At 37.7% G+C, this 72,089-nt stretch overlaps 1 long non-coding RNA gene across 1 annotated transcript; it reads left to right on the forward strand.

The window, feature by feature from the left end:
- The first annotated feature begins 20,803 nt into the window (after positions 1-20,803).
- On the forward strand, positions 20,804-35,432 carry LOC116665290. The gene is made up of 3 exons (XR_004321826.1): positions 20,804-20,939; positions 34,502-34,505; positions 35,421-35,432. It is a non-coding gene; the product is annotated as an uncharacterized LOC116665290 (long non-coding RNA).
- Positions 35,433-72,089: the final 36,657 nt, after the last annotated feature.

The following is a 72,089-nucleotide window of genomic DNA, read 5'->3' on the forward strand; positions in this document are numbered from 1 at the left end:
TTTTTGGAGGACCTATCTGGAGGCTATTTCAGACATACTCTTTTGCATCTATTTATCTCAACCTTTTTTCATTAACCATCAGAAAAACGGATCTCAGAGTAAGTACTTCAAACAAGTTATCACAAAAATTGACAACCTAAATGCAATCTAAACCTGTCACGATCTAAACACAACGACTGAAGAATGGCTACATTTAGGATACCCTGACTCAGTGAAATAGTTTAAGTGATCATAAGAAAGATAATAGAGAAATGCAAAAAAAAAAAAAAATGGTTTTGATAAAATGTTAAGTGAAAAATAACACAATGCAAAATGTTATGTTTATTATAATTTGATTAATTTGTGTGCCTATGGATGAAGATCGAGAATCTGTAAAACAAGAATATAGATGATTTGGATGATGAGATTATCAAAAATTTCAAATGTCAAACATTTCTGTAAAGTTGTCATGTTCTTTTGATAACATCCTCAATTTTAACCCAGTCTTTGATTCATCCCTTTTCTCTTCAACCCAAATGATTAGTACTTTCAGTGACATGGCTTCCTCAACTTTAGGTTGAGATCACTTTCTTTCAGTTTCCAATTTGGAAGATCCAGAAATTCCATCTCTAAATGAAAATAATGACCAGGATACAAGCTGGATTACCATAAAGCAAAGGTTATCAGTTAGGTTGAAGTTATGAATAGAATTTCTTTTTTTAAACATTTTTTTAAATTGAGTTATAGTCATTTTACAATGCTGTGTCAAATTCCAATATAGAGCACAATTTTTCAGTTATACATGAGCATACATACATTCATTGTCACATTCTCTTTCGCTGTGAGCTACCACGAGATCCCGTATATATTTCCCTGTGCTACGCAGTACAATCTTGTTTATCTGAATAGAATTTCTAATCAGGTCTCATTCTTATAATAATTCAGACTTAAAGTTCTGTAGTTTACTTGTCATATTTAAGAGTTACCTGAACTAGAAAGAAAATCTATTTCTCTTCATTGACTTTTTCTCCATCTAGAAAATGACATATTCCCTAAATGAAGGCGTGCCCAGAAACATCAGAATGGCAGGCAGGAATGCTCTCTAAGGAGTAAGATGTTTATGCTTTATTTGTTTATGCGTTATTGTTTGTGGGTTTAGGTGTCTTGCAAAGTAGCTGCCATTTAAGAACAGTATGAAAGAAACTTCCTTAGACGAACAAATGCCTTGATTTTCTTCGGGAGAAAAATGGCATAAATGCTTCAAAATTAATTTTGTCTAATTGTTCTTTTGCTGTTGTCATATGCTTCCCACTATTAGCCCTCTCTGACCCTGCAAGTTTGGGCTCTAGACGTGCGCTCCAGGGGTGTCCCTTGGGTTTGGCCCAGGGAAGACTGCAGCTGCCGGGAGTTCACAGGTCTCACTTCCTTCAGTTCTGTCTCTCCTGCCTCTTGGGCTGGAGGCTGAGGGATCTAGGCATTAGAGATGCTGGGTCTGACGCTCGCTCACCATAGGGGTAGGGCAAAACTCTGGGTTTAAAGCCTTACTAGGAGCCTGGGATTTTCATCCTGGATCCCATCTGGGTGGATTGTTAACTCTGAAAATGCACGAGGGGCTCATACCTCAAATGCGGTACCTCAGTGCCAGAGCTAAGCCTGCCCTGAGCTGAAAATGGAATTGTTCAATGTTGCATGCAGGTTATTAAAGATTCTGCTTACTTTACAACGGTCTGTTAACAGCTCTAATGTCTTTAACATGTGCAGCCTATTGACTTTTAAGTAACATTTTATTGAAGTAACTGCCGCGCTTATTAGCCCGTAAGATTTACGCTTCATTTTCAGTCCCAAATCTGGAGGAGGGGGCAGCCTTCCTTTAACTGCTGAGGCAGGAGCCTTGTGAGATAAGAGATGCTCAGTGTGAACGGGAACATCTGTGGTGCAGTAGGGTCAGGAAGAGAAGCAGCTGGTCTCCTAGGATTTGGAGTGTGCTAAAGGTCACGGAGAAACAATCACATCTTCATTAATGGGACTAAAATTTGGAGGAAGAAATATTTGCAGATGTGGCCAGTCTGAGTGGCTTATGTCGTGGTCGTACTGTTTTATGGTGTCAGGTGGATAGTTAATTTCAACGAGTGCAAAATTGCACAAAAACGAACATGCAGAGAACCACCAGGACAACACCTGAATGCTTCACACTGTTCTCACTTAGGTGTTTTGGAAAAATAAAAAATTTCCCCATGATATCTTTTCATGGCTGCTGTTTGCTCTTGAAAATACAAAGAGTTATGCCACTACATGTATAGTTCTTTGTGCAAGAAATAAGTCAACAATGTAAATTTGCAAAAATCTACAAAAAAAAAAAAATAACAAGAAGGAAGAGGTGACATTCACTTGACCTTAGGATCTTGGAGGTCTGTAGGATATACAAAGAAACTAGGGCATTTAAAATAAATTTTTATTTTATATTGACTGCATTAGACATGTTTGTGAACAGCTGAAATCTATAGTTTTCCTTACTGATGAGGGAAACAGTTGTGTACAAATGTGAGTTTATTTAAAGACAGAGAATCTTTCCACAAAAATGCACATTAGTGGGCTCTGTATGATAAGGTGGCAATGAAACTTTCAAATGGCTCCACCAAAGGACACAGAATGAAGAGAGCAAAAACCACCTCATAAGGGTAGGCGTAAATACGACTTTCATAATGATCTGAAGTTTTATGGCCTATGGAAAACTCCACGTTTCTTGTCTCATTTTTCAAGCCGTGGCTCAGAAATCAGCTGAAGGACCCAAGCACAAGGCATGGTTTTCTCATAACTTTTCCAGACCAGAGATAAAGCATTCTTGAACATTTATGGTAAAACACTAAAAGGCTGATAAGAACCCTCGGCTAATGCTGGGCCAGTAAGTACTCTTTCTTCTGATTTGAGACATCGTCTCTTCCTTTCTGAGAAATCTCATCACCCAGGCATGAACTGATGGAGGAGAACTGTCTGTCATTGGCACGGGGCTTAAATTACCAGCTTTTCAGGTCTGCAGAGACTCTGAGAAATGTACTAATATATTCACAACTGGAGGAAAGTGCCAACAGAAACAGATCCTGAATTGGTTCCCAAACAGGATGACAAAAATGTCCACCCAGACCACACACACTTCAGCTGCCTTGCACGGGGGCCCTGCAACATACACTTGTTTTGCTTCAGCCACCTATCAGCAGCCTGGAGCACTTCACGTGGGGACTGGATGGCTCCTGCCACTTAATTAAATTTTGCACTTAGCTCAGCGACTCAGAATCTGTGTTGTTAAAAAGTATATATTTCTTCCAAGCAGTTCAGTTTTCAAGGGATGTTTCCTTTAAGAAAAAATAAGGGGTTTGGGGTGGGCAGTGGGGAGCAAGGGCCATGTGCAAATAAGAGGCGTATGCTCTGAAATTGCACACTAGTGTATATATCTCTGTGCATGAACTGCATATTCATCTTACATTTTTTATTTTAGAGCACTTTGTTTTTTAAAAGGAAATATATGTGCACATCATTTAAAAGATAACAAAGCACTAAAGTAAGACTAAAGTAAGTCCTCTCTATTGCAAAAGCCTGGAAAGTCAATGCAGATTTAATAAAATCAGTCTCTAGTTGGCTGTGGGAATAGAAGCTTTTAAAGAGATTGTGAAAGTCGGGCTGGCATCAACTGGGAGGGCCTTTTATACTCAGATTATAGACACTCAAAACTCCTGATCCTAACGAGAGCAAGCTAGGCAAAGCTCCACTGAAAATGATGGGAAAAAGTCCCGAATCTGGCCGTCTCTCCTAAAATACAAGCATTGTAGGCACAGAAATGAAATGCTCTGTACTTGAAAACGTCTGTGGGTGTCTTATTTAATTTCTGAATAATTGTAGATATGCCTCATGTGAAAACGATTGATATAAGGCTGAGAAAAACTGGTGATTATAAATTCTAAACATTTCAGAACCTTTCTAGGAGTTTTTTCAACCTTGGTAAATGCTTTAGTCCCCACACCTTTAATAAAATCAAGGTGACAGACCATGAAAACATTGACTTCAGAACTACAAGCAAATCTGATACTATTGTTGAAAGATGCCTGGGGGCACGCGGACCAGCGCTCCGCAGAAGAGAAGGCAGTGGAGGTGGCGGAGGTGTGCGGTAGCCCTGCGTAGGCGACCGCGGGATTCTTCTGAACGGCTGCGGAGCTTTGTAATTTTAAACCGGCTAAAAGAGAAGACGCTGGAGCGCAAATCCTACGCAGATCACAGGAAAGAGAGTTATCCAAAGGAAAATTGATTCTCTCATAAAAATCAGATTTTTCCCCCCCGACTGTAAGTAAAATGTGGTTTCATAAATTAATGCCTGTGCCACATGAAGGAGGCTGAAACGTGACCGTGAAATTTTTTCACACCTCGGTTCACAACTCCTGCTTCATCCACCCTCCAGCCCAAGACCTTGAAAATGCAAGCAGGCAATTTCACAGCTAACTAAAACATTGATTGTTAAATAACATAAGCTTTCAGACTTCCAAACAGTGTATTTCGTAAAACAACCAGAAGGAATTTTGTAACTCCCTGGATGGGAAATCAGGGAGTAATAAAATCTAGATCATTTCAAGGATCTGAGAATTTCTATCTAGCAACCCTAGTGTTATCTAAGGCAAGAATAGGTTCTGATCCATGTTCATCATCGTGCTCTCCCATGTTTTTATTGGCTAAAACTAGATACAAAAATCCGAGGGTATTTATTTCGTAATGTTGTAATCAGTGTTTATTTCTGAACTTACTCTTTTTTGTTTATTCTCTATTGTGATGTGATAGCCTTCAGGAAGAGTCCCTTATATGTAGTGAAGGTTGAAGATACTGCACTCCAGGGATTTCAGAATACCAAATACTTGGATATTTCCCAGAGAAGGATTACTCTATAGAGAGAATTGAGGTCTGAAGTTGCTCAAGTAGATTGCATAAGGGGAAAAAATACCGTGTTTTCTTGAGAAAGTGACTAGAGTTTCCTATTTTGCTAAGATTAAGCCTAGAAAGTTGTTGCATTTGTTCTCACAAGACAAGAAAAATAATTGTTTTCTTATAATATTATTATGACAAAATTTAGTCAAATTGTATAATATGGACTGTATCTGAAAAAGAAAGAAATTGCACACAAATGAAAATGCCATTTGAAACAAAAACAGTTGGTTTTCAGTGATGCTTATGTTTAAAATTTCTAATAGTCAAAATGTGGGAGATTCTTTCTCATTTTAAGGTCCATGCAGCTGCTGCAAAGGTGTGGTAAAGAAATGTGAGCTGCTCCATATGTTCCTAGACCTTACTCCCACCCCTTCCTCTCTCACACTATTAAGTAGCATGTTAGGTAATCCTAGTGGGAGGTTGGATCTCCATTCTTTAGAAGTATAGATGTTATCTCCAACTCAAATGATCTTAATTTAAAGCAGTAGTATATAAGCCAATCCCACTTTAGGTGAGCAACTTTATTAATAAAATTATGTACTATCATCTCTTCTCTTGTTAACTAAATTATGTGAAAATTTCATCAAAATTGTAATTAGTTTTCTATAAAATTTTATGTTGTCTATTGATCTTTACAATTACAAAAGTTACTATGTCAAAAAATCTGTCCTTTTATTATTGTCCTGTAATTTGGAGATTAGTTTAAAAATCCATTTCTCTGTGAGTGTGTGTATGTATAAAGTTATGCTGTCCTCTGCCTGTAAGGAAAAAACATTCCATTTAATTTATCTAAGAATTCAGCATATCCATTAAGTTCAAAATAGAAGAGAATGAAGAATGATTTGGGGCATTGAAGGAAAAAACCAATAAAAATAAATTCCTTACATAAATCACCAGAATCATGGCAATTTCTTTTCAAACAAGTTTATTTTTATTGTTAATCATATTAAGGTAGTTGTATGAGTCTGTCTAGAGATCTGAGCCTTATAAAGGCTTAATGACTCTGTAGATTGCAAAGTGTTCTTTACCATTTTGACACTCAATTCTTAATTAAAAAAAAAAAGACATTTGATTTCTCCATCCTCCATAGTTAACTGAAATCACAGAGCCTGTATGACTTTCAGAGGTATCATGGCAAACACAGTCACAACATAAATCTATAGAGCTTTATCATTTTCTAAGTGTTTTCACACACAGAATCTTGAGGGGTTGGCAGAGTTTTCATTCCGTTCTATAGATGAGAACACTGAGATACAGAAGAGTTGAGTAATCTCCACCAGATTCCAGATCTTAGTAACTGAACTGGAAAATCAATTCAAGTTTTAAGACACCTAGCCTAGTAGTGATTTTTAAAGACCACTAAACATGCATAGTTGTGCCAGCTCCCCAAAGCCTGGAAAGCCTTCATCGCAGCAGTAACACACATGCATTTTAACACCCTTCTTCCCAGGTATCTCATTCCAACTGCGTATTTTAATGTGTGTGAACTGAGAAGAATCATTCACACAAACGGTGCCTAAACATTTTTTTTTTAATGGAGCATATTGACCTTGGGGTGAGGGACAGGGCTGGATGCAGCGTATGTTTGGATTCACTGGGTCCAAGTTAAAGTGGCTGTTGACATGCTGGAAGTACCAATGTTTGGAATGTTATCCCACCCAGCATGGTTCTGGTCAGGTTTAAATGCCACTTGTCCCACTGCTAGCTCTGTATCTGGGGAAGGCTGTTCAGTCTTTCTCAGCCTTATTTCCCTCATCTCTAAAATGGGGCCAATAATATGTCACTTGTAGGAATTTTTTTGAGGATGAAATGAGATAAAGTGAGTAAAGCAATTTAACCGTGTATTAATTTCCCAGAGTTGTTATAGTATCCAACTGGGTGGCTTAAAATAGCATTATTCCCTCACAGTTCTGGAGGCCAGAAGTCTGAAATTAAAGTATGGTCAGGGCCACAGTCCCTCAAAGACTGTGGAGGATAATCCTTCCTTGCCTCTTCCAGCTTCGGGTGGCCCAAGCACCCCGTGACTTGTGGCTACAGAACTCCAATCTCTGCCTCTTTCTTCAGACGGTTTTCTCTTGTCTCCATGTCAAATCGCCCTCTGCCTTTCACTTATAAGGACATTGTCGTTGAATGTAGGACTTACACAGACAATCCAGGATGAGCTCATCTTGAGATCAGTAACTTAATTATATCTGCAAAGACTGTTTTCCAAATAAAGTCATGTTCACAGATTCAGGGGATTAGGAGATGGACATAACTTTTTGAATGGTCACTGTTCAGTTCATTATACACAACCCTGGGAACAAACCCCTGTGTCCCTTACTTCTATTATCCTTGATTCAAACAATAAAATGTGGTCAATTCTAGAGTGATTAGTCCAGTGATCAGCCTTGACTGCATGTTAGAATCACTGGGGCATCTTTTAAAATTCCAGTACCTGAACTGCATTATAGTCCAATGATGTCAGAATCTCTGGGGATGGAACACAAGCATCCGTATTTTTCAAAGTTCTCCTGGTGATTCCAAAGTGCAAAGTTAGGAACTGCTGGATAAGGGTGCAATTGGAGGCTGGTCATAGAGACCCTGGGTTTTCTGAATTAACCCAGAAACTTTGGGTTTTATCTGTTCAACAACTCTAGTATTCTGGGATATAGGAACATAGAAGAATTTATTGTTTCATCAGCACACCTGTGCAAATCAAGGTGCTAGACTCCTACACACCGTTTCTGCCTGTGCTTTGTGTCAATTTTCACCCATAGGAGTAGAGTTTGATGGAAGGGTTTAAAGCAGGGCTTGATGGACACTTACAAGATACATCAAGCTCCAACACCATGATCTTGTTGATTCAAGAGCACTCTTTGTAATGGGGCTGGATCTAGACATAACCTTTTTGTCTTCAAATCTAAATTAAGCCAAGGGTTTAGGCGTTGGGAGCACTGTGCTGTTGGAAGAATCCTCTAAAATTCTTAAGCATACACTGCTAATAAAAAGACTATACTGTTCTTTGCAAGGGTTCTCAAGGTGTTAATTAGCGTAGGTGATGTTTGCTGGATTGGGCTGTCCAAAGTGTCAGCAAACTCTTCTTTCAGTCAGTTTCTTTCAATGCTGTTTCACACACTGATCTTCTCCATGGATTAATTTCCTTTCTCAGCAAAACTCCAGAAGAAACTTGGGGAAAAGACTTGTTATAGTGCCACCTGCCTCGGGAAGCCAGCATATATCACAATCAAATGCCACCACCATCCAAAGCTTAAACACAATGGGCCTCTTGCTGACATGCACATGAGCACATGATAGTGCACGGCTCTTTTCTACCTGGCTTGGCTATTGTCATCAAATGCAAGTCTTCAAGAGGTCCCATCAATGATCCCACCTGTCCTGATGACCTCACCTAGTCCTCTCTGAAAACATGATCCCACAAAGCGGCCTAAGACCTTCTTTTCCTATGAAGAATATATAGTTGATGAAACAGATCAGGGCACCTATCCCAGGGTTATTTGCTTTCAAAACACAGCCTTAGGTCAAAGCAACAAAACCCCAAACTGTACCATTTAGGCATTGACCTGATCTTGAGACACACGTTGAGATAACAGAGTGAAGGGGTTTGGTGCCTTGAAATCACACAACATAGCTCTCCATCTACTTTTCCTACACGTTAGCCTACCCCAGGACCGGCAATTTTGGAGCATCCACAGAACACACTGCTTATTAGCTATGTTCATGCACTGTGCCATCTGCAGCCTAAGAGTCTCATAAACTAGAATTAAGGAGACTGAAGTCTGCTTGGGAAGGGGACATGGATCCTGGGAAAATGAGTCTTTTGGCCAGGAGAGAGAGGTGGCAGTATATGAACTCTAAAAGTTCCATCCTGAGGAGATGGATAAAAACATGCAAAATCATTCAGTCTAAACTTACAGAGATAGTAAAATTATATTAAAAAAAAATACCCCAAGAGAATGACTCTCACGGAAGCCAGGATAAAGGTCACTTCTGTGGGAAGGGGGCTAATACAACAAAGAAGAGGCCGTAGGGAGACCTGAAGTAGAGCAGCCTTCCACTTCTTAATCAGTAGTTGGTTACACATATGCTTGTTTTATTATTATTATTCACACAATACATATTTCATCCAGTATATTCTTCTCTATATAAGCTATAATCCATGATTTTAAAAAAAGATAGCAGGATTAACCTGAACTATGAAGTATCAAAAAGATGATTTTTTTCTTCCATTTACTTAATATGATCTCTTACTTCAACTGTACACTTCATTAGTACATTTATTTGTCACTCATCAAACAAAGGTTCCATTAATGCATAATATCTTTAAGTTGAAAGCTTTTATACCTCATCTTTAGAACACATGGGAAGCTCTCTTCAGGGGTGAGGACAGAGCTGGGTAAACAGTAGCTCTGCTCATTAAAAGTGCTTTATTATCATCACCATTTCTGACAAAGAGAAATCCTGAGAGATAAAGTGGCAATTGGAAGAGAGGGTTGGCATACGGGGCAGAAAAAAAAATACCATTTAACTGGTCTTCTTGTCTGATTTTCCAAGCACTTTTCCTGGGACATTTCCTTTATTTCATTTTTTCTTTTCTTACCAAGTTTACATCTTTCCCCCCAACTGCTGCTGGTTTTCACCCCAACTATGCCTGCAAAAGCCATTTGTGAAGTCGACTGGAAGGTATTTTGGAAAAAGGTAGGGTGTAGATCCAGAAATGCCAGACTGGACTCCTGAATTTGGCCCCTTGTCCCAATTCCCTTCCTTGGGAACTGCCTGTAGACATGCCTCTTCCAGGACTTGTTACAATTTGTTACATTTTTTTTCCATTCTGTGTGAGGACGTCTTGAGGATTTATTAATCTCAAAAAACATAACTGGTAAAAATCTAAGATAGTAATGCAAACAAATAGCCTTTGAGTCAGGGTTATTAAAACATTTTCTCTTCTGTTCGTGTAGATACAAAAGTGGCAAGTAGAAATTCAATTATACTTTTCCCTCTTACTCTAAAAAGGTAATTTTGGAATGAACATAGGAAAGGTAATGATCTTTTTATTTTATATAAAAGAGATCACGAGGGTGAAAATGGAGGCAATGTGTAGCTATAAGAAAAAATTGTTTTCAATCCATGCAAGAATTTGTCATTTCATAATAGCTTGCTTTTTGTTACTAGTTTTCTTATCCGTAAATCTAATGACTTACACCCTTCAAATTCTATTTTAATACCTTAGAAGGTTTAATTGCATGTATTCTGGTTTATTGGTTTTGGCAGTTTTAGCAAAACTTATGATTCCTTTGCAAAGTAAGAAACATTATGAATACTGATCTTAGGTATTGAAACAGATAATTAAACTAGAAATTTTGCGAGAGTGAATCTAGTAACAGGCTCACAAGTGTTTCTTTGTTGCGGCAATATTTATTAACTTATTTCCTCACACATTTTCTATTCTATCTGGAAAAAAAGAAAGAAAAGCTGTTCTTTAGGATAGAGTACAAAGTATTCAAAGAGGTTCCTAAATTCAGCAATTACTCAGCCACCAGTGCAGAGAAAGTAAGTTATTTAGAATTGATGACGTTTTGAATAAACCTAGTAAACAAATGCTCCTTTCTGTTTCCTTGACTAAGTAGAGAGCACAGCACACGCCAGGGTGCCCTTCACCCAGCTTGCCATGGGGTGGCGCTCTAAGGCCCAGATTTGCCCACCCTTGCCTCCTTGTGCAGAGAACGAGCAGAGAAGGAGCCTTCTCAAGCTCTCGCCCTCGTGGCTTTCTCATTTTACGTGTAAAATATTGACAGTAAAAACTCACTGACCGTCCAGCACTGATGAAAATAACAAAGTAATTCAGAAATCAGTTGGACATTTGTATAGTTATCCCAAGTAAGTTTATACAGGTGATAGAAATGAAGGTTTTAGATAAAGGAATATTAGCTATAATTTCAGAGTTAGAATTCATTTTTTTTCCCTGAAAATATTTTAGTAGATCAAAAAAAAAATAAATAATTAAACACCCCACAAAAAACCCTCATTTAAATTCTCAGGAATCCATTTTTAACTTTTTAATAAATTATGCCATACAACACAGTCTTAAAAACCAATGACTCAAAAGTGACTCAAAGTTATTATTGAGGTCAGAGTTACTGTGTTTTTCTTTTTTTCATGATAAAGGAAGAAAGATAACCACATTTTAAATAAATGAAGATTTCAGGCTAGCATCTTTTTTTTTTTTTTTTTAAGTTAGCACCTTGGACTATGAGACGTATTAAAGAAAGACGCGAAGTCTTGGAATAAATACCACTTAAATTCTGTTCCCCTAACAATCTCAATCATTTTTATTGTTTAACAGGGCAGATATATTGCTCTATGCAGAGGGGGAAAAGAGTCCTCCGTTTTCAAAGGAAAGAAGCATAGAGGATAAGGTTCACAGCTACAAAAATACACATGATTCATTTTAAGATAGAGCCTTCTTAAAGACAGTGGTCTGGTCGACCATCAGCATCTTCCATCACCAGGTAGAAAACATTCTCCCGTATGCAGTTTGGATTGCACCATATCTACCATTTTTCATCTTATTTGTTTTACTTAATATTATATCATGGGCTTTTTCCCAAATTACTAAATGCTCCAAAAAAAAGTCTGATTGCTGATGGCTGCGTCATAATTGTTTTAACGACTTGCTTATTAATCACTGTGCCAGCCATCTTCTATTTTTCTAAATAATGGCTTGATAACTATAGTCAATAAAATTTTCATGGAGATATTTACATAAATTCTCATCAAGCAGCTACTTTTAATTTTAAAAGAAGTCTAAAAACAATACATCTGATCACTGAAAAGTTTTTGCAAAAGAAGTAAGTTGTTATGGATAATTAGATCAATATAAGCTTATATGATATAAAATTGATCAGAAATGGGCACTTTTTTTCTTTTTGTCTGAGGTTAAACTCCCTAAGGAGAGTAAACTGATACTGGCTATACCTGGATCAATTTGGAGATGCTGTATTTCTAGAAATATAAAAACCACCTCAGGAACTATTTGTTAATATCTTAATTTATGTCAGGTTTCATACCACGCTTAACAGATCTGAAATGTTAAACCCAATTTAGTATTTAAATGGTGATGTTTTGTGTTATTTTTTACAAAAGTATTTGGATTTAAAAGGGAAACCAAGAGCTATGCTGGCAAAAACTTTTGCCCCAACCCTAAGACCCTTTTTGAGAGGATGATGTATTTAATTTTGTGCATGAAGATGAGTTCCCCATGTGAACACTGCTAAATGCAGAAGACATTTGTCTAAGATCTGAAAATAATGGGAGTAAATCTGAAAATGTAAAGGATTATGTTTGAAAATAGAGTTAAGCATATGGTATCTGCTTTCTTTCTATATTTAGGCATGAATTTTTTCAAGCATAGTTTCTTTTTCTTCGACTGTCTGTTTACACACATCACAGTCATCCTTTTCTAACTGATGAAAAACTTCTCTTTTTTAAAAAATTTGCCAATGAGAAAATGAAAGAGATTTTTCATAACGTAAAACGAAATTTTCACACGTAGGCTGATGAAACTAACCGGTATAGTTTAAAGCAGATATTTCAAAAGATGACAACTATTTTCATCAAAGCCAAACTTCATCTTTACATTTTTTTTCCCACTGCTATTTAAATAACTTTTAAATGCATTCAGATAACAACTTGGGAAAATGTAATTTTATATTCACATAGCAAAAAAGGCATTTGTTCAACAGGGGAATGTTTAAGAGCTTTGTATTAAAGAGTCCAAGACCCTTTTAATTGAGAACACTCCTGAAGGCATGAAGAGCTGTGTACTCTTAGGGCTTTCTGTTCACTCTCACAGCCAAAGGAAGACATGCAAAGAGAAATTATCTATGCTTCTAGAGAGTGACCACGATGAAGGAGCTCGGTTTTTAGTACCCAGGCCCGCGACTGGTGCAGGTGCGTGCTTTCCTAACAGAATCTGCCTGGTGGAATGAGCAGCACTGTGGAAATAAAACCCTCTGCTCTCCATCTGTGGATGTCTGTCATTTGGGGACAATGACCAGCGCTATATTTTCTTAACCCAATATGGACAGAGAACGTGTTTGGATTGTATTGTGTGACACCCGTTTCTCTATCAAAAAGGCCCAAGAGGGGTAAGGGGTGGGGTCTGGCTTTTTAAGGATGGGTCTAATGCGTTCAGCTGTTATCACACTTTGCTGATTGTAATCACTCGTTTTATGGTTTCTTTTCCAGCTGCTCCAAAAATTCATTGCAATGTCTTCTAGGTTTATTTTTAATATCCTGTAATTCAAAGATCTAAGAAAGAAGAGTTGAAATAGAAATCCATGTCCTGATTCCCTCCCCACTTTTTCTCATGGGGAAGAAGAGATTTAGGATTTGGACACATTCCTCAAAATCCTTTCTTAAGAAATGTGTTCTTTTCTGTAGGGAAGGAGCCAGCTTGGAGGACATCCATAGGCTTATTCAATTGATGAAGGAGTTGGGAAAAGATCCTATATAAACATACAGAAACGTTTAAATAAAAAAAAATTCTTTCTTCAGAGCATTTATAATTAAAATGTTTCCTTTTGAGAATGGTAGCAAAAAAATTAGTATTCTTTTGGCATCTTAGGATTACTAGATTCCCTAAATATTTTCTCTAAATACTGTTGGTCCAAAACTTATTTAATGAAGGTTAAAAGTGTATAGCTCTGTACGCTGCAGAACACTTCCCTACAGAGGAAAGCTGAAGGATGGGGTGGTGGAGAGCGGGGGATACCTACACGTATTGTCTCTGAAAATATCTCGACTAACATTTTAGATTTGACTTATTTTAGGGAAAGTATATGGTGTCAGTTTTCTTCGTTTTCTCTTGTCAGCTTAATCCTCTGAAGAGCTGGATCTGAGAAATGATTCAGCTAGAATTATAGGCTGCCATTTCTACACTTCCCACGTCGGAGCAGTCATTTCCACTATATGGCCATCCTTTCAGTCATTTTTAAGTCCTTGAAGAGCCTGTACAAAGGGGGAAAAAAACCCAAACCAAGAAACTGCCTGTAAATCAGAAAGACACAGTTTCTTGATTTGAGTGAGGGGTGGTTTTACTGTCTGTCTGCTGTCACCACAGCTGTCAGCAAGATGTTTTAAACATCCTAATTGTCACCAGGGATTGGCTTGTTCCTTAACTAATTGTTTAGATCGGCTAATCTGTATCCATCATCTGCAAAGGACAGGTATCCTGTAATTTAGATAAAACTTCTATCCTGGGTGTAAACACAATTGTTTGCATGACCAAGGGTCAGAGGGCCAGAGAGCCTACCTCTGCGTGGAACAAGAGCATGAGCTGTAAACTGAGGATCGCGTGAGCCTCCAAGCTTACAAGCCCGGACCGCCTGCACGTGTCCCACTGGAACGACTGTGAAGCAACCGAAGGTTCTGTTTCATCGATCTCCATAAGCCAAGAACCCAAACAGCAGACAGCCAAGATCACTGCCCAAATCAGCTCTTGCGTCTGCACTTGTATGGGTTTGGGGGGGTGGGTCCTCTTTATGACATAAATGTGCTGCTGTATTTCCAAGTTATTTCTGAGCCTTTCTTGAGTTAAATTTCTAAAAACGTGCAGTAGTGTAGTGTAATTACACGAGTAACACACAGTTCATATTGGAATGCAGCCTCCCTTCCCAGAACCACCACTTTAGTCAGCTCTCCAAAACAATTAGTTAATTCATTATTTTGGACTGTGGAATAGTTCCCCTTGTATTTATCTGCTCATTTGTCTATCCAATAAAAAATTATTTCACATTCATATGAGGCAGAAAAGAAAGTTTTCATGCCTCCTAAAAGCAAACCCTTTAGAAAGGAACCATTGCCTTACACTTATATAGACCTTATTTCAAAGTGCTTTCCAAAGAACTAATGAATCAATTTAAAATTAAAAAAGTAAAAGCAACCAGATCTTTATCCTCAAGTTACTGAGCAGAAGTCAATAGGGAGAGAAAGACAAATCAGATAAATGATAAACAAACAAATTAACCTTTCCAAAAGAACCGTTCATTAAGAGGCTTTAAGAAAGACCAGAGAATTTTTTTTTTAAATGCAAGTTTGGAAAACCTGCACACACTATCTCCCTCATTCATACTTAGTACACATTATATTAATTTTGCAGTAAAGGACCCTGCTAATTTTAACTGGTGCCTCCCTCTTTTACTTGGATTTATTTTTGTAATCTTATACCTATTAATACTTTACAGAACAAAGATGCTACGGAATAGACTCTGGAAAAATAGTAAAATAAGAACAATTGCTAAATAATAAGAACGAACAACATTTATTGTGGCTTACTTATTTACCAGGCATTATTTTAAGTGTTTTACATGTATTAACTCATTTAATCATCACAAGGCTATGATATGGGTACTCCTATTATTCCTATTTTTGTAGAAAAACTGAGTCACAGGTTAATTAACTTGCCCAAGATCACAGATTGTTCTAGTGGATTAGTGCGGAATAGTTAGGCAAACTCTGGAAAACTTTTCAGAGGAAACAGGCTTTGAAATGGAAATTAAAGGCATGTAGGAAAGTGGAGAGGGCTTGGAGTTCCACAGAGGCAGATGGACAAGGAACATAGATGCTAGAGATGTCTATGAAATCGATTGGAGAGAAGCAGAGACCCAGCCTGGGGCAGAGGAGAAAAGAGAGCAAGAGGGTGGGTGGGGCGCCCAGGGCAGCTGAAGGCAGCCGTGAGCAAGCAGGGGGAGCTTCCCGCATTCCGCAACTTGATGTCATCGCTTTCACCTGTGACATTGGGTAAAAGAACTTGGCAAAACAGTAGACTTTTTCTTCCTTGCCCCCCGCCCCCACCAACTAGAAATATTTTTCAAAGATTTTCCTTTCTGATTATAAAAGTAGTGTGTACTTATTGTAGAAAATATAAAACACACACACAAGGACATAAGAAAATGAGAGCTTTTATCATTCCACTTTCCAGAGATACATACATCACCATTTTAGTGAATGCATCAAATTGGATTTATTTATTTAACAGATCTGCTATGGGTAGCAGATAGATTCTTTCCATTATTTTTGCCATTCCATATGATGCTTCAATGGACATACTTTGCAATGAATAGTTTCCCCATTTGAGATTATTTCTTAATAATTTTGTATTAACTGACTTATTAAAACAGTGTACATATATATGAATACGTATATATGAATACAATGTACATACATATTTATTTTTTAATGATTTTTATATCTATTGCTAAATACCTTCGATAGATCATACCATTTTATCCCCCTTGCAGAAAAGAATGAGACCGCCATTTCCCCACACACAGAATCACACAGGTTCAAGCATTCCTATACTTCCAAACGTTTGATGTACAAGTCTTTGTGAAGAGGAACAAAGCCATGCCTCAGATCAAAGTCAGGTCACCTCTGCTTGACACCAACAGATGGCGATGGCTGCTACTGGGAGGGTGTCTCTTGAACTTAGGAATGGATTGACTTAAGCAGTCTGTATTTTATTTATTTATTTATTTATTTATTATTTATTTATTTATTTATTTAATTGAAGTATAGTCAGTTGAATGTGTCAATTTCTAATGTACAGCACAATGCCTCAGTCATGCATACAAACATATATATGTTTTCATATTCTTTTTCATTAAATGTTATTATAAGATATTGAATATAGTTCCCTGTGCTATATAGAAGAAATCTGTTTTTTATCTGTTTTTATATATAGCGGTTAACCTTTGCAAATCTCAAACTCCCAAATTTAAGCAGTCTTTTCGAAGTTAACCTTTAAGCTACAGCCAGCATAGTACTCAATGGTGAAAAACTCAAAATCTTCCCACTAAAATCTGGGACAAGACAAGGCTTCCCACTATCACCACTCCTATTCAACATAGTCTTGGAAGTCCTAGCCACAGCAATCAGGCAAGAGAGAGAAATCAAAGGGATCCAAATTGGAAAAGAAGAGGTAAAAGTGTCACTATATGCAGATGACATGATACTATATATAGAAAATCCTAAAAGGTCCACACAAAAACTACTTGAACTAATCGAAGAGTTCAGCAAGGTAGCAGGTTACAAGATCAACGTTCAAAAATCAGTTGCATTTCTTTACACTAACGATGAATCAACAGAAAAAGAAAGTAAAGAAACAATCCCCTTTCAAATAGCACCCAAAGTAATAAAATACCTAGGACTAAATCTAACCAAGGAGGTGAAAGAATTATACACAGAAAACTATAAACCACTGATGAAGGAAATTAAAGAAGACTTTAAAAAATGGAAAGATATCCCATGCTCTTGGATTGGAACAATCAATATTGTTAAAATGGTCACACTGCCCAATGCAATCTACAGATTTAATGCAATCCCTACCAAATTACCCAGGACATATTTCACGGAACTAGAACAAATCATAATAAAATTTATATGGAACCACAGAAGACCTAGAATTGCCAAAGCATTACTGAAGAAAAAGAAAGAGGCTGGAGGAATAACTCTCCCAGACTTCAGACAATACTATAGAGCTACGGTCATCAAGACAGCATGGTATTGGTACAAAAACAGGCATATAGAACAATGGAACAGAATAGAGAGCCCAGAAACGAACCCACAAACTTTTGGTCAACTAATCTTCAACAAAGGAGACAGGAATACACAATGAAATAAAGACAGTCTCTTCAGCAAATGGTGTTGGGAAAACTGGACAGCAGCATGTAAATCAATAAAGCTAGAACACTCCCTTACACCATACACAAAAATCAACTCAAAATGGATCAAAGACTTAAACATAAGACAAGATACAATAAACCTCCTAGAAGAAAATACAGGCAAAACATTATCTGACTTACATCTCAAAAATATTCTCCTAGGACAGTCTACCTAAGCAATAGAAATAAAAGCAAGAATAAACAAATGGGACCTAATTAAACTTACAAGCTTCTGCACAGCAAAGGAAACCATAAGTAAAACAAAAAGACAACCTACAGAATGGGAGAAAATTTTTGCAAATGAAACCAACAAAGGCTTGATCTCCAGAATATATAAGCAGCTCATATGACTTAATAAGAAAAAAACAAACAACCCAATCCAAAACTGGGCCAAAGATCTAAACAAGCAATTCTCCAAGGAAGACATACAAATGATCAATAGGCACGTGAAAAAATGTTCAGTATCACTAATTATCAGAGAAATGCGAATCAAAACTACAGTGAGGTATCACCTCACACCAGTCAGAATGGCTGTCATTCAAAAGCCCACAAATGACAAATGCTGGAGAGGCTGTGGAGAAAGGGGAACCCTCCTACACTGCTGGTGGGAATGCAGTTTGGTGCCGCCACTGTGGAAAACAGTGTGGAGATTCCTCAAAAGACTAGGAATAGACTTACCATATGACCCAGGAATCCTGCTCCTGAGCATATATCCAGAAGGAACCCTACTTCAAAATGACACCTGCACCCCAATGTTCATAGCAGCACTACTTACAATAGCCAAGACATGGAAATAGCCTAAATGTCCATCAACAGATGACTGGATAATGAAGAAGTGGTATATTTATACAACGGAATACTATTCAGCCATAAAAACACAACATAATGCCATTTGCAGCAACATGGATGTTCCTGGAGAATATCATTCTAAGTGAAGTAAACCAGAAAGAGAAAGAAAAGTACCATATGAGATCGCTCATATGTGGAATCTAAAACAAACAAACAAACAAATAAACAAAAACCATAAATACAAAACAGAAATAGACTCATAGACTCATAGAATACAAACTTGTGGTTACCAAGGGGGTGAGGGGTGGGAAGGGACAGACTGGGATTTCAAAATGTAGACTAGATAAACAAGATTGTACTATGTAGCACGGGGAAATATATACAAGATCTTATGGTAGCTCACAGACAAAAAATGTGACAATGAATATATATATGTTTAGGTATAACTGAAAAATTATGCTCTATACTGGAATTTGACACAACATTGTAAAATGATTATAAATCAATAAAAAATGTTAAAAAAAAAGTTAACCTGTAAGAAGCATTATCAGTCTGGTAAGTGGAAGTGGTATGCTCTTCTTTAGATTTATATTTCTTTGGTTATTAAGAAAACAAAACAGATCTTTTGTATGTTCACCTATATTTCTTCTGTAAATTGTCTTGTCACTTTCTTTGGCTAATTCTTTTTCTATTGCAGGATTCATCTTTTTCATATTATTTAAAATTATTATTCCAGGTTTTTATTTCCCTTCTAATGTATACTTTTTTAATTAGAAAAAGGAAAAGGGAGATGGACAGAAGTCTTAAATGTCTATATAGCATTTTTACTTTATTTCCTATGATTGGTTTGTCTTCAGCCTTATGCTTAAAAGGCTCTCTTCACCTCAAGATCAGAAAAATATTGTTCTACATTTCTTTCTTTCTTTCTTTTTAAAATAATTATCTCTTTGATACATCTGGTATTTATTTCAGTGTAAGATGTCAGGAGAAAGTCAACACTATCTTTACCAAAGAACTTGCAAATTGCTTCTGCACCACTTTGAAGGAATATTACTCTTCTATAGTGATTAGACATATCAACCTTAACCTGTAATGAAACCTGCTATTTACTGCCTGTTTGAGACCTTTCTATTCTATCCCATTAAAATACATTTAATCACTAGAGCCACCTGAATTCAGGAGTACTCCTCAATATATTGTCATGCTGGTTGACCTCAACATTTTTCTCTTTTTGTTTTTACTCTTTTGAAATATTTTATTGGTTTTGATTTTTAAATTACTACATTAACACACACTTCTTATCACGAATTAAACAGCAGAGCATCATGTAAAAATAAAGTTAATGGCCTTCTCCTCCTCCTTCTAGTCTCACTCTCCTGAGAAAACAAGTCTTACAATTTGAGGAATAAATTTTTGTACTTTTGTCTATACTCTTATGACCAAACAATAACAATAGAGAATAAAGATAATGTCTATCAAGTGCAAGGCATTGTTCTAAGCACTCTACCTGAATTATTTTATTCGCTTATTGTAACAAACATAGGAGGTCGATACTATCATCATCCATAGCCAGTGAATAAACTGAGTCATGGCAAGTCTAAATAACTTGCTCAAGTCACATAGTAAGCAGTGACACTGGATTGTGACCCAAGCAGACTGGTTCCAGGGCTGGATTTATGCCTCATTCTTTGGCTTCTTCCTCTCCCCTTCCTCCTCCTCCTCTTCCTTCTCTGTTAAAGCTCAGGCTTATCCTATAAATGTTGCTTGGAAACTTGCCTTCTTTCACTTAATATTATGTTCTTCTTTCTAGCTTAATACACATAGATACATCACTTTGTAGGTACATCAGCGTGTCAGCAGTGTAGTATTGGATGGTGTAGTGTAACAGAATTTAATAAGTCATTCTCCTTGTGTTAGACATTCAGGTTGTTCTTATTTCTTGGCCTCTACCCAGGTTTGCTGCTATTAACATTTCTGTACATACTGGTAATTTTAATTCTGGCAAATATTTCCTCAGAAGTGGCAGTGCTATCTTTAAGGCCATAGTGATTTTATTTTAATAGGTACTACCAGATTATTTTTTGCAATGCGTATACTAATTACTATCCCCACATAGGGTGCTTTCCCATACACCATCCTTTCACTCTTCCTTACTGAAGCTGCACCATACATCCAGCACTGTTCCCAGCACTGGGGTGTAATGGTAGACACAGCAGACACTGTTCCTGTCCTCAAGTGGCAAGAGCTTTGGCTCACACTGGACATCCCCTTCTTTGTCAAGTTCCCCAAAGCATCACAACATAACACAACGGAGAGCACGCTGTTGGAAGCAATCTAAGTTGAGTTGGATGTGAGGGTAATCTGGCTGCGACATCTGTCACCCCATTGATTGCCAGAATTGATTCGGCTGATCTGGCTGGCTAGGCGGGTGCCCCCTTCCTCCCTCACCGCTCCACGTGCGTCCCTCCCGAAGCTGCGCGCTCGGTCGCAGAGGACAACCTTCCCAGATAGAGGAGGACCCGTTCTTCTCGGTCAAGGGTACACAAGTAGTTGCACTCCCCGGCCAGAGCCTCCAGACAAGCTCTCAGTCTAAGTTAAGTACAAGATATCTCATCTCTCGCCCTGGCCTTCCGTGATGCTGCCTGCAAAATCCTCCTTCTCTCCCAAGAGTCCTTTGTGGCGTCTCCAGGACCTCCCATCTCATGAGCCTCCAAACTTTCCAACATTCCAAAGGGAGGATGATTTACCTTTCTCTCTGTTCTTGGCTTTCCTTTTAGACCTCACCCAGCGGACCTCCTTTCAGCAGTAAGAGCAGCAACAACAAATATTGTCCATGATTCCCTCCTGCCCTCTCACCCTTCCTTCCTCTCTTCTTGCCTTTCTAATGAGGTAGCATTTCTTTCCAAAGAATCATTCTTGATATATTTTAGGGCTCCAGCTCAAATTGCAATTAAAAGGTTTTTTTCTTATTAAAGCAGTTGTATTGCCCAAAACTGCACTAGAAGCTGGTACGGGCTGGGATTTGAAACAGGGTCTCCCATGTCTGGTCCACTTCTGTCTTCATTATCTCAGAGTGTCATGTTTACTCTGACTTGGGCTAATGATCATATTAACTAATGATATCTAATCTAAGCTGTTCATTTAGTATTTTAGAATACAAAAAAAGATTATACCTTTTCTTTTAAAAAGATGTAGATAAGCCATTTTGCTTTACTTAATCTGGTGGGGGGGTGGTGGGGGAGAGGAGTTGGGTGGAGGGAGATTTTCCCTTGTAAAGAATGGCCTTTCTAAATCGGCTGTACACATCCTTTAAGACTCAGGTCAGGTGTCCCTGTTTCTGTGAAGCCTTTTATGCCTCCGCTAGCTGATTTGTTTGGCCCTCTGCATTCTCATCTCATGTGATCCCTTCTTTTATTTTGGCCCTTGTAACTAAAGTCTTAGTTACCTTTTGATTCCCCCAACCTCCATCAAATTATAGCTCCCTGAGGGCAAGGACATTTCACAATCATCTTTGAAGTCTGGAATCTAGAGTGTCCTTGGCATGTGGTATAAACAACAAATGTCTTTTAAGTGAATGGTGGATGGATGGATGGATGGATGAATGGTCATCATTTTCCTGAACTACCCCATGACATTAACTTTGAGATTATGAAAACAAAGCAGCTATGGCTGGAACTCTCCTTATGTGTTTATTTATTTCATCAAATAAATAATAAAGAGGTGTGTTAAAAAAAAATTAGTGCACTTACGGTTCAGTGGAGGACCCAGTCAGAGGCAGTTTATTCTTTCACTGTCCTATGAACAGGAAAACACATCACCTCCATCCTACCTGAGATACACTGTCCCGGGATCCCCAGTTTTATACAGTAACATTCAATTGAGACTTACTGATGCTTTCATTAGTGAGATTTCTCCAAGCACTGCTGATTTGGGGCCTTGAAATAGATTGGACTAAGCCTTGAAAAAAATAATGGAAGTCCTAAAAGGAGCCCTTACACAGGATGGCTTTTCTCTGCCGTGCAACGCTAGGAATTAAGTGGGCGTTAATCTCATCACTTCCAGTATTTTCAGCACTTTCAACATTTCTATTCACATCATCTCCCTCTTAGCCTCAGAGGGGCAGTGTTTCTCAGACCATAAATCCTCAAGCCAGACTGGTGGGTTTGAATCCTAGTTTCTTACCTCGGGAAAGGATTTCGCCCAGAATGATGAAGCATACAGCTTTTGGGAGGTGGCATTCACACAGAGCACAGCATCAGATGATGCTTGCAGAGCTCTTCAGGCCACTTCAACCCAGCCAGTAGAATTCACTAAATGAGCAAGTATCATTTTTGTCTTCTGAAGCTCCTATTGGTAGATGCTATTAACACCATTTCAAAGATAGAGAAGTATGGTCCTAGGAGGTTACATGGCCGGTTCAAAGTCAAACTAGCTTTCCAGTTTCTAGTCCCCCAGGCTGGGGTATTTATTTTCACCTGTACTATTATGAGTCCCCCTCTGCAAGCATTTGTAGCCTTTTTATTTTGTTGTTTGTTTGTTTACTTGTTTTTGCTTTTCTGAAATGACTTTTAACGTTGAGCATGGGAACAGGAATTTACAGAACCAACACTGCCCCAGCAAAATGCCACTCTGAGATTTTGAGGCTGGCTACTACTATATTCAGCAAGAAACTCTTCTCGCTTCTAGTCTCCACCCTCCCTCCCTTCCACATACCTTGTCTAATCCTTGTGTCGTTACTAATTATCAGCCCCTTGAGGACAGGGACTGTGCCGCACCCACCTTTGAATTTCACCAGGAGCTTATAATTGTGTTGTAGATCCCCAATAACTGTTCATTATGTAAAATAAATAGCTTGCTATTGAAGAAAGAATTCATAATTTCAATATTTTCTGCTCTCAACTTGTAAGGACTCTATAGAGTGGACATTTTTATCCTAAAGTAATATTTAATGGACTAGTATAGCAATTTCTTTATTCAGATAGCTCATGCCTGTACTATCTGAATGAAGACATTTTTAGTTGAGATTCCTGAAAAACTAAACCTGGTTTAAGGCTAATGCAAAATCCAGCTGGCATCTTGAATGATGGGCAAATTTGCATTGCTTTAGCCTTAGTATTGTCCTAAGGGAGGGAGGCCTGGTTATTTGGGTGGAGGAGGTGTGTACTCATGCTGAAGAAATAAAAATACATCATAATTGTTGATAAGTCTTTGAATTCATGCTGCTACAAAGCCTACCATATTAAGTTATCCAGGTAGGTGAAAATAAAATTCATGCCTCAGAGTAACAGCTAGGGTTAGAATAAAGTCTATCATGTGTTCCCATCATCATTTTCATAACTAAAATTAATCCAAATTAAGATCTATACATCTACTAACTTTATAAATTTCATATCTATGAGGCTGTATTTTAACAGCTATATTTCAGTAAGGCACTACTTCTGGCTGATTTATCTCATACGTAAAATAATTTGGTCATGAAAAAATCTTACCTATGGGCTAAAAATGCTTATTTCCTTAATTAAAATATCATGCACACATTATAACATCCAAGTGCATCAGGACATTCTCGATTGCTGCCTTTTTGAGGGCATTTATGGCAGCAAAGATTTGCCCACTTCTTCTTTTTACAGTCAGTGTGCTTCCCAGGCAAGCTAGCAGACATCCTCTGCTGGCAGTCATCGGTTCTCGCAACTTCTCTTTAATGTTAAGTCCTACAAGCTGTTGGAAATAAATAATCATGCCTATTTCTTGGCATGAAAATGTCCATTCATTCACCAAATATTCAATTTCACGTTCACCATTAGCAGATTTTCTTTGTGAGTAAAAAGGTAGCTTCCTCGTTTCCTCAACTTCAGCTGCATCCCAGCTGTGTTTATTAAACAGAGATCTCACATTGTCTGCCCTTTTGTTTTCTGTTCCATCGTTTTCCCCATCTGGCTTTCCCCCTCCCCCATATCCTAGTGCATATATCCATATTTTTACTGAGAGTAGGGTTTTTTTTTTTTTTTTTTTGGATATCTTTCCCTGATGATAGCAGTTAACATTCCTTTAAACGTTTACATTTCACCTCTGTTCCTCTGTTCACATTTCAACTATGTGAAATTGGGTGATTTGAAACAATTTTAGCAGCTTCTCACTCAAACATAATCCCTTACGACTTGTGATGGTTTTGAATTCTTGGCAACCATTTTCTATGCCACTTAGAGCCTCTGTAAAGGAAGGATTGTTAAGAATTATAAGCACAGAGGCAGTGCCTTAAAGAACAAAGAAGACACATTTTATTTCAAGGAAAATAAAGTGGAATTTCACAGGCACTTGCCCGGTTTCCCCTATCTCCCCAGGTGGAAATAGAATGGGGGTAGAAAACACACCCCAACATCTGAGGAGAGATGGAGTCCAGGAGCTTCCCTGGGTTTGCACTTTTCCCTTAAGAATGCAAAGATGTTAACCTCCAGATGTTTCTTCCACTAGGTTTGCAATTCTATTTCTGTTTAAGCTTACCCGATTAAAGAAAATAAATCAAATTCTCTCTCTCTCTTTGTATATTGCCCAAAAGTCAAGTTTAATCACAAGTAAAGAAAGAACTTTGATTCATTTGTGCAAACAAGATAGGTTTGCACAAATATATCTCATAGAATTTAGAAGTCATTCATCTCTCATTTTTCAGAATCAAATAATATTTCTTTAAAAGTTGTTAAACAGAGAATGGCCATTCACTTGTAAAAAGTCATATAGACAAATCTGTTCCAAAAGAAAAAGTTAAAATTAACTGTTAATTCCAAATTTAATTCTGCTACTTGTTTTGTTTTGTTTTACATTTTCTAATCACAAAAATTTTATAATGTTCTTCAGCATGGTGCATTGGTTAAGAGACTGAAACCAGGTGACCCAGGCTCAAAACCGAGCCCCGTCACTTCTTAGGTGTTTGATTTTAGACAAATTATTTCAACCTTTCCCTCCCTCCATTTCCTTTTCTGAAAATGCAGCCGGTAACAACAGTACTTACCTTATAGGGTTGGTTTAGGGATTAAATTTGTTAACCTAGGTTAACATCTTAGAACAATGCGCAGCACAAAGCAATTTTCTGTCATTGTAAGCTGTCACTAGTAGTAATTAAAGTATTTATCAATCTGGTGCCTGGGTTACATAGATTAGAGATTAATGGACTTTGATATGAGTCAAGCTAAAGAATGATTTCTATTCTCATCCAAAAGCTAACTATGAACACTAACTATGTTTTCAGTGCTGTAAGACAGAGAGATGGATAACTTATTTATCTAGAAATTAAAATAAACTCTAGGTATATATAGATTTACTGAATAATAGCAAATGAAGAAAGCCAAGAAATAGAGCAAATTTTTTAAAAAGTGTCTTTGTGAGCTAAAAAAAAAAAAAAAAAACCCAATGAAATTATCCTAAAGAGTGAAAGAAATGAAATAAGGACAATGTTCATAATGCTGTCATTGGTTAGTTTAATGACAGGAACAAAAGCAGCACTCTGGTACCAGGGGAGGTGAGCTGTTTTGAAGAGAGACAAAAAGTCAGAAAGATAGAACAACATACAGCAGAGAAAATTTGAGGGGGAAAGGCCCTCTAGATGGAGAGCCTAGCTTGGACATACTTCTTTGGCTTGAGTTTAGAAGTCTCTTCAACATATTTCAAAGTCTGCTCTCAGCCTTAAGCACTGTGCCTGCTGCTAAAAGGCTCTCCCCATCTCGCCTGTGCTTGCCTCTTAGGAGAGGGGGACGTGCCCAGTAGAGTTGAAGCAGGGGCAGCTGGTGGACTCAGTAATGGGAGCTATTGTACAATGACTAGGGCAGCAGAGAGCCAGGGACAAAGAGGAGAGACAGCAGCTTCCTTGATTATGAAGCCCCCTTATCAGAGGAAGCCCTGCAGAGCTTCCTAGGTTTCTATTTATTCACTTCTTTGTATCATTTCATTTGCGTTTGTTGCACCTCAGTCGCATCTCTTGTAAAATGTATATATTTGATCAGGAAATCTCTAAACTATTCAACATTTGCATTCCTGGAAATCCACTTTTAGAAACCTAGTGTTATCACATCCGTGATTGGCTCCTAGTTATCAAGAAAAGGTCTAATTACGTTTGGTGGTTAGCATGCTGTACTGTATACAGAAGTCAAATCACAATGTTGTACACATAAACTTATATAATGTTGTAAACCAGTATCATCTCAATAAAAAAATCTAATTATCTTCTGTTCATGTTTTAAAATAAATAACTGCTGAATGCTGGCTCCCTAAAATATTGCCAGAACAATCTGTGGGTAAAGAAAAGCTAAGCTTTTTGCTTACTGTGTTGGGATAACCCTACCTTAAGTGAGTCACTCATCAGCATCTCAGAAAAGTGAGCATAAAGCTGGGATCTTCATAGACATTTTGAAGGTTCAGTGTCAGAGGTGGGGCTTGGTTATGGTCTGTTAAGAATCGTAGTATAGGTCTGGTGGACACAGCAAAGCAAGGATTTTGAGCCACGGGGTTCAAAGTGTCAACCTGACATAGTTGTCCAAATGTTTCTCCCTGGAGCTGTCACCCTAGGCTCTTGATCCAGTCCCTCCCTCCCTCCCCTCTCTCAATGGATGACCTGATTTCCAGAAGCTCTTTATTAGGCCCTCTTCTTTCTCATCTCTGTTTCCTCTTCCTGAAATACAAACCCCCATGCTAGCCTCACTTGACTGTCAAACTTGTCATCCTTTGAGACCCAACTAAAGTAAGTAAGAACATGGTTACTGGGAACATGGCAAATACACACTGATTCTGAATGACAAAATCCTCACGTACTTCTTTATTTAGTTTCATCCTGGGTGTAGCTACTCATGTTCTTGCCAAGGGAGAAATATTTCACCTTTGAGTAAACTGTAGCCCACATTTTGGCTTCAGATAGGCTTGAGTTCAGTTCCTATTATTTCTACTTAATGATGCAGGATTTGGGGGAAACTCCTTAAACTTTCCAAGCCTCCAGTCCTCATCTGTAAAATACAGATGATCATAGTGAGGCTTAAAACAGCCTAGTGGAAGCAATGTGTTGAGCCCAGTTCCTGGCATAGTTGGGGCTCTGGATTCTTTGTATAGGTAATTAATTTATAGTCCAACTCAGAACTATTTTGAGAATTAAAGAAGGGGCTATTAATTTTTCTGAAAGACAGGTATAAACTAAGACTGTCCGGGTTACCTACATACAGGAGAGATTTGGGGGCACCTTCTTACTGGGGCACAGGGTTGTGGGGGCGATAGATAAAGGATTTGCCTTGAAGTTGTTTTGGCAGGCCAACCCCAGTATTTCTACCTAAACTCTGTGTTTGAGGTGACAGTTGGGGTGGACCAAAGACCTTCTTTGCACTATCATTTCCTGGCAATAACAGATGCATAATGTGTGTAATCTTCATGGTTATCGATCCAGGAATCTGTTATGGCCATGCCTGTTTCTGTTTTCATACCAAATCTAAACTTTGAAGCCTTGTCCACATTCTCTGTCTCAGATATTAGCCTTTCCACACTCCACAGGGCTCTGGGTTGGGCATCCAATGCTGGTTGTCTTGTAGGGCACATTTGTTCTTTGAAGAATGGAAAGGGGGCTTTACTCACTCTGTCATCTGGGATGACAGAGCTAGTGAGGCTGCTACCCCCCTCATTTTATTAGGCTTTGCTAAGCAGGGGGAGGTCCATTCCACATATCTGACTTCTGGGGTCCCCTCTTGCCTAGCACGTAGCCCTTTTGATGCTACTGACAAAGCGAATTAAACCCTGTCATTCTTCATGCTGTTCTCAAACAGTGGAATTCCATAATGTTCTTCTGGTACTTTCTAATACCAAGATCATGCCCCATCCTTCCCAGTCCAGCCTCACACATACGCTGGTTCTGTGATTTAGCAACTTGTAGAAAGAGAAGCTGCCTTCTGAGATTGAGCCAGAAAAGCTTGTGGCCTCATCTGGTAGTCCTACAGAGAACTTGGAAAACCCAAAGAGGACCCGAACTGTGCCCAAACTGGATCGTGTTTTAATGGATGACAGCTACATTTCCCCCATGTTAGAAGGATCCTGATGAAAGCACCTGCTTTTTAAGTTCTTAGAGGTCTGGGTGTTCAGAATCTCCAAGGATAAGAGTTAATTTCCCTCTGGGAGTGGGACCTTGATTAATCTTAGTCAGTCGCAGCGGAGGTCAGTACAGTTGTGGAATTTTCATAGGAACTCTAGCTTCCAAAAATACACATATCGTTTAAGCTGGGTGTAAAGCAGATAAAAATAGCAAAATTAATTTTTTTGGAATCATTGGTACGTGCTGTTGTGCCTGGAGATGATCAGTCACATAACATGTCAGTCTTTTTTGTTTTGTTTTGTTTTTTTTCCTTTCTGACATTAATTGTGCTATTTATATTTCCAAAAAGCTATATAAATATCATTTTTATTTTATTTGCCTCACTCTGGTCCTTACCAATCTTTTCTTAAGAGGAACAATCTTATGGGCTGGGGTTGGAGGATAGTTACTTGTTCCTGCCACCCCCCTACTCCACCTCCACACTGGGGTCTTTGCTCCTGTTGCTCACAGAGCCCCATGCTTCCTGTAACCCACCCCTTTATCATTATTTATTTTAAGTATGTCTTTTCTTGTCTGTCTCACTCACTATATCATACACGTCTTGAGTATAAAACATATTTATCTTTTTATCTCCAGAATGAGTCATGTTCCTTGCATATGTGGACGTATAAATGGATGACTTAATTATTATTTGCAAACATACTCTGAAGTATAAAGCACTACAATTTGTGCTCTTGGACTTACCTCAAAGCAACACTTTGGTGAACTAATCTGCTATCCTATAATCTAGGATATGTCATTAGTGTGGTGAAAAATCTAATTTGGCTTTGCTCTCCTTTGCTTATTTTTGTCCCAAAGCCACCTTTGCATCTGAGCTTTCACCACTTCAACTTCAGGGAAGTCCGGTTCAGAGCACACCTGCCAAGGAGAATCTCAAAAAGGAAAGCACCAGGGCAGACAGGCTCTGGACGTCTCATCCATGTTGAGAGGGAAGGCAAGGATGCAATGGTTCTCCTTTTCTAGTATTACCTGCAACTATAGAGACTCAAAAGAGTCATGACACTTCCCAAGGGGGTAGCTGACATCTGGAGTGACTTAGGTTCCACAAACCCTCTTATGAATTGATATACTGGCTTTAATTAGGAATAATCTCACTTCCAGTTCAAACGTTTCAATTGTTTGTCACATTGTCAGTCACTGCAAGTGACCAGGGCTGCATGCAAAGCAAGCGTTTAATAAATACTTGTTAAATAAACCAGCAAGCTTTGTCCATGCCGTTCCTTACAGGTATGCACATTTAATCTATTAATAAACATCACCTGGCACTTTATTTTCAGTTTCTCTGCATGTCTATTCACACATGAAAAATTCATTAAATTTATAATTTTTCAGTCACTATACTGGGTAATAGAGAATCTCGCATTGACTGAGTGCTGTCATCGCCCTCAAGGAGCAAATGGTTCTGGTGGGAAAGGCAGAAGAATGAACAGAATGAACTGTGAAATAGAAAAAGTCAATGACGGGACCTCAGTTGTTGTGGAATCATGAAGGAGGGTTGAGTTAACCAGCCAACTTGGGTGGACAGCAGTGGTAGAGATATTAGGGAAGGCTTGCTGGAAAAGGGACTCACCTATATCTTATAGGATGCACAGGAATTAGGAGGTAATTATTTGGAAATGGGGAGGGCATTTCTGGTAAAAGAACAGGAGAAAATCTGCAGGAAAAGCACTATGTGTTCAAAGGGAATGAGGAGCAGCTGAGTGCTGCTAGAGCATCCTGGTCCAGGTGGGGAATGGAGAAGCAGTGCGGAGTCAGATCATATGAAGAAAACATGACTTTGTTCTCTCTTTGTTAAGGAGTTATAGAAGAATTTTGAGTAGAATTGCAAAAATGGTGTACTGTATCTGAGAGGAAGAGGATGGATTTAAGGAAGACAAGATTGCTTAGATGTAGAGATGAAGGGGAGACATGATAAAGCTAGTCCCTGGGTATGCAACCTTGGTGACTGGGTAATCAGTGTGAGAATGAAAAAGCACAGTGGTTCAAAGCACTGCCTCTGGAGCCACATGGCCTGAGTTAAAATCTTAGCTTTGCCACTGCTAACTGTGACTTCGAGGAGGTGACCTAATCTCTTTGTGCCTCAGTTTCTTAATCTGTAAAGTAGAGATGATATTAATAATATTCACTCCTTAAGATACTAGTAAGGATTAAATGAGTAAATAGGTATAATATACTTAGAATCATGGCTGGCACAGGGAAAGTACTGCAGAAGTAATTACTACCTTTATTATGGGAAAGGAACAAGTTTTAAAGGGCAAAAGGCTGAGTTCAGTTTTAGACATTTTGGTATTGGGATCCTATGTGAAGATATTCAGTAGTTGGTTGGATATGATATGTTCATCCAGAGTTCCAGAGAAAGGGTGTGGCTGGAGGTAAGTATATTTTAAAATTTCTGTGTACAGATAAGTCCTATTAAACCATGAGAATGAAGCCAGCAGAAGGAAGGAGATAATCAAGATTAGAGAAGCGATAAATGAAATAGAGAATAAAAAAAAATATATAAAAAAATCGACAAAACCAAGAAAAGTTTCTGAGAAAGATCAGCAAAACTGATAAACTCTTAGCTAAGCTGAGAAAAAAGGAAGAAGGCTCAAATACCTAAATTAGGAATGATAGAGGAGACATTACTACTGATGTCACAGAATAAAAAGGATTATAAGAGATTACTAAAAACAAGCGTATGCCACCAAATTGGATAACCCAGAATACATGGATAAATGCCTAGAAATGTCCAATCTACCAAGACTGAATCATGAAGAAAAAAAAAATCTGAACAGATCTGTAACTAATGAGGAGATTGAAGCATAGAAAAAAAAAAAAACAACCCAAAACAAAAAAACATCTTCCAACAAATAAAAGCTGAGGACCAGATGTCTTTACTGGGGAATTCTACCAAATATTTAAAATAGAATTAACACCAATCCTTCTCAAGTTCTTCCAAAGAATCAAAGAGGAGGGAACACTCCCAAACTCATTCTGTGAGGCCAGCATTACCCTGATACCAAAACCAGATGAAGACAAGACAGGAAAAGAAAACTACAAACCAATATCCCTGATAAATACTCATGTAAAAACCTTAAACAAAATACTAGCAAATCAAATTCAACAGCACATTAAAAGGATCACACACCATGACCAAGTGAGATTTGTATCTGGGACGCAAGGATGGTTTAACATGAAAACCAGTCAATGTAATATGTCACATTTACAAAATAAAAGAAGGGGAAAAACCATACAATCATCTCAATCAATGCAGAAAAAATATTTGACAAAATATAATATCCTTTCATGATAAAAATAGCCAATGAAATAGGAATAGAAGGAAATTACAACATAATACAAGCTATATATGAAAAGCCCATAGCAAACATCACCCAATGGGAAAGACTGAAAGCTTTTCCTGTAAGATCAGGAACAAGGTAAGAAAGCTCACTTTCACCACTACTTTTCAACATAATACTCGGAGCTCTACACAGGAAGAAGAACTACAAGACGTATAAATTGGAAAAGGAGAAGTAAAATTATCTCTGTTCATAGATCACATTATCTTATAGGTAGAAAACCCTAAAGATTCCACCAAAACTTTGTTAGAAAAGCAAACCAAGAGCACAGTCAACAAAATAATAAATGAATCCAGCAAAGTTCCAGGCTAAGAAATACTACTCAAAATAAATTGTGTTTCCATACACTAACAATGACCAATCTGAAAAGAAAACAATCCAATTTACTGTAGCGTCAAAAAAGGATAAAATACTTAGGAATAAACTTAACCAAGCAGGTGAAAGACTTGTACCCTAAAAACTATAAAACATTCTTAGCTAAAAGAAATAAAAGAAGATACACATAAATGGAAAGACATTCTGTGTTTGTGAATTGGAAGACTCAATATTGTTGAAATTTTCATACTACCCAAAATGATCCAATGATTCAATGCAATCCATATCAAAATCCTAATGGCATTCTTAGCATAAATTAAAAAAACCATCCAAGAAATGCAAATCAAAACCATAATGAAGTATCACTTCAAACCTGTCAAATGCCTATCATCAAAAAAAAAAAAAAATCTGTAAATAACAAATGCTGGAGAAGATGTGGAGAAAAGGGAATCCTTGTGCACTGTTGGTGGGAATGTAAATTGGTGCAGCCACTATGGAAAACATTACGAAGTTTCCTTTAAAAACTAAAAATAGAGCTACCATATGATTCAACAATTCCACTCCTGGGTAGACATCCAGAAAAAAGTGAAAACACTAATTTGAAAAGGTATATGTACCCCTTGTTCCTAGTAGTACTATTTATGATAGCCAAGACACGGAAGCAACCAAATGCCCATAAGCAGAATATTGTATTAAGAGGATGCTGCATGATTCTACTCACATGAAATATCCAAAGTAGTCAAAGTCATAGAAAAGGAAAGCAGAAATGTGCTGCATGGAGGGGAAATGAGTGTTCAGTGGGTATAGAAATTCAGTGTTACAAAATGAAAAAGTTCAAAGATGTGTTGTACTACAGTATAAATATATTCAACACTATTGAATTGTACACTTACAAATGGTTAAAATGGTAAATTTAATGATAGTGTTTTTTTATTTTACTGCAATTAAAAAAAGGTTAAAAAAAGAAACAAAATGACATAGGAGTGTGAATAGAATTAATCAATAAATATATGGAGAATGAGGACAGTAGGCCAAGGATGGTTCAGAGATTCCTCTGAGATTCCTTAGTATTCTTTGGGAGGAAGTTGGGAATGGGTGGACACCATACGTAATTCCTAAGAAAGACTGCTTCTTATTTCTGGCTGTAAGTGTTCATTTTTGTACTAGAAGTTTTGGGGATCTCAATGGTGGATTATTTCCAAATCTGAATTTTATTCCTGGAAAGATTTCAGTAAGAGGAATGAGGATAAGGGAAGTGCAATATTAAAATAATTGATGTAAGTGTTGCTCAGGAAGCATGACTGGTAGCCTGGCCAAGAAACGAGAAAATTCTGGAAAGTACAGATGCAAGAATTCAGGAAGGATAAATGATGGGACTGGAGTCAGTCTAGGAGATGTCTGCTGGCTGTGTGGTGAGGTTAAGACAATAAACAAAGTTAAGGACATCTGAAGTGTACCTGAAGTCAGCAGGGAAACTAAGTTGAGCAGCATAGTACTCTGGTGACTGGGTTTCCTAAACCAAGGTTGGGACACATGTCTGAGACAGGACAAAATGTTTCAAACCACAAATGTGGTGAAAAGCCTAGGCTATTTGGTAGGCATTCCCATACCTCTTCTTGGAAGACACAATGCCTTGAAAATCGGAAAAGCCATTGGTAAGATGTTCCAGGCAAGTTGTGAGCAGGGTGACCAGAGGAAAAGGCAGCAGGCAGGAGATGCTGGCACTGAAGTTGGATTTAATCACAAATGAGTGAGTTGACTTGGGGCTGTATCCACCCCACTTCCCACAGCCCAGGGCTCAGTGGATGATGTGGTGTGCTTATATTTCCATGGATGAATTTGAGCATCAGGGCTGGAGGAGACACCACCAACTTCTTTTTATAAACAGGGCCCTGCTTTGTGGGCTGTCAATTTAGCTTTGTTACAGGCCTTAAATTCATCAGCAAAATGTGGATTAAAACTTCAGTTCAAACATTACAACTAGAAAGGAATGATGGTGCTAACCCAAGACCTAAATATTAGAGACCAGATTCTAAGTAACACCAGTGACTCTGTATGTGTTTATATCTGTTCTGAGGAGGGAAGTAATCCACATACTTCTGGCAGCTGAGGACTTGATGTTACAGCATTTGGTATATGAAGAGTGTACCTCTGTGGGGCAGCTTTAAAGTAAAAGGAATTCTCCCTCCCACAAAGTTCTGTTATTGGTCAAAGAACCCCATCTCTCTCCCTCTCTGTCTCTGTCTCTGTCTCTGTCTCTCTCACACACAAACAAGTGTAGTCTCTTAAAAGTTAAACTAATAGTCTTTTTAATAGGAAAGTCAGTCACTCCAAGTGATTGAAGCAAAAGGTGAAGGAAATCTTGGCTCACATCACCCAGGGCTCCAATAAACTGTATCTTTCCAAGGGCATTTTATCTTGGGTCTGTCTTCCCCAAAGAAATGCCATTTTCTTTCTCAGCTACAAAAAAGCAATAGTAATTGCTGCATCTCTCCCAGCTCTTGAACAAGCATTTACTTGAGAGCTTCTTTTTGGTAAGTGTTCAAATGTGAGCATGGCACCTGGGCCATTCAGGCCCCCATGCATTAGTAGCACAACTCTGCAAATAAACAAAGCTTTGAGTTCCTGGGGAAAAATGCAGCTTACACAGCACTTAGGAGTGCTCAAAAGGCCTCTGTTCCCTCTCCATACTAATGTGGTTTCACAAGAAGACCAAGATTATTTTATTGCCCCAGGATGCCAGGAAATTTTCATTTGGCTCCTTCAGATCTTTGGGATAAAAGTGGGACAGTAAGGAAAAGAATTCCCTTTGCTGTCTTAGATTTCTGTTCTCCAGGAAAATATGTTATGTTTTCTAAGATCAGATACTCTGTCATTTATTTTTAGCTTTGGTAACTGTATTATTTTACATCCCTCAGTCCCCAGTTTTTTCAAAGGGATATCTACCCTTCTGATTCTTCCTGTTTTGAATCTTTTCATGGGATTCCACTTTAGGCTGAAATACAGGTATAGTTGTTACTGAGTCCAAACTCATTCTGCTTGCCACACGACAGGCCAATGAGTTGGGAGACGAGGTGTTGGGGCAAGGAATAATGACCTTATTCAAAAAGCCAGTGGACCAAGAAGATGGTGGACTAATGTTCGAGAGAGGCATCTAACTCAAGTCAGAATTCAGGCTCCTTTTATTTTAAAAAGGGGAGAGAGTGTGGTTGGTTGTTGCAAACTTCTTCTTGTCAGAATCCTTTGTTCTTCCAGCTGTCCACCTGGGTCAGGTCATGATGTTCCTGTAAACCTCCTACAAGACAAATGTTATTCTCTGTTCTGCAACTTTTTATCTCTATATGAATGGAAAAGTGTTATATCCTTAAAAGTTAGAGCCTTGAGATCTGGGCTACCCTGTACACTTCAGGCTCTAGGCATCATTCTTTTACAAAAGGTGCAGAACCAGCATGACTAAGCCCAGGAAACAGAGCACAGGCTTAGAGCTAAAGGAACAGATCTAATATGGAGTCAGATCTGTTCTTCCCTATTACAGGATGCCTTTCATACATCATAGGCTTATTGACTGATGCAGAAGTGAAGGACAGAGAGATTTCCTAAGCAGAAATTATACTCACAATTAAAAACTAACAAAGTAAGCAACGTTTCCAGTGTACCCTCAAACAGTTCATAGTAGAAGTTTTCGAGGTGTGGACTGTCAGAACAGGTTTGAGATTATCCACTTCAGAGCTTATGAGAAAGTGCTTCCCTGACCACCCTTTGTAACACTGTCCTCCCCCTGCCTCTGTCACCTTCAGTCGGCTTAAGTTTTCGTCATAGCTCTCAGCACCTAGCATCATATTGGTTTATTTATTGTCTGTCTCTCTCCACTAGAATGAAATTCCCCAGGATTGAAAGGGCTGGGTTTTACCTCTGCTGCACGTCTGGTGCATAAGAATGGAAGAACGGAATGATGAAGGAATGAATGACCCTGGGGTAGGGAGGAGTCGCTTATTTGTGCATTTAAAGGAAACTGAATGCTGGCTTGAAATCAGTTTCAAGAACTCTACTATTTCATTTCTTAATCTCTCACCTTGAATAATTCTGGCTCTGCTTTGCAATTAAGTGTTTCACAAATTCCACAAACAATGAGAAAAAAGTCTGTAACCTCACTTCTATTACTGAAGTGAGAGAAAGTAGCCTCTCTCTCTTTCTCTGGCCTTCTCTCTCCTTCTCCTCCTCCCTCCCTGCCTCCCGCCAGAGCACAGGGTTAGAGCTAAAGGAACAGATCTAATATGGAGCTCTAGCTTTTGTACCTCACACCCATGGACTTAGTTCTCTGTACATTGTCCATCTGAGCTTTGTTTCCCTGGCTTTTCCTGCAATTCTGGAGGAGTAGCTGGTCTTGCAATGTACATCAGCATTTGACAAAAAGAATCCAAGGCTTTCTACCACTTGTGAACTTTAAAATGTTATAAACATTTCCAAAATGGGAAATAAAAATATAATAACATTGCCACGTTGAATTCATTGGGGAAACAAACGGGAATGCAAATAATAAATCACCTTAAAATTAACATATATATATTTCACACACATTTTCCTCCTGAGTTATTAGGTATTCCCTCCCCCCTTCGACTCTGTTCTCCAAATTCCCAAATGAAAAATTTACTTGCGAACTGAATAAACATGTTCTATAGGGGGTATGTATAGTAAATCTTATTAGAAAGGAAATTTCTGCTAACCTGATTTCCTCCCCAATTGCTCTCAAAGACTTTTTCATATGCTTTTGATCATAAATTTAATAAATTGACTTTGAAAAATCTCTCCTCAAATATTTGAATCGTATTGGTTCTCCATCATGTGCTGGCCCTCTCCATTTACATTGTTTAAGTTGATGCTCACAACTAACTTGTGAAGTTGATGCCCCTTACCAAATGAGAGGTTCTAAGGTTTAGAGAGGTTAAGTTACACACTTAGTCCCACAGAGAGCAAGACAGCGAACCCAAATTTGAACACAGATCATCTAGGCTTCAAATCCCATGTTCCTCCTCATCTCTATTAAACCTATCGTCTGACTTTCTACCTAGTCACATAGTTAGTTCTCATTGTATTGGAACTGGGAGAACCCCCATAGATTGAGGAAACATGTCCAGGACTAAGAGAGGACATGTTCCTTAGGGCCTGGCTTTCTTACCTGTAGAATGGACAAGGAGTGCTTTCAGGCTTCTTTCAGACCTGAAATTCTATGGTAATAAAATGGTCTTGATTGGAATAAATAAGAATAAAATATAATTAAAAAATATAAGTGGTTCAGTGCTGGGAGCTATATTCCAAGCTCTTCTATTATTTGAAAAGAAGGAACATATAAAAACATTACATTTTTAAAAGTGTTCATTATCAAGCATAGTTGTAAATTTAAATATGGCTTAAACTCTTTTAAAAAATTTTAGTCTTCTAAAGTCAGGACAGTTACAACTGCAAAAAGCTTCATGTACATTATTTAATATATACAGTTTTAGAAGTCTGACTGGATGTTCCTGATTTTTACTCTTTCTTGAAAGACACAGAGTCATTCCCAGGACAGACTTTAGAAAAGGCAGCAAACACTATGGCTTCTGTGAAGGGGTCCTCACACCTGACAGGGCACGTGACAGGGACATCCCCAAACACCAGCCCCACCCTATGCTCTGGGGTGGGGGCTCTGGGGACTCCTGGATGCCTTTTTGCTCTCCAAGCTTTGACAAACCACCGCCCCTCCCCACCAACTCTCGACATGTTAAAACTCATTTACTCAAAGTAAAACGGCCAGTCCCAAGGCAGTTCTGATAATTAATCAATGGTAAAGTGCAGGTTTTGTACGAGAATCTCATTTTCATTTTGAGGCCAGTGTTCCCTGATCTGAAGTTTTCCTTTTCCCTTTGAATAGTCTCGATTATTTTAAATGCCCTTTGACTGCCCTGTTCTATAAATCACACCAGTGCTTTCTTTTCATCATGTTTATATACATTAGAATGTTTTCCACTAAATATACACATATTTGTTACAGCTTTCTTAAAGTACTAACAATCTCTTAAAGCACTAATAACCCAAAGTATAAACATCTAATGGCATTATATTAAACCAAGTCAAGAAAAACACAAGTTGAAACACATTTTCAGTATATTTTCTTTGAGAATGTTACTATTTTTGTCTAGTGGAACTTGCATTTTTGAGGGGACTAGTGGAAGAAAAATCTTAGCAGACTTTTACCATAAACATAGCTTTATGGAGACAATGTGTAGAATAAGGAATGAGAAAAACAGGAGAACCATTTCATTGGCAAGATCCATACATTAGTATCTGGATTTGCCAAGATAGCACAGACATTGTGAAATCTGACGTTCAGAATTGCCAAGATCTCAATGCACTACTCAAATGTTGTTTAAAGATGGTCCTCACTTTCAAAGAGCGCCTACCCAATTTGTATCTTTCATCCAGAAATTCTGCTATTTAAACATCCCAGAGACTTTGAAATGGAAATTGTCTCCATAAAGCAATATTTTTTTAGGGGAGCAGCCAAACTCTCAGGGAAAAATGTCCTTTAAAATCTTTATCAAAGCGGATAAAACTTCAGATTGAAATTCCCCTTGCATTTGATGTGAAAGCCAGTTCATACTTTGCCTATATATTTTTATGAAATGATCTTAGGTCAGGATGCAACGTTTATCTCATTTGAAGAATGAATTCCAGAAGGAAAGTTAGAGCAGTTCACTGAACAGGTGAACACGGTTTATCTGAAAGAAGTAATCCCATCTATTGAATCTAGCTTACATTTTCCAGTATGGTTGGTAAAGGAAATTGTATATGAAAAATACAATAGCAGGCTGGTTAAATATTTCAGTAGTAGCTTCATTTTAAAATGACAATAAACAGAGAAGCCATTTACCAAAAAAAACCCCTCATATGTATATGTGGGCTTAGTTAGACATGTGCACCCACACGTGCGCGCACACACACACACACACACACACACACATCCTTTCCGATCCTGCCGGATTTACCTATGGTCTGGAGGGTGAGATTTTCATCAGGTTATGGAATTAAGCCTAACCTTACTTTCTCATGTTAAGCATTTGTTCTGACATATGGTATTTTTTTTTCTCCTTCCTTCCAACCTTGTTGGATTTTTTATTCCGTTTTTATAGGACAGCTTTGACTCTGCACTAAACCACGCCACTAACACGTTACTTAATCTAACTGGCACATTGTAAAATTTTACACATGCGCTCATCCAGATAATTACACAATTAATTTTCACTCAGTTCAGCTGAAACAGGGATAATGAAATTTCCACTGGTGTACTGTTACGTCCAGGGGCCAAGGGTCAGTTTCCTGTTTGGATAAGGGTGAGTTTAAAGAGGATTTCTGACAGTCTCCTTACTTCAACTGGTTCTAAAAACATTGCAATGGAATTTCAATTTACAGCTCAGTTCAATGAAAGGAGCAGATGTTGGGAGGGTGCCACCCCAGGCAAGAGCCTCCTTCCACACAGGTGTGCACGGGAAACCATCAGCTCTTGCTTTAAAGATGTCTCTCTTTTACCTTTCATTCTGGAGTGAAAAAGTGGCGGACAGGCACTTGGAATTCATTTTCCCCACTTATTTGGACATCCGCTGAAATGTGATATTAAAGCAAAGATCTCACTTCCCACTGCCTTTCATTCTACAGAAAAGCAGTAGAATCTCCATGACTTAATTGTCCTTGAATTTAGAGGATACTTGAAATAATATTCCCGTGAAATTTCTTTAGAGATTGAAATGGGCCCAGGATCTTGGTTTTCTTGGTGGTAAAAGTGTAGAAATTTTACTTTGAAAGAAAGCATAAATCTTGATCTCTCCTTGACAATTTGCTTGTTTTGCTATAATTTTCAGGTTTAAATGTCTCATCTTTAACACTAGTTGAGTATTATACAAGCAGCAGTGGAAGCTGCTCAACAAGGATATTATGGATATCTTGACTAATCCATTTTCTTTCTTCAAAAAATTCTTTTCACTGAAGAGTCAGACATAATGCTAAAACTCTACCTGTGGTTGAAAGAGGAACTGGGTTCTAACACAAGTCAGCTTTATGTTAAATTATTATGCATGTAAAATGGTCATTGTGTGATGGTAATAGAAATGCCTGACCACAGCTCTATCTGTTCATGTCTATAACTTCTGTGGGTTCTCTGTTTTGATGTCGATTCCTGTTCAGGCTAACATCAGGGGTAGAGAATTGCTTTTATAGCTGAATCCAAATGCCTGAACATTGCTACAGAAAGGAAGAGGCTGAGATGTTTACTTATATATATGATAAAGAAAATTACTGAAGGGAACTATAGGAAGTATGGAATGTTACTATCAATAGCCAAGTATGTTTCTTTTAACTGAACTGGAAAACTCATGTGTTAAAACTCAAGAAAAAGATATTTTTAGATTATGGTAGCATATGAATTCCGTATTTCCCAAAGAAATAATTTTACCTTCTAAAGTAAGTGAATCTTACATAGGTCTCAAATAATTGAGGAGAAATGAACTGACACTTATTGGAACAGTTAACAAAAATGTATTCAGGTAGAGTACGTATTTCTATTTCATTTTTAAGGCCATAAGCTAAGCTAGACTTTGCTCTTCCTCCGACACTCCAGACATGCTTCGGCCTTGAGGTCTTTGCTCTGGCTATTTTGTCTGCCTGGAATCCTTGTACTTCAAGTAGCTACAAGAACTCTCTCACTTCTTCCAAGTGTTTGCCCAAATCAACCTCTTCAATGCAGTCTACCCTGACCATACTAATGTAAAGTCACAACTTAATGTCCTACACTCTCCCATGGTCCTAGTTCTTCCAGATCCCCTTTCACCCTGATTTACTTTTCTTTCTTCATAACACATCACATACTATGAAATTTATACATCTATTGTTCCTTGTCCTCTAAGGGATTGTAATCTCTGAGTTGGCAGGGATCTTAGTGTTGTTCACTGTCTTATCCCAAGCACTTAGAATGGTGCTTAGTGGATGCTCAGTGAATATGTGTTGAACAGCTGGATGAATGAGTAAGCTCTGTGAGGCCAGGTGCTATTTCCCCTTTACTCCATGCTGCAATCACAGAAATTAACACTATCTATATACAATGGAATACTACTCAGCCATAAAAAAGAATGTATTAATGCCATTTGCAGCATCATGGATGAAACTAGAGATTATCCTACTAAGTGAAGTAAATTGGACAAAGACAAATATCATAGGATGTCACTTATATGTGGAATCTAAAAGAAATGACACAAATGAACTTATTTACAAAACAGAAACAAAATCAGACATAGTAAACAAAGTTATCAAAGGGGAAAGATGGGGGAGCGATAAATTAGGAGTTTGGGATTAGTAGGTACAATCTACTATATATAAAATAGATAAACAATAAGGTCCTACTGTATAGCACAGGGAACTATATTCAATAGCTTATAATGACCTAGAATGAAAAAGAATATATATGTAAAACTGAATCACTATGCTGTACACCAGAAACTAACACAACATTGTAAATCAACTAGACTTCAATAGAAAAGAAACTAACATGATCCTTAACAGATATGAGAGGCCTACCCTTTACTATGGAGTAAATGAATGAATAATTAGGTGTAGTCATTTTGCTTTTATATGTGGGAGATGTAGAACGTTCTGAGAAGGCTCGCTACTCTAAGACCAACGAGTGAGAATCCCAAGAGCATAGTCTGCAGCACGAAACAACGTTCCAATGTGTAGGTAACTAGATCTCTAGGGTAATAGAACACACAAGCCTGCTTTCCTCCTGACGTATTCTCCATCTTGAGCCTGTCACTCAGTTTGCTTTGATTTCACAGTGTTCCATCCTCTTATTCTTGCAAACATTCAGAGGGGTCAGTTGCATCTTTAATATATTTTTATGCTATGGCAGATACTATTAGATCAGAAGACCATTTATCTTGCTTCTAGATCAGACTTGGGGGGGGTGAGCTAATGAATATTATTAAACATATATAACACTGTTCCATGCTTTTAAGAAAAGCATCACAAAACCTTGGTTATGTTTAGTGCACACAAGAACAGAATGAAGACTTTTCTGGAAATCATAAGGTTGCAAACCTGTCTTCCTATTTTTGGTAGAAAATAAAAAGCTTTTGCCTTGTGTGATCCTGAAGCATCCATTAGAGTTCCATGGTACTTGGGCTGCTGGTACTTTGAGCAATGGTCATTGAAAAAACAGCTATTAAAGGATGGAGGCACTATGATAACTTTCCATTTGAGGATAAAGAAGGAGGTCTTACAAAATACATTTTTCTAGGTGTAAAGACTAAACATGCAAAAGGTCATGTTTTTACATCAAATGAAGAACATGTGGTTTCTTGTAAGTTCTAATTCGTCATGCTGTTTTCACTGAACTCCAGTTGTGCATAAACAATGATTTGAAATAAAATGAAAGAGGAAATGGGTGGTTTTGATGCCTGTGTTCCACCATCATCCCAGGCTTGAGTGCTTTTCATTTCACGGCAAGGCCACCTCTCTAGAGCAGTTCAGACCAAACTTGAGGTTAGCCATCTCCAGAATGAGGAAGTACAGAGACCAATAAATGCCATTCCTCCATTAGACTTCCATTCTCAGCACTTCCGTTATAACTGCTTGCACTTCCCTCCCTCCACCACCTGCCTCTTACGAGAGACTGGCATCCACTGAGTTCACCTCTTCTTCCACTGGCAAGTAAACTCAATCATATTCACCTTGGTGTATCATCTAGATCCCATTTTTTACCAATCTCTCTGTAAGATCAGTCCAGAAAATTTTCAGCTGTTTGACATCCACGCTTTTCTCAATCAGTGTCCTGAGCACCAATTTTCCTTTTTTCTAGTTCCTAAATTCATTGAATTTTCTGAGATCACACATAAAATTTCCATTGACATTCTGTCCTGTTAGCCAAGGTCCTCAAGGAACCTAGACATCACTTATAAATGAACAGTGTTTTAGGATCTCTGTTCTTTATGTATCATTGAAAACTGGGTGATGGCTCTGCAATCCCCATTGCCTTTATCTGTCACTTCTTAGTAGAATCACTATGTTGCTTCCATATGTTCAGTTATTACACTTCTTCCATTTCATTTTGGCCCTTCTCCACACACTGTGGCTGAGCAGCTAGTGACTTTCCAGTGGGCTGTTGTGCATTTCACTGAAAATTGTTACACTGTGCACTCAGGTCCTCCTTGTTGAGGCTGTACCATCTCTACTAATAAAAAATTCTTCGTTGAGTAGAAACATGATATCTCTCATCTCTCTCTCTCTCTTTTGCCTTTAAGACATTGAGGCAATAATTTAGTTAATTTACTCATTTTGACCAGTCGTTTTAAAAATCACCCAGTGCCTGAGAATCATGATAAGCATGAGGCCCTCAAAACCTCTTCCTCCTTCTGGTAGGTTCAGTAGTGTTCCCCCCACCCCACCCCACCCAAATTCACGTCTACCTGAAACCTTAGAATGTGACCTTATTTGGAAACAAGGTTATCACAGATGTAATTAGTTAAGACTCAGGATGAGATGGTACTGAATTAGGGTGACCCTGAAGTCCAATGAGAATCCTTTTAAGAGACAAAAATGGACCCACAGAGACACAGAGAATTAGGTGATGTAAAGATGGAAGCAGAGATTGAAGTGATGTGTCTGCAAGCCAAGAGACATCAAGGATTGCCTATAACCACCAGAAGCCAGAAGGGAGGCATGACTTCTAGGAGGAGCCAAATCCTAGCAAGAAATGACACTTTTATTTCAGACTTCTGGCCTCCAGAATTGTAAGAGAATAAATTTCTGTTGTTCTAAGCCACCAAGTTTTTGGTAATTTGTTATGGCAACCACAGGCAGTCTGTTACTTCTCTACTTCCTTTCCTCCTTCCCTATATCTGATCAACTAGCTCTGTCCCTCTTTTTATTTTGTTTCCATTCTGCTCAGAGTACATCTGGATTGTTATCCTCACAGTTGAAACCACATTCTAAAAGATGGGCAAACTGGAGCCCACCTAGAGGGGATAAGATAAGTGAGAAAGCTGAGGGAGACGTGCAAGACGCCTGTATGTTTTTGAAAACCTATAGCTGTGTGAAAGCAGCTTAGATGATATGTATGAAAACAATTTGTGAACAGTAAAATCACACATACAAACCTTAGTTATTATTATTAATCCAGAATGCCATATTAGAAACTGCAAAGGCCAGATATTAAAAAATATCACAAGGTTTTTGCACAAAAGTTTTTGCATCAGTGAAACGAGTTTTCCCAAGAAATCATGAAATATTTTTGCTGGAGGCACTGAAATAGAGATGAGATGGCCATTGGCCAGATAATCTATAGCTGTCTTAGGTATCAACTAGCTGAGTGATCTTGGGCAGGTGATCTACCTTCTCTGAAACTGTGGCCTAATATGGAGAATAAAATATAAATATTAGTTATTTGGGGTGGTTGCTGAGAGGATATAAAGCACTTTCTGAGCTAGAAAGCAAAATACAAACAAAAGGAACTAAAGTTGCTTTTTACTCTAAAGTTAAATGATTCTGCGTGACTTCCTTTCCCCAAATCTTTCAGGATCTAATATCACTGCTTGCTGCCTTTCTTGCTAAGAACACAGAGGCGATTCTAGGAATCTCTTCAGATATTTACTAATGCCTCAGTAACTTGCTGTCCTGACCAGAACAATTTCATTTATGGTTCTTCAGGTGACCATTCTGTTTTCTTAGTTCTGTAGACACCATGGTTGCTCTTTTTGTCTGTCTCTGGGCTGGGCTACTATGAACTAGCCTTTTTCTTTCATAATTGGTCTTTGTATTTCTGTTGTTCTCACATTTTAATAATGATAAGCTAATTTGCAGAGAAATGCAAATCAAAACTGCAATGACGTATCACTTCACACCAGTCAGAATGGCCATCATTCAAAAGACCATGAATGATAAATGCTGGAGAGGGTGTGGAGAAAAGGGAACCCTCCTGCACTGCTGGTGGGAATGTAGTTTGGTGCAGCCATTATGGAAAACAGTATGGAGATTCCTCAAAAAACTGAAAATAGACTTACCATATGATCCAGCAATCCCACTTCTGGGCATATATCCAGAGGGAACTCTAATTTAAAAAGATCCATGCACCCCAATATTCATAGCAGCACTATTTACAATAGCCAAGACATGGAAACAACCTAAATGTCCATTGACAGATGAGTGGATAAAGAAGTTGTGGTATATTTATACAATGGAATACTACTCAGCCATAAAAAAGAATAAAATAATGCCATTTGCAGCAACATGGATGGACCTAGAGATTGTCATTTTATGTGAAGTAAGCCAGAAAGAGAAAGAAAAATACCATATGATATCACTCATATGTAGAATCTTAAAAAAAATAAAAGAAAAAAGGACACTATGAACTCATCTACAAAACAGAAACAGACTCATAGACATAATAAACAATCTTATGGTTACTGGGGAAAGTGAGTGAGAAGGGATAAATTTGGGAGTTTGAGATTTACGAATGTTAGCCACTATAAATAAAAAAAGATTTTAAAAAAGTTTCTGCAGTATAGCACAGGAACTATGTTTAATATTTTGTAATAACCTTTGTTGAAAATGAATATATGTATGTATATGCATGACTGGGACATTGTGTTGTACACCAGAAATTGACACATTGTAACTGATGTTACTTCAATTTAAAAAATTGACATACTAACTCAACATTATTCTTCTTATCACTTTATGTTCAGTACGTTGTCTAGGTTTGTAAAGGCTCCTGTTTTGACATTTTTTTGTGAAGTACCCTCATTTCTTTATATTTTTAAGTATTCTTTGTTTGGCCTGGAGTTAATAATGGACACTTGAAATTCAGGATGCTCTATGATTTGTTTCCATAGTCCTCCAAATTAGTGGAGTTTTTTCCTTTTATCTTTTTCAGATTTTGTAACTAATGCCTAAACAAAATCTCTGCAACCAGATGAAATATACTCTTCATAATAAATTATAAAAATTGGAGGAGATCAATTTGATCAACTTTACATGTGTGTGTAAGTCTACACATTTTCAAACTATCTAAATACCCAGATTTCCTTTCACCATCAACATTTAACTAATTCTATCAATTCAACTTCTTGAATAGAAATTCCTAATAAGAGACTTTATAACACCTAATAATTAACCTCTGAGGGACCAGTACACCTACTCTTCAGAAATAGAAACTCTGTAATGCTCCTTTCTATCATTCTCCTACAAAAAGGAGGTCTTTCACATTTCAAATATTGGTTTTTGCTGTTTCTACACATGGCAAATTAATTTGGCTTTTATAATGAGGTGGAATGTTTCAAATCTAAATTAACACCTTTGGCTTTACTTTGTGAGAAGACCTGCTCATTACTCTCCAGTAACTTAATGGCTGTGCTATTCTATGAACCAAAATAGTGTAATGTAATCTGACATTTATGACTTCCACATAATATCAACTGCTAAAGTTTGAAAAAAGGTTTCTATTCAGAAAAAAACTCAAACTAATAAGCATGCATCCAATATTAAAATCGGGTCAGAGATCCTTTTCACTTTCATTATGTATAATTTATGCCACTTGAATGTAGTTTAATAAGGTCATAAAAATGCCAGTTGTGGTATCTCATAATACTTTTTATAAACTGGTTTTACAGTCTCTCCTTTGTTCCGAAGTTCAAAGTGACAATTGAAATGCACAGGTTGCTTAGGAGTTCTTGAAGTTTCTCCTGGAAAAATTGGTGAATATATAAATTTCATATATATCTATATAGATGAATGATACATATATGAATATTTGGATAGTATACGCTTGTAGGTAAGTGTGTAAAATAGGCTATTTATTTAAGATGCATTTTAAAAATGTAAATCTGTTTTCCAAAATCTTCATAATTTACTAAACTTTCTTCCAGGTGCATTTAATTGATATTTTTCAATTAAAAGGATAAAAGAAGAATTTAAGAAAAAACTAGTTTTATATTATTGCTCTGTCCCTACCCTTCTGTTAAGATAAAATAAAAACTTCCCAGCACTTATTCCTCACTTGGTCAATGTCAAACAATACCCCAAGGTGCTCTTACAATGGTGGCATTGTCAGCTTTCCATGACTTCATTCACTCGGTGACCATTGCCTTACCTCCTGGCTGAGGTAAATAGGGCTTTGCGAGCACTTCCCTTAAGTCATTTCAGAGGAGATAAATTAAATAATAATTGCAGTGTAATATTGTGATAGTGCTAAAATATTTCCTTCAAGTTTCAACTTTGAGCACAAGTTTCCAATAATATATAATTTTTCATTTGCTAGCTCAAACTTTGGGTTTTATTAAATTCTACAGCTGCACTCAGTATTTATGCATTTGGTGACCAACCTTGATATGTTATAATAATATGGAGTTAAGACTTTTATATAAGAATACAAAAACATGTCAAAAATCACTATTGACTCAAACATGGATATTCAACACAATTTGCTTAAATGCCAATTGAACAAAATAATGAGAAGTATTTCAGTTTTTGAGCCAACATTAAAATTGGTATTTCACACAGCTTGCTTTATCCATCTGAAGTCTTTCTCAGATTTATTTCTATTATCAGGTAAGGAGATTATTCTGGAAGGCCACTATAAGAAGTTTCTATTCAGTGTTCAACCACACTAGGGATTTCAGTGAAGTTGATACTTGATGAATATGGAGATACTCTTAGAAGTTTTATCCCAGTCTGCTGAAAACAATAATAGCAACAAAACAGTACAGTATTCGTATTGATTTTGTCAGAGAGAATAACACAAGGGTTGCAGTCAGGGCTGGGTTTAGCTCAGTTACTGTATTTACTAGTTGTGTGACCTTGGACATGACACTTAAGCTCTTTGAGCTTCCCCATCTGTGAAATGGAACTAATTACAATGTTCTGTAAGATTAGAATCAAAACAAGATGTATATTAAATGAACACTAGAATATATATCATAAAAATTACACATTCTCAGCTTAAAGACTTAAACATAAGACAAGACACCATAAAACTGGAAGAGAACATAGGCAAAACATTCTCTGATATAAATCATAGCAATGTTCTCCTAGGGAAGTCTACCAAGGCAATAGAAATAGAAGTAAAAATAAACAAATGGAACCTAATTAAATTCATAAGCTTTTGCACAGCAAAGGAAACCATAAATAAAATGAAAGACAATCTATGGAATGGGAAAAAATATTTGCAAATGATGCAACTGACAAGAACTTAATTTCCAGAATATACAAACACCTAATACAGCTCAATGATAAACAGAAAGCTAACCCAATCCAAAAATGGGCAGAAGACCTAAATAAACATTTCTCCAATGAAGACATACAAATGTCCAACAGGCACATGAAAAAATACTCAATATCGCTAATCAGAGAAACGTGAATCAAAACTACAATGAGTCATCACCTCACACTGGTCAGAATAGCCATCATGAAAAAAATCCACAAATGGTAAGTGCTGGAGATGCTGTGGAGAAAAGGGAACTCTCCTACACGGTTGGTGGGAATATAGTTTGGTGCAGCCATTATGTAAATGGAGATTCCTTAAAGAATTGAAAATAGACTTACCATGTGATCCAGCAATCCCCTTCCTGGGCATGTATCTGGAGGAAATGCAAATTTGAAAAGATGCATGCACCCCAAAGGTCATAGCAGCAGTTTTTACAATAGCCAAGACATGGAAGCAACCTAAATGTCCATTGACAGATGACTGGATAAAGAAGTTGTGGTATGTATATATACAGTGGAATACTACTCAACCATAAAAAGGAATAAAATAATGCCATTTGCAGCAACATGGGTGGACCTGGAGATCATCATACTAAGAGAAGTAAGCCAGAAAGAGAAAGAAAAATACTATGTGATATAGCTTATATGTGGAATTTTTAAAAAGGGGCACAAATGAACTTATTTACAAAACAGTGATAGACTCACAGACTTAGAAAGAAAACTTATGGTTACTGGGGGGAAAGGGAGTGGGGAAGGATAAATGGGGAGTTCAGGATTTGCAGATACTAACTGCTGTATATAAAATAGATAAACAACAAGGTCCTACTGTATAGCACAAGGAACTATATTCAATACCTTGTAATGGCCTAAAATGGAAAAGAATATGAAAACAAATATATATACATATACATATATATATATATACTATGAAATTAACACAACATTGTAAATTGACTATATGCCAATAAAAAAACTCTGAAGAATGCACATTTGTTAAATTCTAATAACTTGCATAATTAAAGAATTATATTAGCTAAATTTTGTTCTATGTAACGTTTCACAAAAATAATTTTTCAATAAAGAAAACCATTTTCTGATTAAGAAGAAAAATACATTCTCATCATCATAATCATGTTCATTATCGTTGGAAAGAAGTGCACATGTCATATTAAGCAGTGGATGTGGTTTGCTCCTGTTTTCTTCAGAATTCAATTAAGACCATGTCTTTTCAAGTTATATACTCTTGCTTGTTGAATATATCCAGGAAGGGCTCACTCTGGCATAGCTAGGGCCCAGGAGCAAAGGTGATGAGGGGGTATCAAGAAGTTTCCAGAATTTGGGGCCAATAGGGAAGAAGAGTTGGCTTTTGGAAGAAGAACAGCAACCAGGGAACAATGTTTTCAGAGAAGGATCAGGGCTGTAAAACTGTATATCCTGACCAGCTGGATTTAGAGCAAGAACCAGTATTTCCATTGGTCCAGTTATGCTAAATAGTCTTCTCCACTCTCAGTCATGTGCCCTAGAGTCTGGATTTGAGACACAGTCCTGATTTCACTGCAGCACTTGTCTTAAACTGGGAGGAGTAGAACACACTCTTACCAACTTCATATAAAATTTTGGATAGGCACACCTTCTTGTTTTATAATAGTCAGCTACTCTGCTGGTCTGGAATATAGAAAGAAACCTAGTAAATTTTCATGGGAAAATACACTTTGAGTTATTAGATGAAACCAAGACCAATAGTTGTGTGAAATATATGATGTGTATTAAACACAAACCATTTGTTCCCGCAAATTCTATGATTGAAATGGAAGTTTCACTTTATCCTTCAGAAACAATTTTGTACTATTTCAGATATGGCTTTCTTCTTGTAAAATCTCCATATTTGAAGTACTCCCAGTTTTATTTTTTATTTTCATTCTCTCCCTCTATCATTGCAAGGAATATAGACACTAGAGAGGAGAAAACCTGGACCACCACCATTACCACCACCACACTGAGTTGCCAAGCAACATTCTCAGAATGGTGTTCAAAGTTTACACTTGGAGGCAGAAGCACCTCTATCAAGACCCAACCTCAGTAACATTATTAGAAGCCTTCTGCTGTATTATCATGTACATTTCTGAAAAATCGTAGTATACACAAGAGTTATGAAAAGTTATTAGGTGTGTATGGTAAGGGCTCAGTGGAAGAAGTTATTGCACATGAACAGGCAGGACTGTAGTGAAGATAAATCTGCAGGCCAGACAGGGTCCTTAGCTTACCTTGCATTGCAAGAACTCAACCAGAAGGAAATAACCCTTTATGAGTAGTGACCAGGGAAATAACCTCTTGCTGTTTTTAATTAGTTCTTGGTACCTGCTGCAACTTCCTCATAGGGTAGAAGACTCTGAAGATTTAGTGTTTTGATATGAAAACTGTCTGAAATCCTCATCAGCTAATTCCCAGCCCCATGTTGTTCCTTTGGTCACTCCAAGGTTCTTGTGTAAAGATGTGTTAAGATCTTAAACAGTGCATCAAATACTGATATCCTGGGCATCCCAAAGTTCCAAATGTCACAGTGCTAAAGGCAAACATTTTGAAGAATTACAAGATTCATCCCAGAAATTAGAAGCTTGACAGAAGTAGGTTCTTCCCTTGCACTATCCAGAGTTTTCTCTATCAGTCTTTGTTTGAGAGTCTCATCGTGTACCTTCTTCACCACTGACAAGTGAGAATAGAAATAAGAGATCCTCAAGGGAACCTTATAACCATGAATTTAGCTCAGTTATGGTTTGGAGGGTAGTACACCACAATTTAAACAGCTCTGGATTTAGGATCAGGGATATGTGGGTCTAATCTGAGCTTTGACTCTTGCTCAATGGTACTTGCACATGATAATTGACCTCTCTGGATCCGAACTTCTTTATCTGTAAAGTGGGGGAATAGCCCATTAATTACTATGGATGATGTACATAAGGTACACAATAGAGTAGCTGGTTCAGAGTAGATTTTCAACAATTCCATAAGCACCAACCACTGTTATCTATGGGAGCTGAAATGTTATATGTTTCTTGTAGAGCACAGGGAAGAGTCTGTGTCCCATCAACTTCTCTAGCTTCCTCCTCACACAAATTATCTTTTTCCAGTCACCAAATACCTGTATGTTAATTGTGAAAGTATTTACCTACTTAGATTTTTCAAAACCCATTCTAAGAGTCCTCAGATGGCTTTGAAATCCCAAGTACTGATGGAGCTTGTCATGCCCAAACGTTTTTCTTCAGTTATTGGAGATTTGGCTAAGTCTTGTGATATTCTGGGGGAAAAAAACAAAAAAAAATTATTAAAACCCAATCGTGGGAAAATGACATAGACAACTAATCTAATCTGTTTTTCTTCCCTACTGGAGATATTGACATAACATCCATTCTTCCTTACATAAGATAACTCTCTGTCTTTAGAAGTTTTCCAGTTGTTTGAAGTCAAACTGAAAGAAGGCAGAAAAAAGACATTATCAGAAATATCTGAGCTTGAATTTGGAAAGCAATCTTGAAGTACATGTTTACACAGTGATTTAGAATAACATAAAATTTTTAAGTTGACTGTCCCTTAAAGATAACAAAACATGTGTTTATGTTTGCTGGTGCTATGAATTAATGTCAGCAAATACCCATTTGATTCAAAATGCTTATAAAATACAATCATACACCATAGCAAAAGTAGGTTTCATGCCTTTAAGAAACGGATGAGCCTTAAAACAATGTCAATTACAATCTCATGATAGCTGAGCATCTCTTATTAAGCCATTGAGTCATGATGGACAATCCATTTTTGGGTAGAACTTGGTCTCAGTCTTTTTTTATTCAAGCTTTGAAATATTCATGCTTAGTGAAAGAGAAATTAACTAAGATTGTGTAAGCTTGAGACCTAATAGTAATGTGATAAGCTGTCTACAAAGATGGTAGCCAAATACTATTGGTGTCAAAGCATGCCACTCCTCCTATACTTCCCTTTGCATCTGGGCTGGTCTTGATCAAAAGAATGCAGCAAAAGTGACTCTATGCTATTTCTGATCTATATCTTAAGAGGCCTGGTGACTTTTACTTTTCTCACTTAGGAGTCAAACATCTTGTAAGAAGTTTCAGCTTTTTAATGAATAATGAGAAACCATGTGGAGAGAGAGAGGCCATGTAGAGGAGAAATGAGATGCACCCCCAACTGATAACCAGCACCAAAGTCCTAGACATGTTAGTAAGATATATTAGCTGTTCTAGCCTAGACGACCTCCCCAGTGCATGCAGTAGCATGGACCAGAAGAACCACCCAGCTGAGCCCAGCCAGCCCACAGAAAGGGACTTTTTTTTTTAACCACTAAGTTTTGGTGTGATTCATTATGCAGAAAAAGAATAGAAGATGTACCTCACTATCAGAATAAGGGAAAGAAAGGTAGAAATTCTTGAAATTGGAACTTTGCAAATTTCAGCCTTTAGTACGGTAATCCTAGCAATGTCAAGTATCAATAATTCAGGTTTATTTTCCAGAGGGAGAATCATTTGATTGAGTTATGTTGGTCTCCTTCCCAACATGACTTGCAGTCTTAGTCACATCCCCAACTTTTGCTGCAGCAAATTCCTTGTGATTCTGAGATTGCCAGGCAGAAGCTCCTCCAACAACAGGTCTGGTTTTCCTCAGTTAAGTTTAAAAAAAAAATAGACAGCAAACATATACCACTACTGTACATCCCAGCGCCCAGTATGCAAATAATAAGGCTGCAGAGATGACGCCATCTGGCACATGTGTTGGAAGATTTTGGCAAAGATTTCAGGTCACTCTCAAAAATAGGGTTCTCACAGTGAACAAGATGACACACTCTAGCATGCACATATTTCTCAGAATGTTTTCTACCTTAGAAAAACCTTTAGGACATGGTATCTAGTCATGTGGGAAGCAGTGGGAGTCTAAACTAGGCTCATCTTGGTGGGAGGGAAGAAGGAAGGCTAATGACACAGAGTTTGACAACTGTTAATACATGATTTAAAGAGATGAGCAACAAGAGAATCTAATATCTAGGCATAAAATGAAAGTGGTAAAACACATTGCTTTGTTTTTTGAGGGGATACTAGCAGGCCTTCAGCAAACTATCTTTTATTGGTATAAAAACTTCTTTGAGTTAATCCCACCCTAAACTCCTGTGGTCCAGAAGCACAGATACTCTCTTAAATGCTTAAAAGTAAAGGTGCTCTGTAAGAGCTTTCATTGGACTACTGTTCACAAATAGAAATCTGGATAAGAAGAGATAGAGATTTGGATTTTAGGCTGAGTCAGTGAAACCAAAACCAAACCAAACTGACCAAACAAAATCCAAGACAGAGTAAATTAAGACCCATCATGATAGTGGCTTGTACTGCAATGACTCAAATACTCAGAGAGCCCAGCAAAGGTCTCCACTGCCCACTATCTTAGGATTTCCAGCAACAATTTTTCTTGAAAAATTCAGGTATGATTAAAAAAATTTTTTTTGAAAAGTGGTAGATCCTTTAGCACTTTTCCAGGGCTTCCAGCCCTTGTCAGTGTGCTTAAAGAATTTCTTTATTTTCCACTCTTGGATTTTGTCTAGAGTTAGACATTTAGCTAGTCAGGAAAAATGCTCATATTCATTGGTTTTTAGGTGTATTTCCTCAGTGAATCTCATATTTTCCATTTTCTTCTCACTGTTGGAGTATTCAAGCATTCTATGCCATGTAAAAAATAATGGAAACCCAAATCCTCCATGGCTTCCATAACCACTCCAGCCTTCTCTCTCTCTCTCTCCTCTTACAAACTTCTCCATATCCTTATGCAGACACACTTTGTTTTATTGTGCTTCACAGATATTGATACTAGATGTTTTACAAGTTGAAGTTTTGTCGCAACTCTGAATCAAGCAAATCTATTGATGCCATTTCTCCAACAGTATTTGCTCACTTCATGTCTCTGTGTCACATTTTGGTAATTCTCATAAAGTTTCAAACTTTTTCATTATTATTATGTTTGTTATGGTGATCTGTGGTCAGTGAGCTTTGATGTTACTATTGTAATTGTTTTGGGCCACCATGAACTGTGCCCATATAAGATGATGGACTTAAGTGATAAATGCTGTGTATGTTCTGACTGTTGCGCTGACTTGCCCTCTCTCCTATCTCTCTCCCTCTCCTCTGGCCCTCCCAGTCCCTTAGACACAATTAATAACCCTGCAATGGCCTCTAAGTATTCAGGTAAAAGGGAGAGTCATAGGTCTTTCACTCTAAATCAAAGCTTGAAACAATTAACCATAGTGAGGCAGGCATATTGAAAAGCATAGTAGGCTGAAAGCTAGGCCTCTTTCGCCAAACAGGTAGCCAAATTGTGAATGCAAAGGAAAGATTCTTGAAGGAAATCTAAATAGCTGCTCCCGTAAACACATGAATAATAAGACAGCTAAAGGGCCTTATTGCTGATATGGAAAAAATTTTAGTGATCTGGATAGAAGATCAAATGAGCCATGACATCCCCTTAAGTCAAAGCCTAATCCAGAGCCAAGCCCTAGCTCTCTTCAATTCTCTGGAGGCTGCCATAGGGGAGGAAGCTGCAGAAGAAAAGTTTGAATCTACCAGAGGTTGGTTCATGAGGTGTAAAGAAAGAAACCATCTTCGTAACATCAAAGTGCAAGGTGAAGCAGCAAGTGCTGATGTAGAAACTGCAGCAGGTTATCCAGAAGATTTAGCTTAGATCATTAATGAGTGTGGCTACACTAAACAACAGATTTTCAATGCAGACAAAAACAACCTTATAATGGAAGAAGATGCCATCTAGGACTTTCCATAGCTAGAGAGGAGAAGTCAATACCTGGCTTTGAAGCTGCAAAGACCAGGCTGAATTTTGTTAGGAGCTAATGCAGTTGGTGACTTTAAGTTGAAGCCAATGCTCACTTACCATTCCAAAAACCCTAGAGCCCTAAGAATTATATTAAATCTACCCTGTCTGTACTCTACAAATGGAACAAGAAAGCCATGACAGCACATCTGTTTACAGCATGGTTTACTGAGTATTTAAAGCCAACTGTTGAGACCTACTGCTTAGAAAAAAAGATTTCTTTAAAAATATTATTGCTCATTGACAATGCACCTGGTCACCCATGAGCTCTGGACAATAAGATTAATGCTGTTTTACACCTGCTAACACAACATCCATTCTGAAACCCACAGATCAAGGAGTAGTTTTAACTTTCAAGTCTAATCACTTAAGAAATACATTTTGTGAGACAAAAGCTTCCAGTAAATAATGATTTCTCTGATGGATCTGGGCAAAGTAAATTTTAAAAATACTGGAAAGGATTCATCTTGCTAGATGCCATTAAGAACATTCATGATTCATGGGAAGAAGTCAAAATAGCAACATTAACAGGAGTTTGGGAGAAATTAATTTCAACCTTCATGAACTTCAGTGAAAGAAGTAATTGCAGATGTGATAAAAATAGCAAGAAAACTAGAATTAGATGTGGAGCCTGAAAATGTGACAATTGCTGCAATCTCATGAAAAAACTCAAGTGGATGAGGAATTGCTTCTTACAGATGAGAAAAAAAGGTGGTTTTCTTGGGATACTATTAAAATTGTTGAAACAAGAAATGATTTAGGATTTACATAAACTTAGTTGATAAAGCAGTGGCAAGGTTTGAGAGGATTAATTCCAGTTTTGAAAGAAATTCTATGGTGGGTAAAATGCTATCAAACAGCACTGTATGCCACAGAGAAACTGTTCATGAAAGGAAGAGTCAATCGATGTGGCAAACTTCATTGTTGTGTTATTTTAAGAAATTGCCACAGCCACCTCAGCCATCAGCAACCACCATTCTGATCTGTCAGTAACCATCAATATAGAGGCAAGACTCTCCACCATCAAAAAGATTATGACTCGCTGAAGGCTCAGATGATGGTTAGCAATTTATAGCAATAAAATATTTTAAATTAAAGTATGTATATTGGTTGTTTAAGATAATGCTATTGCACACTTAATAGGGTACAGTGTAGTATAAACATAACTTTTATATGCCCTGGCAAGCCAAAAAATTTGTGTGACTCACTTTATTGCAATATTCTTTTTATTGTGCTGGTCTGGAATTGAACTCCCAATATCTCCAAAGGTATGCTTGTACCACATTTGTTTCCCAGTCAACTCCAAGTTGATTTCCATTCCCATCACTTCAATAAAGTTGCTTTTGCTAAGGTTTCTAGTAACCCTGGTGTTATTAAATCCAATGGACAATTTCTGTCCTGATCTTTCTTGACTACTTTCAGCTTTTGGGATGATTGAATTTTTCTTGAGAAGTTTTTTAACTTAGCTATTATTACAGACTAAATATTTGTGTTTCCTACCAAATTCGTATGTTGAAACTGTAACCCCCGAAGTATGTATTTGCAGATGCACATTTGGGAGGTAGTTAGGGTTAGATAAGATCATGAGGGTGGGGCCCATATGATGAGATTAATGCTCTTATAGGAAGAGACACAGGAGAGCTTTCCTTCTCTCCACAAGCATGCACAAAGAAGAGTTCATGTGAGCACACAGTGAGATAGTGGCCACCTACAAACCAAGAGACAAAATAAACCTAACTTGCTAGTACCTTGATCTTGGAATTCTCAGCCTCCAGAACTGTGAGAAAATTGTTAAGCCACCCAAACTTAGTATTTTGTCATAGCAGCCGAGGTTGACTAATATAGCTCTCCTGACAACACACTCTCCTTCCTTTCTGGCCCTATTTGCTCAAGCTATTTTGAGATACTTCAGGTTACACACTAATTTTAAATATTGGAAAGTTTATGGTTCTATGCTTGAACTTTTTTCACTCTGTCCTCTCTTTTTAGAAGATTTCTTCCTTTATCTTGGGTATATATACCATCTACATAAATTCACATAGGCTGTGTACACACAACTTAGGAAGCACCATCCACATAGACTACTGAGGTCATGCAAAGTGGTGACCCTGTTCATATGGTGATAACTCTCCACTTTGTATAGGCAAATAGATTTTCTCCTGAGATTCTTATTTCCATCTGTTGTCTGAATATCTCTGCCTTTTGTTTTTCCATAGGCAACTCAAATTAAATATATAGAGTACAAAACTTGTGATCTTCCTTTTTCTCCAGTATACCACATATCATTAAATGGCTTCTCCATTCACACACGGTTATCTTTGGCATACTCCTCTCCTATTATCAATCCCTTAAGTCAATACTTCACCCTCACCCCATTCAAATCTGTGTGGTGTAACACAATATAAATTGACTTACTCCTTATGTAGCTGTCCATTATGAGTTGGATGGCTCTCAGAACAATGGTTCAGGGTCCAAAGCTCCCTCCATGCTGTAGACTTGCCATGTTCAGCATTTGTTGTCTAATGTAACCATAGAAGGGGTAAAAAAATAAAGGATTACCTGTGGGAGATTTTTATAGGACTTGTCTGGAAGTGTGCATAATAATGTGTATTTCTCTGGCCAGAACTCAGTCACATGCCCCCACCTATCTTCAAAGAAGTCTGGAAAATGTGACTTAGTCATGTACCCAAGAAAAGGAGAAGAAACATGAATACTGGTGATTATGGGCTTTCTCTTCCATAACAGATATTGACAATTCGTCTTCAAAATGGATCTTCCATCCATTTCTCCTTCTCCTTTGCCAACAGCTTAACCTAAACCACTACCCTTTCCCACCTGAAATACTGTAATAACCTCCTAATGAAGGTCTCTCTTTCCATTACTGCTCCCTGAAGTCTCCACTCTTCGCCTAGCTGACCAAGTAATCTTCTTAAATACAGATATAAACTTGAAGTCCTTGCCTCCACTTAAACCCTTCAGAGCTTGCCCACTCTCTTCGGAAAGGGCAAAACTCTTGGGAGGGTCTAAGAGATCTGCATGATCTGTCTGTGAGTCACTTCAGCCACCTTGTCACTCTCTCCCTTGCTCATTACTATTTTGCCAAGTCAAGGCTGCCCCTATGCAGGGTCATTGAGTAGGCTCTTCCCCCTTCTGGAAAGCTTCTTCCATTGCTCTTAGTCTTGGCCTTAGCCTCTTACTCATCTTTCAAGCCTCTGTTCAAATGTCACCCTTTCAAGGTTGTTGTCTTCCCTAACCCTTCCGCACCCTTATCTCTCAACAAAAGGCTGTGTGGGCTTCCTGTTAGTTCCCTTTTATATCATTCATTGCTATGGTAAATTAAATACCATTCATTTTTAATCTGTCTGCCTCAGTAGATAGTAGTCCCCATATGGATGGGCAATAGGTCCCTCTCCAGTGTTATCAGCATGTAGGCACAGTGCCTGGAACCTAACAGCAGTGGGGTGATGAAGCCTACTCTTACTGGCTCATGAAAAATAATTGTTAAACTTCTAGGAATCTTGCAAGCTGATTACTAAACAGCCATGATTAAATATTTAGTAAATTATATTTAAAATAAAGATAGATACTGAAAAGTCATCATTTCCTTTATTATCTATGGTCTTGAGGTTATGTCTACTGTATCAGTAGGTGAATATACTATATAATAGGGTACTACTCAGTGTCTTATCCCAACTCTATGTTCAATGACTTCACATTGATAGCTTTAAATTGACCACTGTAGCAGTGTTTACACTATAGAAATGAGTAAGTGTTATAAATCAGGGCTCTCTTCCACATCCATCCATCCGGTTGTTAAACCGTTACTAGCACGCTGCCACATAACCATGTTGGATGAATAAAAGAACAAATGTACAGGACTGCTGTGCTTTCCTCCATCGCTACTGCAGACAAGAATTTTCTCCTGGCTTGATAAAACCCTACCAATCACGCAAGTAATTCAAGTCAGATATCTCATGCATTCGTAGATTTTAGGCAGCATTGTCATTTTGGCCTGAGTCACAGAGATGTCTTCCTTGGTTTTCCATTTATTGTGTTTACATAGCACCCTCTGTTCTAGTATTCTAAAGGCCATTTGGCAGCATTTTCCATGCATCCTGCCCTATAACAGCTTTTCCCAGTTGTGTTTGCCAGTCTATCAGAGGTCAACAAAATTGACCAGGAAACATGTATAACCGTATTGTTTAGGGTCACATGGGATCTACAAGATCTTGTGAGTTAGACAAGCAATTTGCAGTAGATCAATGCACTCTCTGACATCCTCACTAATTCAAAATATTTTCCAACGTATTAAGAGACTGGGTAGTGGAGTCAGAGCTATCAGCATGGCAGAACCTTTTAGCTCTCTGGTCTCCTTTGAATCCAATACCATTTTGTATTCATAATATAATGAAGTATCTATCGTGTGGCTTTTGCCATAGTCAGTTTTAAGTTAGCATTATTTGTGTGTTGTCTTACTTTCGCCACTAGATAATAATCCCCTTGAGTGAAGGAATGAAGCAGTGTATACTTCCATTCCCTCAGAAAGTTCCGAGGTTGCTTTGTACATCCTAAGTGCCCAATTGATGTTTACTAAAATAGGAACAGCTATCTCCTTTATCCCCCAGCTTCGAAGTAACTTCATAGAATCTGGAAAACTATAGAAGTTTGTACTTTCCTTGACTATTGGATTTATTACTAACAAAGAATATTCAAGAACTACAAATGGGAGCAAACATCAAGTGAATGAAAATTTTGAAATCTTCGTTATTGAAAATGGTTAAAATACATGGAACTTTAAATATGTTTGGATAGTTTTGTCTCAAAATTAACTGTATGCTGGGGTCTGATGTTAGCTCCATGGCTATTTTCTCTTTGCTATGAAGTTAAAATAATGTTCAGGATTTCTCATTAAGTTTTTGCTGATTGCATTTGCTGCTTTAGTGTGGTTCACATTTGGAATATAGAAAATGAAATGAATCACTAACAAAGTAGGGATGCAGAAAACCTGTGCCTGGCATTTGTTCAAAACAAAGATGCTTCTCTTTCCAGATTTCCTCACATGTTCAGGACTCGGAACAACAACAACCACGAACAACAGAAAACAGTTAGACGGACCTTTCCACCGTGAAAGTCGGCAAAGCTTTGAAAAATTAGTTCGCTTTCATAGGCTCTTCATAAACCTTCTATAACATGGTCTTTGTGATTCAGAGTGTGCGCAACGCCCTGCCTGGTCCATTTCTTTCTGACAAATTCTGAAGCACGTTAGCATAGAAGAAAGGCAGAGAGTGAGCTTCTAAGGTACTGACTGCACTGTTGTTTATCCGCCCCTGTATCTGCTTGGGCGCGGCTGCCCGGGCTAAGCCTGGTCCTGCCATGTTTAGTCATCAGCTCTGATCATTTATCCAACCCAGTGTGCTACGGCCAATGGCCGGTCACAGGATGGGCTGTCATTTCCAGGGAAGACTGGCAACCTTTCAGGTCTGGCCAGGGTAAGGCTGACCCGCGCTCACCTGCTGCAGAGTGCCTGCGCTCCGCCCGCTGCCTCCAGCACTTGCTGACTCTGGCCCCTCTTGGTCAGGGTGCTGCCCTCAGTGTTTACAAGGATGTAATGCCTTCCTTTCTTGTTTCAGTGGCTTGACAACAAGCAAGGCAGGTTTAATGAGATAAAAATTAACCTTCATTCTGACCTGAAAGCACTAAAGGCAAAAAATAACAACAGACAAGTTTTGAACTGGGGAGTGATCTTGGTGAAATGCCACAAGTTTACCTGTCATGGAGTAGCAAGAGATAAAGACACCCAAACCCAGATTTACAAAGGCAAGGGGTTACTTTTTAATATGACAGTTAATGACCAAATAGTATGTGAACAGCCTTTTGAGGATATGTAAAATCTGGTCACATATACGAATATACAGAGAATAGACTCTGACTTTTAATTATTTTTGCTTTCTTAAAATCAAAACTAAGGATAAATAATTCATTAAAATCTTTGATAATGTGTAAGTACTGTTATAATAAAATAGTTCAAGATTTACAGGAGTAGGAGGAGAAGTTGATTCTCTAGCTCTGCAGGAAAATTCTTTGCTCTTCTGTAACTTGGAAAGGTGTTGGTAAAGAAACACCTATCTCATGGTGCATAGTTGGCACAAATATACAAATGGAGTCATTTTTACTGTACTTATGGAACAAGGATTTGATGATACCCTGGTGTTTACGTGGTAAGTCTACTATCATTTCTACTACTATAGTTTCCTATCATGATAATGTAGAGCATTTTTTCATTTCCCAGGGTTCATCTTCTTGGCACATATCAGGATGGAGGAGCTTTGGTATTTTCAGGTTGAAAACTGAACTCAGGCTGTTGATGTGAAAGGCGATTGCAATGTCCTTAAGCCATAGAAATGAATTGTCCTGACAGGGAGTAACTTCTCGCTATCTTCCTCTCCGCGCTCTCCTCACTCTCTCTCTCCCACGGATGGGAAGGAACTCTGCGCTGTACATCACCAGTGCGAAGGGAACAGAACGTTCCTATATTAATGGCCTATTAGGTGCCGGACTATATGAATAATTAACATCCTGCATAACACATCATGCAGCCAAATGACATTTCGTTTGGTCCACATAATAATTCTTCACAATAGGCTATTATTTTCTCTTTTGGAGATGAGGGAATTGAGGCTCAGAGAGGCTAAATAATGGATGGAGATCATACAGCTGGATGTGAACAAGTCTGTCTGCAAGGTCCATACTCTTTCTTCTACACACACATTATGCTGCAGGCAAGAAGCTCCTTCCCATTAAAGACCACAAAAAAGATTTCTGTCCACCGCCAGAACAATAATTCTGCTGACCTGCTAAGGGATACATAGAGTAACTATTTCCCGTTGAAGGAAACCCATCAGCAGCCTTGGGAAAACCAGAAATTGGTAGCGAGCCGTGTCTCTGCAGTGGTGTTCACTGTCTTCCTGTTGGCATCAGCACGAGTAATATGTTATCTTTCTTTCAAATGACATCAGATGACAGATCCCCAGTGTGGGAGGGAGTTCAGGGGAGATGAAGGCATTTACTGAAGAGGATGACAGCTCTGTAGTTACCTCACTTGGACTTCACCACTGCTGTCTATAGCCAGGGGATCGTCACTTGTTCACCCAGTTTATCATGAGGCCATCAGTCCAGCTGGAGAGTGGCCTCACCTTCTACCGATAGACAAACTCCATTCCCACTTCTGTAATGACAACTGAGACCCAAGTCCCAGAGCCTTCTAGCGTGAATGTGTTATCTTTTTGACTGTTGGGGAGAGAGGGAGTGGTGAAAGGAAGGCAGGTAACCACTGATTCCAACAACTGCCATGTGTAAGAAACAAAACAGGGACTGGGTTTTATATTCTTTTAGGAGATAGCCATTCAGGTGGAGCCACAAGAGGAGACAGAGGAGAGGCTCAGGAAAAAGCAAAGTTTATTTCACTCACAGGTCCTAGAGCCTGGAATCACAGCACACCAAGCAGGGCCACATGGATAAACCCCAGTGTGATCAGGAGGCAGAAGACATGCTTGGACCACCACCTTTATTGAGATTTCCTCAGGAAGGGCAAAGCAGGGCAGGGAGAAAAGTTTAGGACTGGTTAGTGTGAAGAATTTCAGTGGGCTTTGGGCTATGGGGGTGGTCTCTAGTTGCCTGGTACCTGGTCCCGGGGTGACTAAGGCAGAGGAATAAGCCTTCAAGGCTCCAAGTGGTGTCCTAGGGAGCCAGCCTGGGGCAGCCATATTTCACATGTGACTGAACTGTGTAGACTTGGGCAAGTTAATCATCTACCTGGGCCTCGGTTTCCTCATTTGTCAGTAGAGCTCGAGCTAGATGGTGAAATCCTTTTCAGGTATAATTCACTATAATTCTTATATATAAATAAAGTTTATGTTGGTGAAATTTCTGGGCTTCCTCAAAGGGAGGGGTTCTGAGAGTACGAATTTTGACTTAACTTATAAGTGCAAATGTTTTTCCAGGTTTGCTTCTCTACCCAAAAATCCTTGAGGTTTACAGTGAGTTAACACCAAACCAGAGAGGTAAGCTGTAAATTGTTTAGTTGGCCAAAATCAACTGTAGGTCAGTTGTTTCAAGACTTGTTCAATTTTAGTGTTTGAAAAACATCAACACCTCCATTATGTTGTTAGTATTGATGGAAGAAAGTACAGTGGACCCTCTTCTAAAGAGAAAAGGCTTGGGAGGTAGGGAAACACTCAGTGAGCCATCACACAGAGGGCGTTTTAATAAAGTGAGTAAAACAAGGCCTTTGAAAGGGAAGTGTTGATTGCAAAGCATGTATAGAGGAATTTAAAAAATAAAGCAGACCCTGTGTGGATAAATGATTAGCAATGTTATTTGAGAACTAGAAACTTAAAGACTGGCATGAAGAACTTTATTCACGTTAATCTATTCATCAGTTAGCTGTATTTAGAAGTCGTCTCAAATACATTTTGGATGGGCTGTGAGAAATTTACACAGAAAAAGTGCTACTGTGACTTTGCCAATAAATTGTGTATTTCACCATGTGCTAATGATTTTTTTTCCAAAAGAGAATACATTGTGACCTCCATAAACTTTTATACGTCAAAATAATGAAACAGAACCTTATTTTCTGGTGCCAACTTTCTATAAAATCACTCTTTAAAAAATATTAATCTCACTGCAGCATGTAGAATTTTACACACAGCTTCAGAATGGGTCTGGCACTACCATCTTTATAAAGTGAAAAGACTTGGAATCGATTCAAGATTCAAATGCCAAACTTTGTATCTGTACCTTTGACTTCTTATTGTTTCTTAAAAATGTATGTAGCATATGCTGACACTGTATCACATAACCCAATCACATCTCAGATAACATCAGTAGCCTGATATTGCTCCTTCATTGCATTTCTCAACAGTGGACATTTTTATAGGTCTGTGATGTGGAGGACAGCAAATAAGTATATGTTTCCTTTTGTTCAGCCAAAGTTGTTGTAGCCCTAAAACTAACAAAAGTTAATAGCATTGTATTAAAAAAAAATCTAAATGTCAACCTTTAGACTGGTTAATCTGTCTTCAGTATAGAGTCCTGGTTAAGAGCTAAGAGCTAAAGCTGCTTCATTTCAAGACCCTGCTCTGCCTATTACTAGCTGTGTGGCCTTGCATGCATTATTTAACCTTCCTGGGCCCAGGTTTTTTTCATGTCTACAACTGGGGTCATAATAAAACCTATATCATAGGATCCTATGAGTCAGTATTTGTGAACCGTTTTAGACAGGGCTTGGCACAAAGCAAATGTTGTTAAGTTCTTGTTGTTGCTCTCATCATCCTTAGGTGCATTAGAGGGCTGGAGAGAAAAAGAAAACCTATGCTCTGTAGGGAAAAAAAATCAAAGAGCAAGTTGGCAGAAAAGGAGAATAATACAGTTACAATGATTATACAAATCATTTAACTGTTTGCAAATAATTTAAAATCTTCATGGTCAGGAATTTTCCAAACAATCATTTTAGGGCAAGAATACTCTATTATAAGGCAATAAGAGAGTGGACATTAGTGACAATGGTGGAGTAAGGGCCTCCAAAGGACTTCTCCATCATAAAAGCAAGGAAAACATTGCCAAAAATTGTCAAAAATAACTTTTTAAGAACTCTGGAAATTAACCAAAGATTTGCAATAATCCATGGAGACTTTAAAAAAAAATCTGAATCTGGATCAAAACAGGTTTTATGATATCTGAACTTGCCCTACTCCCATCACCTTCTCATCAACTCTGCAATAGCCTTGAAACCAGCAGTCTCACAACCATGGCTGCTATGAAAAATAATAGCCTAGCAGGCACTGGAGGGAACAGAACAGATTTGGAGCTCCTCAGAAGTGTCATTTTCAGAGGATTGTCACTATTTGAGCTGTCTGATAGTTTCTGAAAACTCCCACTCAAAGTGCTTGCCCTCACTCAGTGTGAACAGCCTTTTCCCTGGAAACATTTGTCAAAAACAATCAGCTACAATTGTTAATATTGCCATCACCCAAGGCAGTGATAATAGTTGGGGCAAAAAAGATTCTGACCTAAAAACTTACAAGGAAAAGTTGGAGAATGAGATGTCCACAGGAGCTTTAAACATGTCTGACTGTTCCTGGGCATCTAGAAGGCCATATGCATGTGTAGAAATGTGGAAATGTCCAGGAAAGATCTGAGAAAGTCCTGAGCTCTCACTTCTGGCTGACTTGAGATGCCACAAAAACAGAGGTACAGTCAAGTTAGAATTGTAAACTGCCCAACTGCCCTCTTGAGTGATGAATGTACGCCCCAGAATACACACAGAGCTTCTTGGCAAAAGCCGGAAGACTTGCTGATTCCAGGTATTTAAGGAACTCTCTATTCAATTGTTAGCTGGCCACTAACCTAACTGAGCAGACTCCAGTGGCCACACATGAAAAAGAATACAAACTCAGAGAATTTGTTCAGGAAATTCACCAGATAAACAAACGGCAGCAGCAACAACAACCAAAAGCAGGAGCAACAAACCCCGGGGGGTGGGGTTGGGGGGAGCGGGCAGATCTGATTTCCAGAGTTTCTACCTTGCATTATTTAAAATATCCAGTTTTCAATGAAAAATGCAAATGCAAGGAAACAAGAAAGAGTGGCAAATAAAGGAAAGAAGCAGTCAATAGATGCAGTTCCTGAGAAGCCCAAAAGTTGGAATTGGCAAAGATTTTAAATAAAATATCTTAAATATGTTCAAGAAATGAAGTAAATCATGTCCAAAGAGTAAAAGGAAAATATGAGAGCAGTGTCTCATCAAATAGAGAATATCAATAAACAGGAATAAAAACTAATCAAATAGAAGTTGCAGAGTTTAAAAAAAAAATAACACAAATGAAAATTCAAATGAGGAGCTTAAAATTTGAACAGGTAGAACAAAGAGCAATAAATTTAAAGGCAGGTCAATTGAGATTATCAAGTCCAAGGAACAAAAAGAAGAAAGAATGAAGAAAATTGAACAGAAACTATGGTGAGCCACAGAACACTATACTATGAATCACAGGCAAGTATTCCAAACACATAATCAGAGTTCCAGAAGGAAAAGCAAGAAATAAAGGGGCAGAAAGACTATTTAAAGATATAAAGGCTAAAAATTCCCCAAATTTGATGATAACTATTAATATACATATCCAAGAAGCTCAGCAAATTCTAAGTATAAAAAACTCAGAGGTCCACTGCTAGACATATTAAAATTAATCTGTCAAATGACAACGTAAATGTATTATTTTGTTTATAACTCTTATTTTTCTCCTACTTGATTTAAAAGACAATTGCAAAAAGCAATAGTTATAAATTGGTTTTGATGGGCATATATTACATAAAATTGCAATTTGTATAAATGTAATAGCACCAGGGAGGGGGAAGGCAAAGGAGTTATTTAGAAACAATGTTTTGAATGTTACAGAAACTAGGTTGCTTTTAATCTGAACTAGACTATTATAAGATGTTAACCAATAGGGCAACTACTAAGAAAATAAATAAAAATATAATAAAATAATAACAAGAGAATAAAGATGACAAACTATGAAATATCAACTTAAGGCAAAGAAGACAGTAAAGGGAAAATAGAGAAACAAAAAAATACATAAGACTTATGTAGAAAACAATTGCAAATGGCAAATGTAAATTCTACTTTATCATTAATTACTTTAAGTGTAAATCCACTTTTCAATTAAAAGACAGAAATTGGCAGAATAAATAAAAATTATGACCTAACTGTATGCTGTCTACAATAGATTTGCCTTAGTTTCAAAGACACAAATAGATTGAAAGTAAAAGGACAAAAAAGATATGCCATGCAAACAGTCACCAAAAGACAGCTGTAGTGGCTATACTGATGGAAACAAAATAGACTTTAAGGCAAAACTGTTACTAGAGAGAAGAAAGGCATTTTATAATGATAAAAGTAATGATTCTTCAAGAAGATTTAATAATTATAAGTATACATGTATCAAATAACAGAGCCCAAAACTCATAAAGCAAAACCTCATAGTTTAAGGGAGAAATAGATAATTCTGCCATAAAAATTGGAAACATCAACACCCCACTTCCAATAAGAGATAAAACAACTAGCCAAAAGACCAATAAGGAAATAAAAGACTTGAGTAACACTATAAATCAATTAAACAGTACAGGCACCTATAAAATACTCTACCCAACAGCAGTAGAATATACATTTTTTTAAAGTGCACATGGAACACTCTCCAGGATAGGCCATATGTTAGGCCATAAAACAAGTCTTAATAAATTAAAAAGGATGAAATCACAACGTATGTTTTCTGACCACATGGAATGAAATCAGAAATAGATAACAGAAGGAAATTTCGAAATTCACAAATATGTGGAAGTTGAACAAACCATTCCTAAATAACCAATGAATCAAAGGGAAAAAATTACATGAAAATTTAGAAAATGCTTTGAGATGAATGAAAATGTAAGGACAACATACAAAAATGTACGGGATGTAGCTAAAATAGTGCATAAAGGGAAGTGTATAGCTGTAAATCTCTATATTAAAAAAGAAGAAAGTTTTCAATTTATAACCTAGTCTTCCACCTTAAGAAATTAGAAAAAGAAGCACAAACTGTATCAAAACCAAGTAGAAGGAAAGCAATAAAAGGATTAGATGGAAATAAACAAAATAAAGAATAGAAAAAGAACAAAAAATTAATTAAACCAGAAGTTGGGTCTTTGAAAATATCAAGCAAATTAACTAAGCTGTAACTGGATTGACCAAAATAAAGAGAGATTTAAATTACTAAAATCAAAAAAATGAAAAAGAGGACATTGATACCCACCTTACAAAAATAAAAATACAAGTAAGGGAATACGATGAGCAATTACATGCCAACGAATTAGATAGCAGATGAAATAGAAAGATTTCTTTAAAAACTGACTTAAGAAGAAATAGAATATCTGAAGACATAAAATAAGCTAAGGGATTGAATTAGTAGTTATAAAACTTCTCAGGAAAAGAATAGCTTTACTGATCAATTCTACCAAACATCTAAGGAAGAATTAATATCAATCCTTCATGAATTCTCCCATAAAACAGGAGGAAACACTTCTCAATGCATTATATGAGGTCACAATTATCCTGACGTTAAAAAGACAAAGATATCACATGAAAAAAAAAAAAAAAAAACTAAAGGTCTATATTACTTATGAATATAAAATGCAAATATCTTCAACATAGTCCTTACCAAATCAAGTGCAACAGCATATACAGGATTATCCACCTATGCCCAGGTGGGATTTATCTCAAGAACAGAAGGTAGCTTAACATCTGAAACTCAATTGAATAGTACATTGTCTTAATAAAATAAAATATAAAACACACATAATCATCTCAATCACTATAGAGTAAATATTTACAAATTCCAACACCCTTTCAAGATAAATAGTCTTGACAAATGAGGAATAGTAGAGTTCTTCATTCTGATAAGGGGATTTTATCAAGAATTCCCATTAACACTTAATAGTGAAATACCAAATCCTTTCCTTTAATATCAAGAACAAGACTAGGATGCTCACTTTTGCCACTTTTATTCAATATTGTAATGGAGGTTTTAGCCAGAGCAATTAGGCAAGAAAAGGAACTAAAAGACATTAAGATTGGAAAGGAAAAAATAATACGATTTTCTTTGCACAGATGACTTTGTAATAGAAAATTCGAAGGAATACACACACACACAAAACCTATTAAAGTTAATATATGAGATCAATAAGTTTACAAGATAAAAATCAACATATAAAAAGGTATCTCATTTCAATATATTAACAATGAACAATATGAAAATGAAATTAAGAAAACAGTTCCATTTACTATAGCATCAAAAAGGATAAAATGCTTAGGAATAAACTTGAAAGACATTAGATTTGTACACTAAAAACTTTAAAGCACTGTTAAAAAAATTAAAGAAGTAAATGGAAAGACATTTCATATTCATGGATCAGAAGACTAAATATTGTTAAGATGACAATTACACCAAATTAATCAAATATGAAATATTGAAACCTAAAATAGATCTAATACGTAAGAGCTAAAAGTCTTAGAAGAGAATACAGAGATGAAACATTTCTGGTATTGTATTAGGTCATAATTTTTTAGACATCAAATGCACAAACAATAAAAGATAAAGATAAGTTGTAGTTAATCAAAATTTTAAAAAACTTTTGTGTTGCTAATAATACCATCAGGACAGTGAAAAAACAACCTATGGAATAGGAGAAAGTATCAGGTATATGCAAATCATATACCTGATAAAGTTCTGGTATCCAAAATATATAAAGAACTCTTATGACTCAACAACAAAAAGGTCACATTATCCAGTTAAAAACAGGGAAAAGATTTGAATAGGCATTTCTTAAAAAAAATACACAAGTAGCCAATAAGCACATAAAACGATGCTCAACATCTTTAGTCATTAGGGTAATGCAAATCAAAATTACAATGTGCTATCACTTCACACAAATTTAGATGGTTATAATCAAATAGATCAAGTATTGGAGAGGGTGTAAAATAATTGGAACCCTCAAATATTGCTGGTGAATTGTGAAATGGTGCAGCATCTTTGGAAAGAAGGCAGTTTCTCAAAAAGTTAAAATAATTTTATATGATTCAACAGTTCCATTCGTAGGTATATACCCAAGAGGGAAGAAAACAGGCGCCTTTACAAAAACTTGTACATGAATTTCATAGCAGCAGTATACCAAACAGCTAAGATGCGGAAACAAGTCAAATGTCACTCAGTTGATTAATGAGTGCAGTATAGCCATACAATAGACTATTCCTAAGCCATGAGAAAGAATTGATACATGCTACAACATGGATGAACTTTAGAAACATTATACAAAATGAGATAAGCCAGACACAGAAGGTCACGTATTGTATGATTCCGTTTGTATGACATGTCTGGAATAGCAAATCCACAGAGACACAAGGATGATTGGTGTTGCCTGGCACTGGAGAGCTGAGTGAGGGCATGCTAATTACTAATAGATACCTGGTTCCTTCTTGGGGTGATGAGAATGTTCTAAAAATAGACAGGAATGATGGTTGCACAACTCTTTGAATGTGTTACAAAGCACTGAATCAGATACTTTGAATGGGGTTAAATGAGATATTTTATAAACAGTAAAATATAAGTAAGTACTAGGCAATGCCTGACAAATACTAAGCACTGAGCAAATGTCAGTTGCGGTGAGCATTAATAGGGAGAGACTATTCCATCATTACATCATTATGAATAGAAATACAAAGAGAGGGTAACTAAATTCTACAGACACTTCATATGGGTTTCTGGAAAAGTGAACCGTCCTTGTGCCGAGTGGGAAGAGGAAGAAAACATGGTGAACCCTATGGATTATACTTGTAAAATGCTGGCCCCTCTCTGCATTACTCAGGTGAAGAAGAAACCATTGCTAAACAAATGAGTCTCTAATGCTACATCCCTGGTCACTGCCATACAGAGCTGCACTTGTGAGAAGCAGCTTGGTGACAAAACAATGCCTTCTTTCCTGAAAGTCAGCCACTGTGTTTTTCAGTCAGGGGTTCATGGTGAAGACAATGATTTATTTCTCTTTCAAGGGCATCCGTGATAGCCTGGCCCCTCAGTGAACTCTGTTTTCAGCTGTCCTAAGGGGTGATGGCATGTCTCTCTGAGGTATATCCACAGGGCCATTCTTCACAGGGTACACAGTCTATATTTCAAATGAGATGAGCTCAAACATGCCCTCTGAATTTGGTGCAAACTTCTCCTACTATTTTCAGGAGACACAGAAACTTAATACAATTTATTTTCATTTAAAAAGGCTTCACTTTGTGTTCAATATGATAGACAATGGGGAAACGGCTATGGAAGAAATTTCCACATGCGTTTGTGGCTCTGAGGGTACACAGGAGGGTACTCAGGCAGTCAGTCCTCCCAAAGTACGGCAAAACCTGAACAACCAGGCTGAGGAGATGGGCTTTGTTGGTGAACAAAAAAGGTAGAGGAAAAAAACGTTGGCAGAAGAATGAAAACGAGGCCACATGGGAAGAGTTTCTTGAATGTCCAGGGAGGAAAGAATCTGGATGGGAGAGCAGAAGGATTTAGGCCGCTGACAGTGGCCTGCATAAGACCTCTCCTCTCATCTTCACATGATTCTCTCCACACGTGGACAGAATTGCAGGCAGGGAGAAATCACTTTCCCTTGTTCAACACATGAACGTCTCTGGCCATTGGTGCTGTACCTGACAAGGGCAAGAAAGTTATGGGTGGAATCACTTTCTTGCAGCAACAATCCCTTCAAAAAAAAAAAAAAAAATGCCAAAGCCTTTCCTGGGGCAGAGAGACTATTTCATAACGCAACCTCTTTGTGGGTGTTTCCTTACCACTATAATTATTAATATGTCTGTTTTCTCTAAGGCTTAAAATTAGAACACCAGGCCCACGTTTGTTTACAGTTCAGCATGTGCAGAGCCTGAACCACACAGCCCGGCCACCAGGAAGCGTGTGTGCGGGCGCCCCCGCTCTCCACGCCGAGAGCATCACCCGTGGTGTATTTAGACAGGAGAGCCCAGAAAAATGAGCACACCGTAAACGTTGCCAGTAACTCAGAAACCGAGATATCTGGAAGCGATAAAAAACCACGATTGATAAACGCTTCCCTTGTTAAATTTAGGCCACA

Source organism: Camelus ferus, chromosome 8 (assembly GCF_009834535.1).
Source record: "Camelus ferus isolate YT-003-E chromosome 8, BCGSAC_Cfer_1.0, whole genome shotgun sequence".
In the NCBI taxonomy this organism is placed as follows: domain Eukaryota; kingdom Metazoa; phylum Chordata; class Mammalia; order Artiodactyla; family Camelidae; genus Camelus; species Camelus ferus.